Genomic DNA, 60,654 nt, shown 5'->3' with positions numbered 1-60,654 from the left:
AGGCAGAGACTAGGGAAGCTCCAACATAAGGAGAGACAGGACATAAAGACACAGAAAGTGTGAGAAAAAGACAGAAGCCAGAGACACAGAGATGCAGAGTTAGAGACACAGATCCCAAAATAGAGGGGAGTTAGAGACACAAAGGCGAGAAAGTGCTGGAAAGGGGCCACAGTCACAGAGAGGGAGAAACAGGAGCTGGAGAACCAGAGATCTGACACAGACATAGAGAAAAGAGGACAGAGATAGTGAGAGAGATATTGGCGTGGTAAGGAGACCGGCCAGAGATAGCCAGAGAAACCAAAGGACGCACCTTGATTCTCTGGTGTCAATCTCTCCACTATGACCCAGAAGCTGCGTGTGCATGTATCTCTGCACACATGTACATTCACGTGTATGCTTGTGTGTCACATCTCCTGTGGATGCATGTCTGTGTCTGAGCTCGGACAGTGGACAGTATTCTTGTGCAATTGTCCACTAATTCCCAAGTGGTGCCTGTCGGGGTGCCAGGTTAAGCTGTAGGGCAGTGAGTGCCAGTGGACAAGCCCTCTCATGGAACCTCTCGGTTATTAGTAGAGAAAGACAATACAGAAACACATACCAGGGCTATGCAGAGATTTAAAACAGAGTCACGTCATAGGAAGCGACTTGCGGCTCTTCTCTATCTGGTGATCAGGGAAGGCCACTGTGGGGAGGTGACCGAGGAGGTGAGACCTGTCAAAGAGCCAGCCAAGCAAAGATCAGGGACAAATCCTTCCAGGAGGAGGAAAGAGTTGGCACAAAAGCCCTCAAGGGGAAAACCAAGTAGGAGAATTCAGGACTGAGAAAGAGGCCAGTGAGGCTGCAAATCCTGGGGTGAGGGCCGGCCAAATAGTTCAGTTGGTTAGAGCGTGAACTCTTTACAACAGGGTTGCTGGTTCGATTTCCACAAGGGCCAGCGAGCTGCACCCTCCACAACTAGATTGAAGACAACCAGCTGCCGCTGAGCTTCAGGAGGGGTGGCCGGATGGCTCAGTTGGTCAGAGCGTGAGCTCTTAACAAGGTTGCAGTTCAATTCCCATATGGGATGGTGGGCTGTGTCCACTGCAACTAAGATTGAGGATGGCGACTGGACTTGGAGCTGAGCTGCGTCCTCCACAACCAGATTGAAGGACAACGACTTGACTTGGAGCTGATGGGCCCTGGAAAAAGACACTGTTCCCCAATATTTCCCAATTAAAAACAAAAATTCTGGGCTGAGGCGCTGGACAGGAAGGCAGAGGCCAGACTATGAGGGACTTGGTAAGCCCAAAGGAAAGATTGGCTTTTATTGTGGTTGAAATGAAACCCAGAAGATTGAAGCCGGAGAGTGAAACCAACAGCTACAGGTTTGGAAGGGACTTGCTGGCTGCTGGATGGGAAGTAGGGGTTGGGAGGATCCTGCCAATAGGGCAAAAGAGGGTAGTGGCTCGGGCAAGAAGTGGGTGGATGCAGGCTGTGTTTTGGGGTAGAATTGACAGGATGGTGGGGGTTGTGGGGGAACGGATGAAGCTAATGACCACTCCTAGGTTTTTAGACAGAACATCCAAATGAATTATGGTGGCATTTACTAGAATGAGGAAGACAGGGAGAAGCAGATCTGTCGGGAATAATCGAGGTCTGTTTCGGACATGTGTGATATGCCGGTGTGTCTGTGTACGTATGCACCTATGTGCACATATTCCAGGACCACATCTGCGTGGCTGTGTGGGGGGTCCTAGGTCAGTTCTTGGACCAGGCCTTGTCTTGGCTGCTCACTTTCCTCCAGCCCCAAGTGCTGCCACTGCCAGAAAGGGATTCCCCAATGGCCAGCTGGGATGTTACGGTGGCTGTGCCCTTGGACACTTCTGACATCTGGGCATACTACCCCAGGCTCAGGAGGCCTTAGTATCTCCACCCGGCAGCGGCAGGCAGGCTCCAGGGCAGCTGGTGGTGATTAGCAGCGTTGATTACCTCGTGGCGATGCCATCTGGGGTGAGGGCGCTGAGCCCAGCCCCATGGGATACCCTGCTTGCTGGCATACAGGGCTTTCTGGGGCTGAATGCATGTGAATGTGTCAGCCTCGCTGCATGCATGCATGTATGTATGTGTGTCAGTGTGTGCATGTCTCGTGGGAGTTTCTGTGAGTGCCACCTGTGTCTGTGTGGCTACTTGTGTATATGTTGTAGGTCTGCAGGTTTCTCTGCTTGCATATATGAACAATTATGCCCATGGGTGCATGTGTGTGTTTCAATGTGTATGTTTGTGCACATATGTGTCTGTGCGTGCATGCATGTGTGTATCTCCAAGTACTTACAGTGCTGTGTGCATGCATTCTGAGAGTTATGTGCCTATGTCTGAGTATGGCCAGGGATATGTTTCTGTGGGTTCATCTGTGCTCACACACATGTCTTTGTCTGTTTATGTGGAGGAGTATCACGCGTGCATGTGTCTGTATGAACTTAAGTGCCCATATATGGAGGTGGAGTCTACACATATGTGTCGTGAGAAAGCATATCTGACTGCACGCTTCTAGATGTGTGTACGTATGTGTCAGAGGGAAGAAGGGGCATGGACACATTTCTAGACTGTGTCTATGATAGTGTGTCCAGGCCTAGGGTGAGCCCCAGGTTTGGCTGTTCTGGTGAGCACCTTGGGGTGCGGTGGGAAGGTCTCTGGACTCCCCCTTCTCAGATCCCTCCAGCTCTGGGTCCAGCCATCCCCTCCTGCCTGGGAGAGTCTGGGATATAAGTGGGGGAAGGGTAGGAAATGCCCAGGATGGCACGGTGGTTAAGAGCTTGTAACTGTGAGTCCAGGCTAGCTGGGCATGGTCCCTGCTCCAAAACCCACTAGCCGTGTGATCCTGTACGCGTGGCGTTGTTCTTATGCTCCAGGTTTCCCCATCTGTAAAATGAGGATAAGAATAGAATTCGCCCTGCTGGGTGGTTGTGAGGATTAAAGGAGTTAGCTTATGTGAAGTTCTTAACACAGAGCCTGACCTAGCTTTGTTGCCTATTATTTCCCAAGTGCCCACCACTGGGGCAGCCCCCTATGGCCAGGCCAGGCCTGTGCCTGTGCCTACCCACTGCTCACACCAGAGAGCCCAGAAAGCACCCCCCCCAACTTCCCGCCTGCTGAGCTCAGCGCTTCCCAGGCCCCACCACTGTCGTAGCCACATCTGGGCTGGCTTCTCAGAGGGACCACAGCGGGGCGCCTTCGTGGCCAGTGGTTGGGGTTTCCGCTGACTCAGCACCTCTGGCTCTGGAGGCGGGAAATCCTGGGTTAGATGGGGCCGTAGGGCCAGGGCTCTACCATGTCGCTTCTGCAGGAAACAACCCCCACAAATCAGAGCACTCCAGTTGATACCCCCCTCACCATCACCCATTCCTACCACTTGTGGGCATCTTGAACTTACTTCTCTGGATCTCCTCAGCCTTGGTGCCCAGAAATTTGCTGCCTCCTCGGGGAGACCCTTGGGAGGGTCACCTTGATCATCCCCCTGCCTCTGGACAGAACTGGGCACATTACTTGCTCCTTTCTCCTCAGAAGTCCAATCTCTTATTCAACCTCAATTCCTCTTGCTTCCTTGGATCCTGAATATAAAGCAATGCCTCTGCATTGCTGGGTATAAGCTGGAATCCCAGCCTTACCCTTCTCACCCCACGCCTACCCCCACCCCCACCTCCCACCGCGTTCACAATAGTAATGATCATAACAGTGAATATTCATTGAGCTCCTCTTTTTTGCCAGACCCTGAAGTAAGCATTTTTACAGACTTTAACTCGTTTTCCTGCTCACAACAACCCTGGGAGGTATATAGGTCATTATTCCATGTTCCAGATGGGAAAACGGAGTCAGAGTTAAATAGTAAGTTTGAAGCCACAGAGCTAGAGCAGAAGACAGGGACTGGAGCTCTTCTAACCTCCTGGAGTAAAGAAGAATAAGAGCTTCCACTTCTCTGGGAATGAGGCCAGAGTAGAAGGGGTTAATTTACCATCCCCTTGCGGGGGGGGGGGGGCACCCTCCCCCCAGTTCAGACAGACCGAGGAACAGACTAACTGGAAATGTTAGGCCAAGAAACTGGAAAAAGCTGACCAAGGAGGCTTGGGCAGCAGCCACGTCACGGGTGCCATGGAACTGGGGAGGAGGGTCTCCACCCCAATCCCCCAGTCATCTGGAGGCCCAGCCAGAGAAGGGGAAGGGGGTGGCATAGGGGAGGCCCTTCCAGCTCCAGGCCTGGCTCTTAAAGGGCCGACCTCCCCACCCACCCACCTGCCCCCAGAGCCCCCTTGCAGGGCAGCTCTGGGCACGCAAGGTCCCGCCCTGCTGACTGCCAGGCTGGCTCACCTGGCGGGAAGTGGGAGGGCGGGCCTGGGAGGACGGCCAGGCCAGGAGTGGAGCTGTGTGTCGGCTGCCTCTGCTGTTGCCGAGCCCCCTCCTGGTCCTCCCGCCCTCCTCCTGACTGGCGGGCGGGCGGGTCCAGCTGTGTTCCATTAAGCAGCGCTGGCTGGTCCCCAGCCCCCTGGAACCTCCCCCTCTTCCCCCACCCGGAGTGGCCAGCAGTCCCGGCAGGCTCGGGAGCCCGGCAGCATTCAGCCAGCATTCAGCCCCAAGAGCTTGGGACTGAGGCCAGCCAGAAGTGATCGAAGACCCCTCCTCCCCGCCCCCAGTGGGCCTAAGGAACCCAGGCCCTGCTTCCTCTGGCTGGCTGTGCTGGGCTGCTTGGACTACTCAGTGAGGTGGGGGATCTCCAGCCACGGTAAGTGGGGGTGGAGTGGGCTGCCTCCTGGCTCTGGGCTGAAGGGCCCCTTCTACCTCTGACTTGCTGTGTGACCTGGGGCAAGTGACTTTCCCTCTCTGGATCTCAATCACCTTCTCTATAGTGGGATGAGCTCTAAACTCCATCCCAGTTCTAACTCTCCCTGCCTGAAAATCTGTGCCTTTGTATTGGAGTGGGATCATCTGAAAAGCTTCTCTCCTTCTATCCCTATAGCCCCCTCTCCTGGCTGGGACCAGGGCATTGGAAGCCAGAGATCAGGACCAGGAAGGGGACATAAGCACATTAATGTTCACGCCTCCACATGCATCCACATGCCTTGAAGAGTTGGCAACCCTTCCATTGACTGGCAGGAGGGGGAAGCCAGGATAGGGTTTGAGAGATGGGATGTGCATGCTTCTAGAAGGGGAGATGATGAATAGGGTGAGGGAACAGTTCTGCCCCAGGAAGAAGGGGGTTCGGGTCCTATCTCCAAATATATTGAGATGAGGGGGTCCTTCCTGTTCTCCTTCCTTATCCAGGACTGAGGGAGGAGAAAAAGTATTCCATTACAGCTGGAGGGAATGAGGTCAGACTTGCATAAGAACTTCCCAACAGGAAGTCCATTCATAGGCTGGCTGTGTGCATGGGTGTATGGGTAAGCTGATGTGTCTGGGTATATCGGTGAACATGTGTCTCTGTGAGCATACCTGCGTGCAGGTAGGTATGTATGCATACCCTAGCACGTATGTGTCCTTGTGTATATGTGCCTGTATATATCTGTGTGTGTCACGATGACACATGCATGACTGTGTGTGTGCGTGCTAGTTGCCTGTCTCAGGGGAGGCTGGATGATGTATGGCTCTGCTGGTCGCTTGCTGAGCCCTCATTGATTTATCTGGATCCATCCATCAGGGTTTAATAAAACTAAAAGATGAGCATCCATCAGCACAGGAGGTTGGCAGCAAGGTCCTGACCCCGGTGACCCGCTCTCCCACCCACTGTACCCATGTAACTTCCTTGGCTCACATACAACCCTGTGATGCCTGCCAGGAGGCTCAGCCCACTTGTCAGCCCCTGACCTTGTGGATGCCTGGCAGGGCCTCCTGGCTAAACTGGGTATAGGTAGCCAGGTACCAGGCTAGTGTATACCAATACAGTAAGCACACAGGTTGATAAAATACTTCCAAGTGTATTGGTAAACGCCACAAGCTCTCCCAATTGCCCTGGTCTTCTAGGACCCTTTAGATCTCTCCTCAATCCAGCAACTATTCACTGGCACAGCCAGATGCTGCCTGGACCCTCAGTGCTCCAGCCAGTGTTCTGCTCTGGCTTGTCAGTATCTGTGCCGTAAAGTGGTTCAAAATTTTGAATATCACTCCAGCCCAAACCCTATGGCGGGGCCGCTGAGGGGACTGGTGCCTGGCTGGACCTCTTGCCACTCTAGTACCAGTGCCTGGGCCCCACGCACTGGCTGCTACTTGCCCACATGTGGAATTGGGCTGTGTGAGCTCAGGAGTCCACCTTCCTGGTCTCTGATTTTCAGGTGCTGTGGCTGTGGCCAATCTCTCTGGACCAGGATGTGGGCATCTTGGGCTCCGGGCCTGTGGCTGCTTGGTCTCTGGGCTACCTGCAGCCATGGGGAAAATACAGGTGAGATGACACACACGGATCAGTGTTCCATAGGCCTGTGACTGGCTTCCTGAGGTGCCAGGGTACTGGATACATATGTGACCATGTGCCTGGGCCATGTGGTGTTTATAGGACAGTCTGGGGGCTGAGTTCAGGGTGGCCTGAGGTGTTTGCACATACAAGCCTGTGCGAGGTGAGCTGGAGTGTGTGTTTCTGTCTGCATATTTGTGTTCTCCGGGCCTCTGTATATTTGCATCTTGGAGTTACTCTGTGCATCTGTTCACATTCCTGTGTCTCTGTGTGTGAGAGAATAAACCCCCTCCCTAATGTATAAACCCACCCTGTGCACAGAGTGCTGGTAGGACAGTGGAGTGGGGAGGAGCAGGCAGTGAGCTCTCCCTGCAGAAGGAAGCTGCATCCTGAAAGAGGCCCAGGCCCCTCCAATCCTTTCCATGGTGGAGAATCCATCCTCCAGCCCATGTGCCCCTCGTCCTCCACTACTGGCCCTGGATCTCAGATAAAGGGCCCTCCTTCAGGCCCAGACGCTGGATGAGACAGAGGGTGCAGCTTTCCAGGGCCCAAAGCCAGAGGAAGTTGACTGGGCAACTTGCCCTTCTTCCCTATTGGGTGCCCTCTGGGCTCAGTGGCTTAACCTCCTAGCTGAGCAAAAACAAAACATCTAGAACCCACATCCAGCAGAAGGAGGCAGAAAAACCAAGGTACAGATGTGGGAGGGATATGCATCCGGGTACATGTTGTGTGTGTACATACGTGTTTTTGTATGTGTGCACGTGTGCCTTGCTCTCCTCTCAGACCTCACTGGGTCCCCTGGGGGATGGGGCAGAGAATTTCAACATTTGTAAGGAATCTGGGTCTATTGCCAAGGGGGTGAGTCACCCATTGCTGCTGATGATGCTGAAGATAATCTTTCTGGCCAGACCTGGGGGAGGGAGACTCTAGTGGGGTCACTAAGCCTAGAGATCCAGTATTCTTTCTTCCAGCCAGGTGGCCAGGGAGTCCAGTGCCTAGCTTTTAGGAGCAGTATTCACCATCTTGTCCCAGCTACCCCCCTGCATTGATGGGAAGGCCTTTCTGATTCTGGCCTCTATCTCTCCTGCTGTCACACTTCTCCCAATACTTCTGCTCAAGCAAGCCTATGCAGGAGGCTGACCCATGGTGCCCACCTGTCCCTTCAGGGTTTTGGAGACCTGGATTAAGCTACCCCCATCTCTAGGAGCTTTTACCCCCTTAATAGACCCTGTCTGGAGCCCTAAGGCCCTAGGGGTTCCCTTGAGCTTGTGGGTCCCTCAGGGCCTCAGTCTCTTCTCACTGTTTCACAAGGTGGTGGTCCAGGCGAAAAGCCAATCAGTTGACTCAGACCTCTGTCTGGCCTGCTTGTCTGCTTTGGATGCAGAAAGTGGACCCCAACCCATTGTTGAGAACACTTGTATCAGCTGCAATTCACACATGTGCAGACATGTGTGTGCTTGTATATAACACAGGTGTGCATGAACCTGACATTTCCTTACCCCTGATGTGTTCCTCTGTACCCTACTTTGGTGTGTGTCATGGAGGGAGCACATGTGTATATACATAGCTTCTCTACTCTATCTGAGTTCTAAGGCTGCCCAGAGTTTCTTTTATTCTCTCTCTTACTGGCCTGGATCCTGACTTGGGGTCTTAGGGGATTTGACTTCTAGGGGATCTGGTCCTGCTCTGCTGTGAACTCACTTTGTAGCCTTGGGCCAGGCCATAGCCTCTGGGCCTCAGTCTTCCCAACTATATACTGGAGGTCCTCCTGGCTCCCAGGGTAGCCAGGGTCAGAAGGCAAGGGGTGAATGCTGGCCCAAGGCACGGCCTGGCTAAAGGTACAGAGTGGGGACTATAAAATTGTCCTTCCCAGGGTCCCCAAGAGCCTGGCTGTGCAGCTACCTCAGCCTGAGCCCACAGAGTGCCCCACTGTCAATTTCTCTTCCAGGTGAGCAGTGCCCACCTTCGCAGCAGGAAGGACTCAGGTTGGAACACAGAAGCGACTTATCGACCAACGTAACTGGTGAGTGCCTGTCTCATCCTGCTGTCCCCCCATTCACCTTTTTCCTGGAGTGGCCTGTACCCCTCCTCACCTGCCCAGCTGAGCTCTTTACCTGGTGTCTCACCTAAAGGCTTCAACCTCATCCGACGACTGAGCCTCATGAAGACATCTGCCATCAAGAAGATCCGCAACCCCAAGGGGCCTCTCATCCTGCGACTGGGGGCGGCCCCACTCACCCAGCCCACACGGTAACGGCTTCAGAGTGACTGCTGGGGGTCAGTGCTGACCTCAGCCACACTCCCAGCAGCTCTGGATGTGGGGCTGAGCCCAGGGGCAACTGGGGACCATTTTGTCCTACCCCCTGCCTGGAGTCAACCTGGTCTCCCCTCCTGGGGCTTGTAGGGTGGGCAGAGAGGAGCTGCCAGGCAGGCCCACCCTCTGTCCCTTCCCTATCTCTGGCTAGCAGTTGTTGGGGGCAGGTCTGCATCCTGTAGGCACCTTGAAGACCCCAGGATGGGGGTGGGAACCTGGCAAGAGTCTGTGTGTGTGCGTGTTTGTGTGTGTGTGTGTGTGTGTGTGCGCACACGCATGTGCACAGTATACCCTGATGCATGAAGTCCAGACTCCCACAAGTCCCTGGGTGTTCCGGTCCCTGCTGATCTCTCCAGCCTCGTCTCCTAAAATGTCCCCTTTCTTTCTTGCTTCTGTAGTCCTGCTGAACTCTTTTCATCTTTTTTCAGTCTCTCTCCTCCTACCCCAGGCCCAGTTATTCTCCTCAGGGCATCCTGAATTCCGTGGGGACAGTTACAACAATTGTAATGAGATGGTGAAATTAGTCATTCTGGGGATTCTTTGTTTATGGCCCCCCTACCCCCCGTCAGACTTGAAGGCTCCATGAGGACAAGCACCTTCTCTGTGTTTCCACCACTGTTATCCCCAGCAGCCAGACCCACACCTGGCACGTAGTCGATACTCAAAACAAATGTCTGTAGAATGAATGAATGTGTACAGGTGTGTGTCAGTTTGGAGGTGTGGGCCTGTGTGTATCTCGTGTAGGTGCAGCAGTCCTGAGGGCCCCGGGTGGGCAGCAGGTGGTCTTTCCCCTGAGCCTCCGGGCACCCTCCCTGTTCTACCCCCAGACGAGTATTTCCTCGGGGGCTCCCCAATGAGTTTGCCCTGGTGCTGACACTATTGCTGAAGAGACACACCCACCAGAAAACATGGTATTTGTTTCAAGTGACCGACGGAGATGGGTACCCACAGGTGAGCCCCACTCCCACCCCCATTTCTCGTGGGGCCTTGAGCAGTATCAGTACAGCCCAACTTCTGTCCAGGCTTGGCATTTCTGGGGCCTCCCTGCTCCATCCCAATGCCCATCCTCGAGGCCACCCCCACCCCACCAACACCTGTCTCATTCTGTCAGGATGAACTGCTCTGTGACCACCAGTAGCATTCTTCCCTTTCTGGGCCTCAGTTTCCCTTCCTGTGAGATGAACTTAAGGGCCCTTAACTTTGCCCTGCTGTGGCTCTGGCACTCTGATTCTCTGTCCTGCATCTTTCCCAATTCCATACAGATTTCCCTAGAAGTCAACAGCCAAGAGCAGAGCCTGGAGCTTCGGGCCCAGGGCCAAGATGGCGACTTCGTGTCCTGCATTTTCTCAGTGCCCCAGCTCTTCGACCTGCGTTGGCACAAGCTGATGCTGAGTGTGGCAGAACGCGTGGCCTCTGTGCACGTGGACTGTACCTCAGCCTCCTCCCAGCCTCTGGGACCCCGGCGACCCATGAAGCCTGGGGGTCATACTTTTCTGGGCTTGGATGCTGAGCAGGGCAAGCCCGTTTCAGTGAGTACTAGGCTGGGCTCTGAGCTCCGCTCGCGCTTTCTGGGAGCCTGCATGAGCTCTCCAGAATCTGTGACTCGGTCCTGGCCTTGCTCAGAATCCTCTCATGGTTCCCCACTGCCCTCCAGATGCACCTGGCATTCAAGGCTCTTCATGATCTGGTTCCTCTAACGTCTGCCGCATCGTCTTCCTTTCCCTCTCTCCATGCAGCTCTGCTCTGGTCAATTCCATTCTTTTCATCCACCTCACCTAGTACTTTCACACCTCCATGCCTCCACCTATGCTGTTACCTCCACCTGGAATGCTTTTCCTTCCATACCCATCTGTTAAATATCTACTAGGCCTTCAAGGCCCCGCTTGAAAGGAACCTCCTCTTTTCCCGCTCCTCTGGGCCAAAGTGAACATTGCTCCCTCCTCTCCCTCTTTCTTGCACATGCAGTTTTGTTTTCCTTTTGGTGATAGCTATGTTCTTGATGGTCTCTCAGGCCAGACTAGAAACTCTCTGAAGTCAAATCTTGGGGTGGAGCCATCTCCGTGCCTCAGGGGGGGCCAGGACACAGAGATAATTACTAAAGTGAAGTGAAACTGACTCGTGTGTCCCCTACAGTTTGACCTTCAGCAGGCACACATCTACTGTGACCCGGAGCTTGTGCTAGAGGAGGGCTGCTGTGAGATTTTACCAGGAGGGGTGAGTGGCCTGGCACCAGCACAGCTGGGGGAGAGGGGAGTTGGGGCACTGCCCAGGGGTACAATGTGCTGGAGATGGTGGACCAGGAAGGGGATGCCTAGAGATCTTAGGATGAGTGTGGGGGATGGGAGGGCGGTGCCTTCTGTGCTGACCCCAGCCCTTCCTCCACACTGGGCAGTGCCCTCCAGAGACCTCCAAGGCCCGCCGGGACACCCAGGGCAATGAGCTCATCGAGATCAATCCACAGACTGAGGGCAAGGTCTACACGCGCTGCTTCTGCCTGGAGGAGCCTCAAAACAGCCAGGTGGGTGGGTAGGACAGGCAAAGTGAGACTACCCTCCCCTCACCTGACTGAGGTCTACCACCAGGGTCAGTTGTGCCTGAGAGGGCATGGAAGCCCTGCCTATTTCTGTACCCCCATAGGATTCAGAGAGGCAGAGAGACCGCTCACAGAATGGCCCTGTGCCTGCCCGCCTGTTGGCATAGAGAGTTGTGCCCTTCTAGCTCTGGCACTACCCAGACCCTCACTGATACCACCCTAGACCCTCCTGGTGAGGGCAGGATGAGGCTTGTACCTAAAGGCAGTTTCTTCAAGATGGAATACCTGCTTCCCTCAGGACTTGCTCACTCTCCTGGGCCCAGTCCCAGCCAGTGCCAGGCTGGTTTTCTGCCCAGCACCATGGCCAGCTGCCCTGTTCACTTGCAGGTTTTTTAGGGGTGTCAGGGAAGCCCAGTTCCTCCCTTAGCCCCACTCCCTGCCTGGGCAACCTCCCTGCCTACTGGGCACCATGCCCAGCCCTTGGCTGCAGGAACACAGGATCTCATTGATTCATAGTCTTGTTTTCTCCGACATCACGTGGGTAGGAGAAAAAGGAGGGGTATCTGTGGGGTGCCCGGGGCCTGAGCTTCTCTTGATATCCTGGGAGGTGCCAGATGTCAGGCTGAGGGGTACCTGGGGTCCATGCCCCCGCCTGAGTGCACCTTTCCAGCATAGGCCCCAGAACTTTCCTTCCTAGAGTTCCCTGTTACTCTGTCTACCCAGGTGGATACCCAGCTGACGGGAAGAATCAGCCAGAAGGCAGAAAGGGGAACAAAGGTAGAGATGGTGGGTGGCTGGGGGAGCCCATGGTGCCCTCTGTTTGCCCTCCATGCCCTCTGTAAACTGCTTGCATAAGACATTCTACTCCCACGCTCGTTCCACCTGCCCCCACTCCTGGACAGAGCTTAGGATACATAGGTGCCAGCTCTGAGAAGGAAGAATGAGTGGGGGCGAGACAGACACAGTACCTGGCACGACCAAGGGCACTATCAACCGCTTCAGGTGGTTCTTGGGTAGAGGTGTTGGAAACAGTGCCTCATCCCCTCCTTTCCCAGCTCATCCCCATGCCCTCTCTCCTCCCAGGCCCGTCAGGAGGTAGCTCCCAATGAGGTAAGCCTCCCATCTAGACGAGCAAAAAGAGCTCAGTTGAGGAGGTGCCAGCATAAACCCTTCGGACAAAGCTTTTGTGGCACTTGAGCGTGAGCATGAGGGTTTTAGGATGACTACACAGCTCCCAGAATTCCTTGGGGGCCCGACGCTAGGTCCTGTCTGCCCATCGCCTCTTTTTGGGAGGGCAGGGATTTTGGCCCCTGACACTCCTGCTGAATTGGCAGCAAATGGTCACGGGCATCATGGGGAGGGCCCAGGACTTGGCCGTGGGACCCTGGATTATGGGCTTCATTCTGCCCTGCCATGCTGTGTGATCCAGAGCCCATTGCTATTTCTCTCTGGGCTTCAGTTTCCTCATCTGAGAAATGGCTTGGTTCTAGGCGGGTGGGAGTTGAAGGATGAGGCTTGTTGGATAGGATTTGTATCTTCATGCTCACTCAGACTCCATCCAGGTCATATGTGGTGTTCTGTGCAGTTGGTGTGTGTGCGCGGAGGGATGGGTGGACAGGGTTGCTCCCGAGCTCATAGAACTGACCTCGTAGCCTGTTCTTCCCTTTCAGTGTCCACCCTGTGTCCATGGTGCCCAGGAAAGCAATGTGAGTGACTAGAGGATGTCAGGGTGGGGTGGGCACTGGCTGGGAGTGGGCGTTGCTTAGAGGTTGGCTTGCAGCTTCCTGCTTAAGGACAAGGGGGTCTTTGTGCACTTTGACACACACTCTCTGTCCTTCCCCCAGCCCTGGGCTTGACCCCCACCCCCATCCCCACCACGCCAGGGCTGAATGGAAGGAAGCCTTGTGGCCTGTGATCTGGGCCATGTACTGGGATCCAGGGTGGAATGGGGACAGGGTGGTGGCTGATGGGATCAGGACCTTGGTTGCTAATCCCAGCTTGGCACTCCCCACAAGAACTCAGGCCTGCTCTGCTTGAGTATTTCTCACATTATCTTGGAGGATTGATTAGATATGCGGAAGGGTTCAGGGTGACACAATCCAGTACTTGACCCCAAAACACACGTCAAGGCCTCCCCTCCTAGCCCTGTCTAGGTGACCCTGGCCCAGCCTCCCTCTGGGGGTCCAGAAGGACTAGGGGGAGGGGCTCAGAGCAAGCACAGCTGGTGCCTAACTGTCTCCTCAGTGGGCAGCGTGAGTCACCATTTTCCCCAGGTTTGACATTCTGAGCTGACAGCCACATTGGTCCACAAAGGGCACAGCCTGTCACCCCTCAGCTCCAAGCCCCTCGACCTTGGGGGATGTCAGGAAGTACACCCTCTGTTGCCTGTCCCTCTTCCCATTCAGTTCCCCACCAACCCTGGTAAGGTTGATAGTCCCTAGATGTGCAGGGATTACCATGGCAACCGAGCAGCCATGTTATCATTGCAACTGGTGGGTGGCGTTCCGAAGCCAGGCAGCTTAGAAAAGGTAGGTCAGACCCCTCTGCAAGTTTAATAGCCTTAGGATCCGGTCAGCCCGCTGGTTGCCTGGGAGGCAGAGCAAGGGCTGGGATTCTGCCTGCTGGTCCTGCCACCACGCTGTGTGACCCTGGATAAATTGATAGCTCTCTCTAGGCCCTTCATTTCCTCTCCCTCCTGAGATGTAATGTTCTCTCCTTTGTCCCCAGGTCACAATTGGTCCCTCTGGTCTCAAGGTGAGTCCCAGAGGGAGAACAGGATACTCTTGCCTTCTTTGGTGGTCCCAGCCCATCCCACAGCATGTGACTCTGTGGCTGCGTTTAAATCAGGGCTACCTGAGCCTGTATGTATGTGTGGTGATTAGGTGTGTGTGTGTGTGTGTGTTGGAGAGAGTGGGGGTTGGGCGTGTATAAGGATGTTAAGAACTGCCCTTTTCAGAGACCCTACTGCACATCAGGCACTGGGCCATACATTTGCACATCTGTGACGTTCCTGAAACCCCTCAAACATCTTGTGGGGTGGGCATTATCATTTTACTTCAGGGAAGTCTAAGGCCCAGCTGTGCCCACATGTAGGAGCAGGTGTGTCAGAGTGATTGTGTGTGGGTTTGGCTACATGCATCTCTGGACACATGTTTGCACATGTGCAGCCCGCTGCCGGGATGTTGAGGGCTGAACTCATATACTTGTGGGCCTGACAGGACCACAGTGCTTGTGAGTAATGGGGTTGGCAGCACGTATGCAAATGTGAGGTTGTGCATTTGTGCGTGCCCATGAATATACAATATAATTCTTGGGGCTACCTTCATGTGAGTGCTGACAGTGCCAGCTCTGTGCTGAGCATGCTACCTCCAGCATCACACCTTGAGGTAGGTGCTAACATGAACCCCATTTTATTGACGAAGAGACTGAGGCTCAGAGACGTCACATGACTTGCCTTGAGTCACATACTAAACTGGTGGAAGCAGGATTTGAACTCAAGCAGCCTGATGCTCAGCTTCGTGGGTGTCACACATGCTGCTCCAACTGTGTCCATGTTCATGCATCCATGTGCCCTGGGGTGTGGTGCGTGTGAGCTAGCATGCCTGGGTAGGGGTGTGAGGGAAGAGCTACCCTCTGCGTGAGACTATAGATTGCCAGATATAGCCTGTGGCTTGGGAGGGACATATGGTGGAATGCATATGGAATCCATGTGCTGTGTGCCTAGTGGGGGTCGGGGTAGCTGTGCTCATTTACATGTGTGGTGGACGGGTGGAGAAGAGCAGATTGGGGAGAGCTTCCTCCAGGTTCCCAAGTGCCCCTTCTGGTCCCAGCGCCGGTTTTGTTCTCATCCGCAGGGAGGGAAAGGTGAGCAGGGCCTGCCTGGCCCACTGGGCCCCAAGGGAGAGAAGGGAGCGCGGGTAAGTGCCCCAGCCATGGCTACTGCAGACCCTTCCCAGCTGTGCCCTGGGGGTGGATTGGGATGTGAGCCACCATCCCATGGTCTCAGACGGAAACCTGTAGCCTGGCCCAAATGGGGGATGAGGGCCAGGCTCTTTCTAGGGATGAGTGTGTGGAAGCTTCTGTTTGCCAAGGCCACCGGGGACTGTGGGATTCCTGTGCCTATCTTCCTCAAAACAAGGCCCTCCCCCTCATCCCTGTTCCCTACCCCTAGGGCAATGACTGTGTTCGAATCTCCCCGGATGCCCCACTTCAGGTAAGACCTGGAGGTGAGGACGACTTTAGGGGGAATATGGGGTCAGCCTGGAGAAGGAGCTGTGCCCTTGGCAGTCCACAGGATGACCCTGGGCCAGCCCGGGGCCCCTCTCAACACCATATCTCCATGTTCAGTGTGCAGAAGGCCCGAAGGGAGAGAAGGGGGAGTCAGGAGCCGTGGTGAGTGGGACCAGGGCTAGGGCGGGGCAGTGGGGCCCTGGCCCAGCCTTCACTTCCTTTTTCACTCCTTCTGTTGTGTCTCCTCATCTCAGGGAGCTTCAGGACTCCCAGGCTCCACAGGCCAGAAGGTAATGGGCCTGGATTTGGGGGAGTGGGTGCCAGGGAGGTCTGTGGGCCCTATAGACATGAGGAGGGACGTGCCTAAAGTCTTCTCAGAGGATGGTGTCTGGGCATAGAATTGGCAGTCCTCTCCGACCCTGCCATCATGTCCAAATCCCCACCAAACCTATAAGGAAGTGCCACAGACCCCAGAGTGAGAGGTCTGACTGGTTTGGGAGTTCTTCCTGTTGTCTGCCGCCTGGGTGACTGAAGCCATTTGATCTCAGAGAGACCATTGGTCTAGAAGGGGGCTGTCGCTCCCTGAGATAGAGCTGCTTTGGTTCTTACAGGCCCTTCCCTCAACCCCAGTCACGTTGTCTCTTCCTTCCCCAGGGCCAGAAAGGCGAGAGGGGAGACGGAGGCATCAAGGGCTCCACAGGAAAGCCAGGCCGAGATGTACGGTGCTTGGGCCCCTCCCCACCACGACCCCCACTTCCCTCAGCATGGCATTTTGGAACACTGGAATTGAACCATCAGAATCCACCCCGATACCCCTGCTCAGACAGAACAGAGACCCAGAGGAGACAGCTGTGCCCTAAGAGGCACAGCAAGGAGGGGGCCTCCTGACTCCCAGCCTAAGAGTCCCTGACCTCTAATGCCCTGCGGTTGACATTTGATGACCTTGGGGCATTGGGTGGAGTGTGGCTTTGGGGAGGTCAGTGAGCCTGCACCTGTCCCAGTGGGGGACTACAGCCCCAGGGAGATGCCAGGCCTCTGCCATTCTTACGTGCCCCTCACCCCCCAGGGCCGGCCAGGAGAGATCTGCGTCATAGGGCCCAAAGGGCAGAAGGTGAGCTGTGGGGGTCTGTGGGGTGGAGAGTGGGTGCTGGACTGAGGGAGCAGCTCTCTCACACCCACATCATGTCTGACCAGGGAGACCCTGGCTTTGTTGGGCCTGAAGGGCTGGCAGGAGAGCCTGGGCCCCCTGGACGACCTGGACTCCCTGGGATAGGACTTCCTGGGGCCCCGGTGAGTACCCCTTGCCCCTCCTGCTGTCCTTTCTTTAGAGACCCTCCTCTTGCCTGGGTAGACATAAGGCCCAGTTCTGGGTCCTGGTCTGGGGAAGGGGCTAGAATAGATATCTCTGTAATGCGAGGCCCCTGGGAAACCTCTACCTGACATGTTTTCTGCCCTCAGGGGGCCCCGGGTGGCCCGCCAGGCCCTAAGGGAGACAAGGTAAGCAGAGACTGGAGCATGGGCTCAGGCGGGAGACCCCTGCTTGGTGGGAGGAGAGGGAGTAATGAGGCCAGGGGGTGGGGGGCAGCTGGTGTGACTGACGTGTGTGGGGGAGGGGCCAGACATTTTCCTGAGGAGGCGGGGCTTCATTCAGCCAGGCCCCTCTGGGGAGTGTCTCCATCCCAGGGGTTGTTGGCCTGTGAGCCTTGGCCTGGATTCTAGCCATGGGGAAGTTTAGTAATGATCAGAGTGGCCTTAACTGGAAGACCTAAGCTCATTTTAGGGCCTTATATACCTTAAGCAAAAAGCCCTGGAAATGTCTGTCTGTCTATCTGCTGTGGCTCCTCAGGGGTCAGCCAGACCACTTCCCAACCTGCTACAGCGGGAAGGAGTACCCAGAATCCTCACGTTTTCCCTTCCTTTGCAACCAGAAGGACTTGGGTTAGACAGGGAGAAGGATAGGCAACAGGAAGGGAGTGATTGCTGACCAAACAGATCAAGAGGAGATGGGAGAGTTGGCAGAGATCGTCCTGCCATCCAGAGAGGGGACTGAATGGGCTGAGGTCTCAGCCGGAGGCCTCCCCGTTAACGCTTCTTCTCACCACAGGGCAGCTCTGGGGCACCAGGAAAGGAAGGTCCTGGCGGGAAATCTGTGAGTGACCCCAGTCTGTTGGGGGTGGGGGCCGCTGCCCACCGTGCCCAGGTCTGCTGTACCAAAGCCTCCCAGAAGTGGGAGGGCAGGTCCTCGGGCCCTCTCTTGGCTCACCAGTCCCTCTGCCGTGGCACTAACACCTACTGCTTCTCCTACAGGGGAAGCCAGGGGTGCCAGGGCTGAAGGGAGAGAAGGTAAGTCCCCAGCTGGGTTGCCCCAGGTTGGGGTGCGAGTGGAAGCTCCTCTCTGGAAGTAACACTGAGCATCAAGGGCCCTGTGACCAGGGGTACTGGACCTTCCTCAGGGCGCTCCCCACCCCCACCCCTTTTTATTCCTACAGTGTGCATGTGTGATTACTAAATAGATAGCCTGGCCAGGGAATTACACAGCTGGGTTCAAATCCGCCTCTGTCACTCACATGATTTATGACTATGGCAAGTTTCCACCTCTGTAAATGAGACACAGTGCTTTCTTATGGCTGGTTGTGAGGATGTAGTTTTGTGATGTCCCAGAATCATAAGTTAAATGAATGAGTCAGTTGAACAGAAAGCCCCTCCAAAGTTTCTGCTGTCCACGTTGGTGTTGGGGCGAGGGTGCTGGCCCACCCAATGTCTAGAGTTGCTTGTCTACCCCAGGGTTTCAGCCCCACCTTGTCCACTCATGGTCTCTCCCTTCTGCTAGGGTGACCCCTGTGAAGTGTGCCCAACGCTGCCTGAAGGGTTCCAGAACTTTGTGGGACTCCCTGGAAAGCCAGGGCCCAAGGGGGAACCAGGTGATCCTGCATCAGCCAGGGTGAGTGCCCAGGGTGGCCAATGAGGGAGCTCCATAAAAAAACCTGGGGGCACAATCATGGAAAGGGGTTGGGCAGAGGGACTGGGTACTTCTCATGGTCAGAGAGGTTGTGGGAAGAGGGTCCAGACGCTTAGCTTCATGATGGGAGCTGAACCATAGAGTTTGAGGCTGGGCTAGAAGGCCACCCCACGTCTCCATGGCAACCCCCTGTTTCTGAGGAACTGCTAAAATGCCTTTTGGGCAAGCTGGGGTAGAGCCAACCCTTATAGTAAGCAAGGCTCTGTCCTCCTCCTGGGATTGGGTGTTGGTTAGGAGTGGTGGAAAGGAGTGGGCAGGGCTGGGTTAGGGTCCTGGCCTGGACTCCCCACCCCATTCCCTCAAAGACATTTTCTTTCAGGAGAGCCTGGGAGTTGTTGGACAAAAAGGTGATCGGGTATGTATAGGAACTTTCTGGTGGGATAGCTTAGCCTTGCCTCATTTCCTCCATCTGTTATATGCTTGATGAGCTCTGGCTCTGAGGTGTTGACCTTGAAACCCCTAAAACCCTTGGGTATTTGAAGCATTCGTGGTGTGTGTGTGTGACATTGTTGTCCTTCTCATATATAGCTAGGCAGTTTGGAGTGCCCCAATACGCCCAGTTTCAGCTCATGAACCCTTTTTCCCTGCAGGGAGACCCTGGCATCCAAGGCCTAAAAGGAGAGAAGGTGAGGGAACCCTAGTTCTCTGGCTGCACCTCTCTAACTACGAGGAGACTTTCTGATCCCTTCTCTTCCTTCCCCAGGGGGAGTCCTGCTTGTCCTGCATCTCAGCTGTGGGGAACCAGCATCTTGGGCCTTTTGCGGGGGCCAAAGGAGATGTGGGCTCCCCTAGCTTCGGTTTGCCTGGCCTCCCGGTGAGTGACTGCTTCATCCTAGCCCAGCCCAGTCCAGCCCAGCCTTGCTACATGGTGGTCTCCCTGGCTCCTTAGGCCCCTGAATCTCAAGGTAGAGACCAGGAGGGAGGCCCCGAGGCAGGTGTCCCAGGCCTGCAGCCTGGTCCCTCCTCCATTCCTGTACTGTCTCGGGTTACTTGCCCCTGGAACTCCCTCTTAGAACCTCTCAGTGCCCAGCTGTATAACAGAAACAACTGTCTAGCTACCTGCAGGGCTGTGGGATTCATAATTCTGAGCTGACTTTCTGAGCTGACTCTTTCTGGTGGACACTGGGACCCACGGGAGTTTTGGAGGGGTGGGAATGGGGAGATGCTGTCACTGTGACTTTATTGTCTTTCAGGGAAAAGTTGGGCCTCCAGGGCCAACAGGGCTGAAAGGAGAGAAGGTGAGACCTGGGTTAGGTGTCAGGGACACCAGGGCTTCTTGGCAGAGAGACAGGGGAGAAGCCCTGGGCAGGGAATTGGGACAATATAGATAAGAGATCAAACTGTACGTCCACGGTGAAATAGATTCATCAGTGTTTTGCAGACTGGAGTCAGAGAATTTATTTCTCTGAGAGCCCTCATGTTCTTCAAGAGAATTCCTTAGTGTTGTATTTTTAATTTATTGATAATCTAAAACAATTCAGTGTATTCAAGATGACCTTGTAATAAAATGATGATAGTACTTCTTTCCCACTAATTATGTGCCAGGTACTATTCTAAGTGCTTGTCTATGTATTAACTTGTTTCCTCCTTCCAAAACCTTATGGGGTAAGGACTCCATTATTCCCATTTTATGGGTGAGGAAACAGAGGTACAGAAAGGCCAAGTAAATTGCCCAAAGTCACACAGGTGTTTGGGTGCAGAAGTGGGATTTGAACCCAGGAAGTCTGGCTCCAGAGTCTGTAATCTGCATCACTTGACTTCAGTGCCTGAGTTACCATTTGTATTGATGGTTGCATTAGAGAAAAATCACAGCATTGAATTTATGATGCAGCGTTATTCAAATGAGGGGTTCTGTGGGTGTACGCGTGTTCAAGTGAGAGAAGCACTGAAATGTAAGTTCAGACTCAGCTCTCCCAGGCATACCACTTGTTCTTTCTCAAACAGACCTTTGCACCCCTGCTCCACATCTGTTCCCTCTTCCAGTCTTCTCCAGCTCAGTAAGAGGCACATACCCAAGTCCTAAAACCCCATACCTGACACATCCTTGAGTCCTCCCTTCCCTATGTCATCTCCTCTATCTGACGGTTCTGCCAACTGCATCTCTCCCAAGCCACCCTCCCTTGCTCCCTTCATCTAGGCCCCTATCATCTTTCACCTGGACAGTGGCAACAGCTCCCTGTTAGGCCTACCTCTGGCCACTGCAGCTCTTCAAGAGTGCATTTGTCATCTGGTACCTAACATGACTCTGTGAAAAGAACTTGGGTCACATTATTTCCCTGCTTAAAATCCCGCCATGACTCAACTTTGTACCAAAGGCCTGCTATGCCTAAGAAGACCCTGCCTGCCTTTTGAAGTCCATCTGCTTCTCCTCTCCCCATTTCCTGCTCTTTAGATACACTGTTCTCCTTCCATTCGGGACTATGCCAAGACGGTTCCCACCTCTTAGAGTTTGTACTTGCGGCTCCCACTGTCCAGAACATTTTTCCTCTCTACCTTCCCCTACTCTTTCATTGGCTGGCCTTATTCTAATCTTCCTGATAATTGTGGTTAATACTTATCTGACCACCTTGCCTGAATGGCTTCCCCACCAGCTTTGCCTCATCACCTTATTTATTTCCTTCATAGCACTCATTGTTATCTGCAGCGACTATTGTCTAAAAAGTTCTTATTGGCCATCACGAGTGTGTAGGCTCCACGAGTTGTGTTTGTGTTGTTCGTTGCCACATCCAGGCACCTTGCCCAGCGTGCAGCACACATAGGCACCCGGTGAACCGCTGTTGGATAAATGAATTCATGATCCTTGTGTGCTGGGTCAGGGCTGAGGGTGGGGCCGGGATGCCATGCATCGAGACTGGGGCACACACAGGCTGGCTACAGACTCCCCTGAAAACTGGGGTTCCCCGGCCAGGAAAAGAGAGGTAGTCTGGCGATCCCAAGCAGCTACTTTTGTAGTTTGGGTTTGGGATTGACCTAGCACTATATGCCTTTCCACTTTGCCCCTGTGTTCTCTGCTTTGCCCTCAGGGTGATTTCGGGGAGGCAGGGCCAGCAGGAAGTTCGGTAAGTGTGCTTGGGATGGCAGCAGCTCTGGGAAAAGGACAAGGTGGGAGGTGCTGCCCACTGCCAGGGAAGTGACAAGCCTGGAGGCAGTGCCCCAGCATGGCCCGGGGAGATGCTAGGGATCACACATGGCTTTTTATCACACAGGGGCCGCCAGGGCCAATGGGACCTGGAGGCATCAAAGGGGAAAAGGTGAGTCTGGGGACGTTCCCCATGCCACAGCCGGGGTGAACTTCCTCAACAGACACTCATCTTGCTCTCCTCTGAGGCGCCCCACTGCCTCACAGCGGACACCCTAACATGGAGTTCAAGACCCCTGATGACTCGGCTCCCGCCTTCTTTCTTTTAACTTGTTCTCCTGCAATCTCTCTTGAGACATCCCTGACCCAGTGGAGTCAGGCATGGCTACATCTCCTGATGCCAAGCCTGGCTTGGGGCACCCCCAACCCTGTGTCCTTGATTGGCAGGGGGAGCCTTGTGAACCGTGTGCAGCTCTGTCCAAACCTCAGGATGGGGATGGCCACGTGGTGGCCTTCCCTGGGCCTCCTGGAGAGAAGGGAGAGCCTGGGCCTCCAGGCTTTGGCCTGCCAGGAAAACAGGTGAGTTTCAGGGCCTCTGGAGTGGGCATGCAGACAGGGCTCAAGACAGGGGTGGGACCCCATCTCGGTGGGTCTCTTGGCTCCCTGGGCAGTGGGGAGTAGGTGGTAGTGTGTGGAGGGGCCAATGCCTTTGTCCCCAGAGAAAGCTGGCCTGACAGGCCTCTGCCCTTTATCCTGGGACACAGCATGGCAGGATGTACAGAAAGAGTACATCCCACCTGGGACCAGACAGACCAGGATTCAAAGTCCATCTCTGCCTTTTACTAGCTCTTTGACTCGAGCAAATTCCTTCTTCTCTCTGTGCCTCTGTTTTCTGTGCATGGTGGTATTGTAAAGCCTAGGAATGGTGTATATGAAGCACTTAGCAACACACAGTAGATGTTCAAGAAATGATAGTTACCATTGTGGTGATCATTATTATTACTGCTTTACTAAAACAGTAAACACTGACGGTGTACCCGGCGTGCCATGCACTGCTTCACGACATTAGCTCATCTAATCTCAAGAACCCTACGGGGTAGCAGACCTATGCTATTTTATCACCCCCATTTGACAGATGAGGAAACTGCGGTACAGAGAAGTTAAATAACTTGCCCAGAGTCACCTTAGCAGGAGTCTGTCTCAAGTCTCTTCTCTTAATCTATACAGTATTTCCTCACTAGAGTGAGGGCAGAGATTTTTGTCCATTTTGTAGATTGTTGTATTCCCTGGGGTCTAACGCAGTGCCAGACACTTAGGGGTGTCTGGTATGAGTGAATGGGTGCGGAAATGCTTTCTCCCCAGGGCAAGGCTGGAGAGCATGGATTGAAGGGGCAGAAGGTGAGAGAGCCTCAGTGGGCGTGGGTGGGCACCACCTCCTCTCAGATGCCCTTCCCACCTCCTTTTCCTGATTGCCCTGTGCCCACTCTCCACTCCCTGCCCAACCTCCAGGCCCAGTGAAGGGCTCTTGAGTGCCTGCAGGTCCCAGGAGGGAAGCCGGCCCATAGCTGGGTCACTTCTGCCCTCCTTGAACCCAATTCTTCCAGGGTGATGCAGGAAATCCTGGAGATCCCGGAACGCCAGGCATCACGGGGCAGCCGGGACTGTCGGGAGAGCCTGGGGTTCGGGGCCCCGTGGGGCCAAAAGGAGAAAAGGTCAGTCAGGCAGGGGGCAGTTTGTTACATGAATAAAAAGAAATCAGTCTGAGAGCTAATGAGGACTGCAGTCAGGATGCCAGAAGCACTGGGGGTGTGTGGTGGGGGGTGCCTCAGCTCTTCTCCAAGAAGGGGACAAGAGCTGGGAGTGTCAGGGGCCTAGTTTGATTTCCCACACTGAGGTGGGGGTAGCGGAGGGGCAGAGCTCTCAGAGGGGCACAACGACCCCCCCTTTCAATGCCGCCTCCTGGCTTGGCTGCCAGCCCTGGCTCACTGGCTCCTGTCTGTACCCATCTCTGATAGGGTGATGGCTGCACTGCCTGCCCCAGCCTGCAGGGGGCGTTGACCGACACGGTGGGACTGCCCGGGAAGCCTGGCCCCAAAGGAGAGCCAGGCCCTGAAGGTGTGGGCCGGCCTGGTAAACCGGTGAGTTTGGGCTGCTGCCAGTCCTCTCCTCCTTCCCTGCCTGGGCTTCTCTTTTCTCCCCCTTTCCGCTGTGGGACCTTTGGGCCATCTGTGTCTTTTAGGGACAGCCTGGTTTACCAGGAGTTCAAGGGCCCCCAGGACTGAAGGGCATCCAGGTAGGTGTGACTTTGGGGGGCCTGGGCAGGTGTGTGCAGGTGAGAGTGGGGGTGGGTCGAAGCATGGAGGCAGTGGGCATGGAGTGGGAAATGGAGACCAGCTACAGAGCAGGGAGAGGGTGGAGGTGGAGGAGGTTAAGGAGAAGAGGTCACGGGTGAGTGGGGAATCTCAAGAAAAGGTTTGTCCTTCTGCCTCTTCAGGGAGAGCCTGGGCCTCCAGGAATGAGAGTCCAGGGGCCCCAGGTGAGTCTCCAGCCTTACCTTTGCCTGCCTGCCCCCTCCAACAACACTTCCATTAGCTAGCTGCCCACTCCCATTCACCCTGAAAACCACAGAGCTCTGCCTGCCCCCAATGCTCAAGGTCATAGTTCTGGGACAGAGCTGTCCAGCAGCCTTAGCTTTGCTTCTGTTGGGGAACTTGGTTTTGATCCCTTCCTCTCTGACCCTCAGGGTCTCCTTGGGGTGCTCTTCTGAGCGTGGACTATCAAATACCCCACCCCAGACCAGGTCTGCCAGTGGGGCAGGGCCAGTGGGGCAGGTTGGCTTGGGCAGCTATATCCCAGTCTGCCTTTTCTGACTTTCAGGGGGAACCTGGAGTCCAGGGATTTCCTGGCATTCAGGTATGTCTGCCTTAGTCTTAAAGGAGGCTAGCAGGGGAAGGGGCCACTCTAGAATAAAGGATAACCAACTGTGCTTCTTTCTGCAGGGGCTTCCGGGACCTCGGGGACCCCCTGGCCCCGCTGGAGAGAAGGGTACCAAGGTGAGCCTCTGCCTCCTTGGGCACTAGGCCTGCAGTGCTTTGGAGTGCTCCGGCAGTGGCCACAGGGGACATGGGAGCTGAGTGATGCCCGTCAGAGGGCCGCCCAAGACCTGACCAGATGCATCTCACCTGCTGGATGCCCCGTAACACTTGTACCCTCTCTTTCACAGGGATCTCCAGGGGTGAAAGGAGCCATTGGACCTGTGGGACCTCCTGGCGCCAGTGTCTCTGGGCCTCCGGTAAGGGTGCTGTCTGCGCTCCATGCGGGGGTGTTGCTGGGACCAAGGGTGTTGCTGCCGGGAAGAGGGCACAGGGCTGACCCTGCCCAACCCCGCAGCATGGGGGATGGGAGGAGAGAGGCCATAGTCCAGCCCAGCCTCGGAGAAGGAAGATGGCACTGTTTCGGGGAGCACCTGAATAATGACAATACTGATCACCAGTATTTTTTAAGCAGTGACTCTTCTAAGGCCCTGTGCTAAGCGCTAGACAATCAGCAATTCACTTAATCCTCATAAGAGCTCTATAAGGGAACGGCTATTATGGTGCCCATTTCACAGGTTAGAAAACTGAGGGCCAGAGAGTGAGGAGGCAGAACCAGGACTTGAACCCAGGTCTGTCTGAATCAAAGCCCATATGTTAACTCTCCCACCCCCACTGCAAGCCTTGGAGTCATTGGGGATCATCTAAACTGATACTGCCCAGTGGGACTGCCAACGATGATGGAAATGTTCTATTCCGCATTGCCTGAGATGGCTGCCCCTAGCCACATGTGGTTTTCGAGCACTCAAAATGTAGCTAGTGTGACTGAGGAACTACAATTTAAATTTCGTTCAATTTTAATTAATTTAAATTTAAATAGCCACATGTGGCTGTTGGCTACCATACTGGACAGCACGCCTATCTAGACCAGCAATAGTTCCAGCCTCATTATCCTGAAAGACCTCCCTTTATTACTGTCCCTCCAACAATTCCCATGTTCTAAAAGATATGCCTATTGAATGAATTGCATAGATAAAGTAATAATAAATGCATTTCCTCATTTTCATTCATCACAGGCCTGTCCAATAACTCCTATTCTACATGAACCCACTAGAATTTTGTGAGATGATATAATTCTAGCCCAAATCAAGCAAATGTTACTTTTCACCCTGCCTGGGCCATGCCAGGTTGTGGGCAAACGTAGAATTTTTCTTGGGCTTTTGATGACGTTGAAAATCGCATCTTTTTTCCTCTGTATGGATCCCTAAAGAAATTCCAGTCGCAGTTTGGGAATCACTGATGGATTCCTCCTGAGGCAACACCGAAGCCCAGAGGGGCCAGGGCCTTGGCCTGGTCCACACAGCCAGGCTGTATTGCCCAGCCGAGCCCGACAGTCAGGGTGCCTGCCTGTCCCAGGGAACCCCGGGGTAAAGCAGGCGTAAATGGGCAGGCAGTCCTGGTCCTTGGGGAGCTTTGAGTCCCATGTGTGACGGTGGCATGTCCCATAGGAAGGCAGCCACTGGAGTGCCCCTGTGTGGCCAGGCTGACCTCTCCTGACCGTCTTCCCTCAAGCTGAATCCCATCCAGGAGGCTCCCCAGTCCCTGCCCCCCACTCACTAGTTGTGTGACCTTAGGCAAGTGACAGTTGCTCAGAGTTTCCAATTCCTTGTTGATAAAATAGGAGCTGAAATAAATCAACGGAGATAACCTTTGTGATACAGAGAATGTGTGTCCAAAACTAAAGGGCGAAAGGAGAGAGCAGGGACTCGGCCACACAGACCTGGGTGCAGTCCTATTGTTGGGTCTAATACAAAATTTCTTTCAGCTTCAGTTTCCTCACCTGTAAAACAGTTCTGCGGGGCTGGGTGTGGGCATTCCATTCAGTGTTCTCCACAGGCACTTACTTGGCCTGGGGTCTGACACCCAGAAGGTGCTCAAGAAATGCTAGTCTTCTTCCTCCTTCCTCCTCTCCTTGTTTCTTGTGCCTCAGTCTCATTCATCCTCTAGAATGCGGGCACGGAGCCTGGGGGCTCCAGGGGAGCTTCTGTGTGTCCCGTAGCCCTCCTTGCAGGTAGGCCCACCCTGTCTAGCCTCACCCACTGACCCTGGCCTCTCTCCCTTCAGGGCCCTGATGGGCAGCCAGGAGAGACTGGACTTCCAGGAACCAGAGGGATGCCAGTGAGTACAGTGTCTGAGGGCAGGAGTAAGCCACAGCTGGCCCTGCCTCTGCACGCTTCTCTACTCACCTCCTTGTGTTTCTTCCCTGTAGGGTGAGAAGGGATCTCAGGGAGAGAAGGTAAGTCCCAATACTCTGGGGAAATCAGCTCTATAGTCCTACCACCCAAGGGAACCTGCATATATGGTAGTGGCCCTAGACTGGACGATGGTAGCTAAGGAGTCATTCTAGTCTCTTTGGTCTCTTTGCCTCCCGCCAGCTCCCTGGTTCCTGGGAGCATGGGCCCCAAACACTCCCCACTTCACCTGGTAGCTGGCCCAGCACTCAACCAGGATCCCAGGCGACCCAGAGGGCAGCCAGCCCCCCATCTCCAGGGGGGCAACTGCATTTTCAAATGGGCACTGAGTCAGAGGACAGGGACAGGAACTGAGGCGGGAAGGACTCGTGGTAAAAGGGCAGAGGTATGAAGGCCTGGGAGAGAAGGGCACAGAAGCCAGGCTGGGCTATCGGAAGTAGGGCTACAGCCGGGTAGAGCTGCGCCTGTACTGGAGGCAAGAATACCTGTGCCGCAGGAGACGATGAAACGCAAAACGCAGTGAGCCGCAGCTGTTGTTTGCTGAGTGTTTGCCGTCTGGCAGGAACTCTACATACACGAATCCATTCCATCCTCACGACAGGCTATGCATTTGGTATTATTAGCCTCACCTTATAGATGAGGAAATTGAGATTCACAGAGGTCGGACAGATGGCCCAAGGGCACGATCATAAGAGGCGGATCCCAGATTTAAACCCTGGCCTCTTCATCCCAGGAGCCTGTGCTGCCTCCCCGATGTCAGTTTCCTTGCCCCTCTCTGACAAAGGCTCTTGTCTTTTCAGGGTGAGCCAGGGGAGTGCTCCTGCCCCTCCCGAGGAGACCCCATTTTCTCTGGAATGCCGGTGAGTGGTGCTGAAAGCCTTCCCCCCAGCTCTGGGGGAGAGGCCTGACTTCCGGCCATGGCCCAACACGCAAGGGCCCTGTAGGGCTTTGCACCCCAGCCAGCTGCCTCCCCATGCAGCCCTGCGCTTGGTGTGGACGTTGCCTGTAACCTCTCCCCTTCTTTTGCGACCCCCACTCCCACCCAGGGTGCTCCGGGACTTTGGATGGGCAGCTCCTGGCAGCCGGGCCCGCAGGTGTGTGTCGCTTGTCTCCTCTGTTTCTCCACTTGTCCGCCAGCGCCCCACGGCTTGCCCACCCTCACACGCTGCCTCCAGCAATGGGGCAGAGCTTTCTTCAGGGTCTCATTATTTCTTCTCTCCCTCAGGGTCCCCCGGGTGTTCCTGGACCACCAGGCCCCCCTGGAATGCCTGGGCTGCAGGTAAAGTGGGAGAGGAGAATAAGAGTTTGGGAGGCAGGGTGCTGGGGCGCATGCTCCATGCTGGACCTTGGGTGTGCCGCTCCCCAGCCCAGCACACACACCTGTCACTTTTCACTCCTCTGTGCTTCTGTGCCCCAGAGTGGCGCAGGGCTTCCACTGACCCCTAGGGCCAGCTGTGTGCACTCCTGGCCCTTTTTCAAGAAATGTCATGTTGTGTGCTAGCCCAGACACCCCACTGACATCTGTTCCAGTCTCAGGCCTCGGCCAGCTGTCAGGAACCCAGAATCTGAGTCAGATAAAACTTTTACGCTGGTACAGAGCTCCTCTGTTTTGGAGCAGTGTTCTACATTTATTTGTGCAACAAATATTTTTGCCCACCTGCTATTTTCTGGCACTGTTTTAGGTGCTGGTGATACAGCAGTAGACAAAAATAAAATCCCTGCCCTCTTGGAGCTTACATTTATAGGAGAGACAGACGATAAGCAAGATAAATGAATAAAATATAGTATGTTAGAAAGTGATACGTGCTAAGGAGAAAGATAAAGCAGGAGTGGGGATCGAAAATGGGAGGAGGGCAGGGAAGAAATTTGAGAAAAGTGACATTTGAATCTTTTCAGAAAGATTTGAAAAGAAGGTGACATTTGAATCAAGACTCCAAGGAAATGAGGAGTGAGCCTGTGAGGGAAAATATTCCTGATAGAGAAAGCAGCAGGTGCAAAGGCCTGGAGGTGGGAATGTGCCTGACGTGTTTGGGGGAATAGCAGGGAGGCCAAAGATAGTGAGGGGAGGGCAATAGGAGTTGAAATTGTGATTAGAGTGTTCATTCAGAGCCAGGCAGCCTGACTTTGAATCCCACCTCTGCTGTGTGTTAGCTGTGTGATGCTGGGCAAGTTACTTACCCTCTCTGTGTCTCAATTCCTTCATCTGTTAAGTGGAGATAATTACAGCATGTACCTCATGGGGCTTTTGTGAGTTTTAAACAACTTAATGCGTGTGAACTGTATAGAACTGTGCCTGGCACATAGTAGATGCGTAGAAGGCGTCACCATCATTATGGCGAACACTATTATTGTCCTGTCTCCCTTCTCTCACTCACTGGAGCTTTACATCAACTCCGGTAGGAAAGTGGGGTTATCCCTAAGTCACAGCTGGGCAAACTGAGGCTCTGAAAGGTAAAGAAGCTTGGCTGAGGTCTTCCAGCTAGGTGTTGGTAGTGCTGGATTGGGCTTCCCAGAACGCAGGACTTTCTTCTCCCCTGCCCTGCCTTTCAGGACAGTTCCCCAGTGGTTTGCAAACCCGGCCCCATTTTCCCGAGGTCCTTAGAAGACACAGGCAGTGAGTGGTCATGCCCCCAGCTCCTGAAAGAGTGATTCTCACCCAAAGAAGCAGAGCAGAATCACATGGAAGCTTTTCACAAACTATGTACTCCCCACTGTCCTGGCGATTTTGCCGTTTCACACACACACACACACACGCACACACACACACACACACACAGACACACACTCTGCTGATGGCCATTTCCACTGGGATCGCAATTCTTTTGTGTCTTGTCCAGAGGTGGAAGTAGAGCCAACTCTGGGTCCCCTATGGGCCAGCCACACATTTATCGAGTGTCCGGGCTTCCTGTTGCACTGCCAGGAAACAGGAATCTGTCTGCAGGGGGCTTGCAGTTTGCTTGGGGAAGCATGACAGTCATTCAAAGTGGTACATTAACAAGTTCACGCTGGTGTAGTGTGAGCCCTGCCAAGACATGCTGGTGGAATGAGGAGCAAAGAGTGACTGCTGAGTCTGATTCCGGGCACCAGAGTCGTCCTCTAGTGCCAGTGCTGGGGACGAAGCCGAGGCTGCCACTAATGGACACCTGCCCTGTGCCAGGTGGGGTGCAGGTCCCCCTCACCAGGTGGTCTCCTGCAGTTCTTTCGAGGAAGGGAGGGCCCAGCAGTTCCTCTCTTTAGATGCAGAAAGAGGCTCAGAGATATACAGCACTTACTGGTCCAAGGCCACTGCTTGGTTATCTCATATAATCCTCTCCCATTTCACAGAAGAAGAAACTGAGGCACAGAGGCTAAGAAATGTGCCTGAGGCTAGATAGCTGGTAGGTAGTGAGTAGCTGACTGGATAGCTCTTCAAGTCTACAGTAGAACAACAGGTGGGACATTTAGTTCGGGGTGGGGAGGGCAAGAAAAGATAATCACCAAGAATCAGGCTTGAAGTAACATGAGCCACGGAGAGTGGAGCAGGGTTTGAATGATGATTTAGGGCATAATTGTAATGCACACATTCAAGGTGTTTTCCTTTTCCCAAGGCCCTGTGCTAAGCAGTTTACCCCGTAAACTCATCAGTATGCAGACAGAATGAGCAGGGCTGGAGGATGCACATGGCAGTGAGAGGGGGTGGGGAGGCTGACTTGGGGTCTGCCTCAGGTCTGATGGAGCCTGGCCTGAAATGGGGGGACTGGGGGGGGAAGGTGGCATGTGCTATTGCTAAGAACTGAGACTCGAAGGGAAGCCAACTCTCAGAGCGGGCCAAGGAAATCCCGCGCGGGCCAAGCAGGGTGAGCAGTGGTGCGTTCATTTAACACGCATTTAATGCGTGCCTCCTCCGTGTCGGACTCCGGGGGTTTAAGAGGGAACACGCTTCCTGCCTCCATGGAGCGTGGAATATGCAAATGTGCATTGTGAGTCTACAAGGGGAACAGAGCGTCTGAGTGGCAAACATTTAACATGAGAGTTCTGTGTGCCACGCTCTGTACTAAGCTCCTTATAGCATGGTCTCCTTTAAGCTTCACCATGAACTATCCCTGTTTTACAGATAGGGAAACTGAGGCACACAGATATATATATATTTTTTACCCCAAGTAACTTGCCAAAAGTTAGAAAGTAGTAGGGATTTGCACCTAGCAAGGTCTGACTTCCACCTTGGGAGTTGCGTGTACGAGTGTCTTTTGAGAAATTATGCTGAAATAGTGGTTAAGAGGGGGTTGAAGCTAGTGGTCCTCATTTGGAATCTCACCTGTGTGCTTTGCTTGTCCTGTGACCTTGGGCAGTTACTCACCTTCTCTGAATTCTTTGCTCTGTTTTTAAGATGGAGTTAACACCTAGCTCACCAAACTGTGATGATTCAATGAGGAAATATAGGAAAAGGACTTAGCACAAAGAGAAACAATAGCTGCTTACTCTATAGAAGAGCCTCTGCCTAATTTCTGACCTTCCTGTAACATGTGGGGAAAAAGACTTCCTGTTAGACGGGTTTTGGGAGGGTCACCCCTCTGGGGCTCCTCCACTTTCCCTACAAATGGTCTGGAGATTTTGAGCTAAGAATGTGGGCTCTCAACTCTGCAAGATGAGGGGAAGAGGCAGCGGGATGGTGGCGATGACAGCTAGCGGGAGGAGACCACACTCACTTGTGTCTCTTCTTTGCTGCAGGGAGTGCCTGGAAACAACGGTTTGCCAGGACAGCCTGGGCTAACTGCAGAACTGGTAGGTATCGGCCAGCACTCACTATCCAGCCCTCTCCATGCCTTTCCCAGAGCTGAGCTCACCAGGCTAGCTCCTGAGCTGCAGTGGGCCTCCCTTCTCTCCCTCTTCTGAGGCAGGGAGAAGCCTGGATGGCATGTGGCTTCCCACGGCTTCACCTGAAGCCGTAAGTCTCCTTCCCCCTTCCTCTCCCCTGCTTGAGCCTTCCTGTCTGTCTCTTGCAGGGGTCCTTACCCATTGAGCAGCACGTCCTTCAGGTAAGAGGGTAAAAGGGAGGGAGTAGGAACTGGTGGGAGTGGCACTGCACAGATAGCTGCAGATGGAGCTGTCTGTGGGCAGTGTGCGTGCCAAGCATGTCTAAGAGAGGGCCTAGCGCAGTGCCCAGCTAGTCACAGACCCTTGTCAATATCTGCTGAATGAGTGTTTGCAGGAATACTGACAAGGTACCCACATGGTGGATATTGTCGGCAGTTCCAACCTCAGAGCTGCCCGTGAAGCCCTGTACCACCACGGTCATGCCAGGGCAGGGCCCAACAGCTTCCAGAGCAGAGTGGGGAGGGTGAAAGTGCAGTTATGGGATCGGCAAGCCTGCCTGCCAAGATTACGTCCTATGATAAGACTAAATGGGGACCTGGAAGAAGGCTTCAGCCATCCTCTGGTCAATCCAGAAAGAATCCAGGGAGGAGGTGGGATTCGAGAAGCAATTCTAGTGGTGCAAGGGGATTTGGGGCCTGGTACGAGAGTCGGTCTATGCCAGGGCCTGCAGACAGTGTCAAGATCACACTCCCGAGCTGTGGCTTGGCCTGGCCTCCCAAGCTGGCCTGAGATTCCCCTTGGGAGCTAAGGCTGACACAGCCCTTCCTTGCTCAGTCACCTCTGGAGATGAGACAAACTCTTCTCTTCTCCAGCTCAGCATCCTTAGGGGTCCCTCCCACACCTCGGCCACCAGAACAACCCTATCCTGCCCCCCCCACTTCTAGCACTGGCTAGTGAGTGCCCTGGATACCCCGGTGGGTCCTGGTCAGGCCAGAGCATGGGGAGTGCCTGCGCCACCCCTGCTCTGGACAGCAGATGTCTCTAGAAGTAGCCTGAGGTCAGGTTAACGTCCTGGCCTCAGTTACATGTTGGGTCACAGTGGGGTGTGACAGTGAATCCCCAGCTCTTCTCCCCTAAGCTTCTGGCAATCTGGGGTTCCTCCAAATCCTGCCTCTGGGCAAGGGGTTGTGCAACTCCACCTGCAGGATTTAACATTTTTCCATATACTACTTCATCTGATGACTTCTTAATCAAGTGCTCTGCAGAGGGCGCTAAGCAAGAACTGAGAGTTGTCTGGAGAAGGGGTCAGATGGTGCCCCGCAGGGTGCTGACCAGGAGCCCCAGCCACCACCTGCATCCACAACGAGAGGAGGCCGGGGCCTGTGGACAGAGTGCCAGCTCTGGTCTCAGACAGATCAGAGTTTAGTCCAGGCTGCCCCCTACCTTAGACAAGTCATGCTGTCTCTTTGAGTGTTGGCTTTCTTATCTCCATAATGCTTATAAGATGACCTGCTGCATTGCGCTGTCAGGCCTGAGTGTGATAATGTGCAAAGGCCTATTACGATGGCTGGCACATGGGTGCTGAGTAAATGACAACCATTAGCATTGGGCTTTGCAGTGAATAGTGAAGGTGGAACAGAGGCTCCTGCCTAGGGGTCGATGGACACCCCATCAGGCCATGCAGAGACTCCAGGCTCCGCAGGCCTCTGAAGTTGTAGTCTAGTTTTCACTAGTGGCTTTTATTTTTCTGGGAAGAGGACTCATAGCTTCCATCAGACTCTCAGAGGGCTCTGTAACCCAAAGAGGTTAAAACCCTCCAGGTAAGAAGAGGACCTTCTTGTCGGGAAGACTGTCAGGCCCAGCAAGCTGGGAGTCTGTGACAATAGGAACCTGGCGGGGAACAGAGGGCAGGCTCCATCCAAGGGCTTCTGCAAAAGGCTGCTCCTGCAGCTGCTCCCTTTGCTCCGTTGGGTGGAGAAGCTGGTGTTTGGAGCTGGCCTTTTCAGCCTAAATCCTTGTGGCATGTCCTCACAGTGGGTGCAGGTTGCAGGAACAGCCGGGACAGATGGTCCCTCTGTGGGCCCCTCCATCTCCTCCCACACGCCTGTCTGGAAAGTTGCTTTGGCTTGGCCGTACCAGAGCTTCTTCCTGGAGGAAACTCAAAGCCAGTGTTGGGATTGGGTCCCCTGAGGATGGGGTAAAGCTGCTGCGGGGGTGTGGCAGGAGGGTGGAGGACCGCCAGGCAGGGTGCCCCGGCAGAACTCAGAAGGGGGTTCTCCCATCTGGGCCATCCTGCTGTCTTTATGCTCTACTACCCCCCCCTTTCCCTTCTCAGAGCATCTGTGGGGACTGTGTCCAAGGGCAGAAGGCCCGCCCAGCGGCCTTCCTGCAGAAAGGAGAGAAGGGAGACCAAGGCATCCCCGGTGTGCCAGGCCTTGACAACTGTGCCCGGGTAGGAGGCTGGGCTGAGGGGCAGCTTTGGTGCAGGGACAGCGCCTGGTGGCCTCACCTGACAAAACCTCTCTTTGTCCTCCGTAGTGCTTCGCAGAGCGGGAGCGCCCCAGAGCTGAGGAGGCCCGGGTGAGTGGGCCCTTGCTTTCTCTTCACCTCCTGCCCTGAGCCCATGGAAGGGGCCCTGAATGCTCACTCCCACCATCTCCATCCACTTCAGGGAGACAACAGTGAGGGAGAGCCGGGCTGTGCTGGGAGCCCTGGCCTGCCGGGTCCTCCAGGACTGCCGGGCCAAAGAGGAGAAGAGGTAAGACCCGGGGCTGCGCCCTCATTCTGGCAGGGCCCGGAGGGAGCTGGTGTCTCCACCAAGTGGTACTTAGTTCCTGAGGGCAGTTTCATTCCTGCCAAATGTGTTCTTGGGCCCTCCAGCGGCCCCCTGTCTCTTGGGAGTCCTTAAGGGGCCTCCTGCTCTGACATCATCTGCTTTCCTTGCTCACTGGCATCCTCACTGCTCTTGGTCCATGAGACACTCTCCTTCCCCCAGACTAACTGAGTCCTCTGCCTCCAGCTTTTCTCCAGGGTTCACTCCTTCACCCCTTCAGCCTTTTGTTCAAATATCACCTTCTCAGGAAGACATTCCCTAACCACCCTCTCTAAAACTGAACCCCCCACACGAACCCTAGGGCCCCAACCCCCTTCCTGCATCACACTCATCACCATCTGACGTACTGTGTACTTCCTTCGTTTAGGACCATTCCGCAGGTATCTACTGGGCACCAACTATGTGCCAGCCCCTGTTCTATTTGTTACCATCCACCTACGTCTCCCCTAGAGTGTAAGCGCCATGAGGCAGGGATTTTTATGTTTTGTTTATTGCTGTGTTCCCTAGCACGTGGACCAGTGCCTGTACATAGTAGCTGTTCAATAAACATTTATTGGATGATTGAATGAACTGAGTGAAAGGTTTAACATCAACTTTAACATTCTGCTTTGACATCAGCTGCCTGTTGACTCTGGCTGTGCGTGGCGAGCCGGGACGAAAGCCACTGAGATCCCGGGCTCTGTGGGGCCTGAGCTTCTTCATCCATTTCCCTTGGTTTCCTTTGCAGGGTCCGCCTGGCATCAGGGGCTCCCCGGGTCCTCCAGGCCCTATTGTAAGTATCTGTGGTTTCCTGGGCCACTTGAGAAGCTCTCAAAGGGGTCGTAGTGCTCGGACAAGATTTTACTGCCCTGTCGCCAGGAAGCTGGGCAGAGCAGAAAAAAGAAACTTCCAGTGCCCACTCCTTTCCCTCATCAGAGCATCTGTGGGGACTGTGGACTCCCACCACCAAACCCCCTGGAGCTGGCCTGCTCTGCCCGCTCTGCCCATGGTCCTGCTTAGAGGAGGCCCTTGGGGAGGACGTGCCTTAGAGGGGGCACGTCTGTGTTTCCCCAACCCCATCCCTGCTGTGTTTTGCACGAGGGAGTCAGGCTTCCCTGGCAGGGGGACCTAGGCTTCTGGATCGTGATCTCCGCAGCCAGGAAAGCGTGTGGCACCCTGGCCAGATCTCTCCACGCCCCCGTGACACCAGTCCCTGTAGGGGCCAGGGGCTGAGATGGAGCTGCCTTCCATTGCTCTGTAGGGCCATCTGTAGGACAAGTCTACAAAGGCCAGACCAGGGCTGTCCACCCTGGAGTCCTCTGTGGTGTTGATATGGCAGGAAAATAGAAGTGACTAGAAAAGACTGGAAGAACTGAAAAATGCTTTCTTTGGAGGAAAAATGGCTGGTGGGAGCTATCTTAGAAACAGGGAGCCACCCACCTGGGGGGGCCTGTGGAGGTCAGGTAACCGGCATGAGGAGCTGGCTTCCAGTCCAGCAAAGGGATTCAGTCAGATTCCGGAAGACTTGGGAAGGGCTGTTTGACTCTGGGGGCTGTTTCGCGTGTCTCTGCTGATGGCAGAGCCATTCTTCCTGGAGCCAAGGGGAGGAGCAGTTGTCTCTGGGCCAAGATTTTCAATCAGTCTCTTTTCTAGCCGCCTTGAAATAGTCCCGTGACCTCTCCCATGACCCCTCAGCCCCAGACTGTGCCCCAGGGAGACTGTGCCTGTGAGATGTGACCTGCCTGTTTCTCCCCCCAGGGCCCCCCAGGTTTTCCTGGTGCTGTTGGCTCCCCCGGATTGCCTGTAAGAACCTAGCGCTGCTCACCTCCCCTCCCCCCGCCAGCCAGGTCTCTGTGGCTTTTGCTTGTCTCCCTTCCTGTTGTGCCTTCATCTCCATCCTCCGTGTTTGTCATTGTCCTCTTGCAGGCATGGTAGCTAATGACACAGGTTCCCTGAGGTCCATGCAGCTTGGACATTCTCCCAGTCTGCCTTCTTTCCATTTTCCCTTCTCCCACTTCTCCTGCTTTCTTTCTCTCATCTCTCTTTTCCCCACTTCCATTCCCCTTTTCTTCCTCACAATCGTACATCACTCCCCATAAGTCCTCTGGAGCTATTTTGCCTTCTTATTTTAAGCTGGTGCCTCTGGGGGCCTCTTTATTCCTCCCTTTTCATTTCTGCCTCCTGCTTTTCCCACCTTTGGTGTTCACTGAAGATTTGCTGAAAGTCTTTCTTGGGACCCTGCCAGGCACCTGGCACTGAGCCTGGCAGAGATGCCAAAGCTTTAGGGCTTCACATTGCAGGCTGGCACAGGTTTGCTGCCCTGCTGCTTGGCAGGGCTGTCCAGAGGTACCCTGGGGACCAAAAGGTGGCCACGCTTACACCTTTCCCATCATCCTAGAGGAAACGCTCAGCTTCCTTCTCTTCCTTTCCTCTTTCTTGGCTCCCACCCAGTCTGCGCCATGGCTGGACGTGCGATACCAGCCAGTTGGGTTTCTGGGTGTTGTGGGGCCCTGCCCCTCTGTGCCCAGCATCTTGGCCCGCTGTCTCTGCCAGGTGTCATTAATTGCTCTGCCTTCGTCATCGTCACAAGTGTGTTGAAATCATCCCCATCCTCACTGTTGCTTCCTCCTGGGTCATTGAAACTAACCTCCTGTTTGTGTTCCTGGAGCCTGGCTCCTCTTCTCCCAGGCCTGGTGATGAAAGCCCAGGGAGCAGGGCCCCTCCTTGTCGCCGTTCCATCTGTCCCCACGTCCTCATCCTGGCCGGACCTTGTCTGTTTCTGCTTGCTTGGGTGAAGGGGCCATCTGTCTGTCTAGCCATCTGTCTTGTGTGGTGGAAAGGTTTGGGCACCGTCTCTTGTGGGCACGAGGGAGAAGGGGCCGACATGTCTCTTTAATGGTGTGGTGAATCTGCGAATGCCAGGGAGAGGAGTGAGGGCGGGGCTCTGCCTTTGGTTGAAATTGATATTCCTTTGCACCCTGAAAAACGACCGGGACTGCTCTGAAGCGGGCCTTCCCATGTGTCTCCCCTGCATCCCTAAAAGGAGGTGATTGGCTTGGGGTGGGGGCTTGCACAGGTAAGTGTTGGGTATCTGGTGGTACATTTTAGTGGGAGCATCACTCTAGGGACACCTCTCCTGACAGTTTCCCCTCAGGGGGAGCACACATGTGTCACCCTCCTAAAGGTGTACCCCAGATAATTACCACAGTAGGACACAGTCATCTGCCTGAGAGGTACCTTTTGGGAATCACCCATCTTGGGGTCATATCTCTGTATTACCTGTCTTGGGAGGTATGCTTCTGAGAGGCACTCATGTATGGGAGTTTATACCTCTGACAGTTACCTTTCTGGGGCACACCCCTATGGACGCCTTGCTGGGGACCCCAGGGGGGCTATCAGCAACCCCCACCTTTACCTGGAATGGGGACAGAGGACCGTGGGCAGGGGGCGAGAGTCAGGGGCTGGGTGGAGAATGCCCTCCCCTGCAGTTTCTCATGATTTTTATCTCCAAGGGTCTTCAAGGAGAGCGAGGCCTCAGAGGCTTGACTGGAGAGAAGGGGGAACCGGTAAGAGGAGGTTGGCAGGGGATGCAGATAGCTGAAGAGCCCTGGGGAGGCAGAGGTTGGGCCCCAGGGGTGGCTGCTGTGAGGAAGATGGAGGTGAACTCCTTTTGAAACTCTCTGCCCCTCAGCCCTGATTCTCTCAGTATGGGGCTCTTCCCACCCCCTCAGGATCAAAGGAGGCCGACCTCCATGTGCCCCAACTCCCTGTAAAGGCAAATACCCTTGTTCCACAAACGTCCCTGGGGTTTTCTCCCTCCTTCTCCCTATAAGACTCTCCCTCCCTGATCCTCATCGCCCCTGCTCTGGGCCTTCTCCTCCAGCTCAGCTTCCAGGGTCCTGGTCAGGCTGGTGCTTGTCACCAGCCCCAGGCCTGAGGTGGTAGTCGAGACCTAGGGAACCTGGGCCTTGGGGAAATGGCCCCTGGTGGTGGCTGTCCTGGGGTGGGCGGGTGCCTGCTGAATGGCAGCTGCAGGTTTTCCAGCTTTGACCACTCTTTTTCCCAGGAAGGGGGGAATAGAAACGTTAGGGGGTGGCTCCATCATGTCTACTTTTCTTTGCAGGGTCCTCCAGGGCAACCTGGCTACCCAGGTGCCATGGGCCCCCCAGGACTGCCTGTGAGTAAGAGGAGCCTGGCTCTGGGATACGGGAGCCTTGTGGGGTGGTCAGGAAGGACCAGGCTTGGGCACCCCTCAGCAGGCTCCTTCCTTTCCAAGCATTTCAGCCTGTGAATCTGCCAGGCATCCATGAACAGCCCCTGCTGTAAGCCTCTCTTGGAAGTGTGGCTTGGCCTTAGCACTCCGCTTTGGGGGCCCACTGTAGTCACTGCATGTCAAGGGCCAGACTCAGAGGACCCTAAAAGGCCGAGACCTGGCAATACTAAGATCCGCTTCCTTGGGTGGGGGAATGTTGTTGGGAGAGTTGGCGGGACAGCATGGAGGTGTCACCCCACACAGGAGCCTGCTGGGTGAGCAGGTCCCCGCTTTCCACTGAGGGCCACACTAGCCGGTGAGGAGCAGCCCACCTCTCTCCTCCGCAGGCCTTCTGTGTGCCATCTGCAGTCCCCACCCCTCACATTAGCACGGTGACAAGCGAGCCACCAGGCTAATTCCACACTCTCTCTCTGCTCGCTTGTCAGGGCATCAAGGGGGAGCGTGGTTACACTGGGCCCTCTGGAGAGAAGGGAGAATCGGTGAGTCTGAGGCGCAGCTCGGCGTGGGGGCAAGGGCAGGGCTTCAAACAGAGCAGGTCCCTGCCTGCCGCCTCCACTGCCGCCACTAGAGATTTTCCCAGAAGCTTGGTGGGGGCGTGGGGACCATGACCCCTGCTTCCCTGCCCCCTGAGTCACTCCAGCTGCATGTCAAGCAGTCAGGCAGGCTGATGGCTGCGGGGGCTGGAGCTGTGAGGAGAATCCCAGCAGGATTCATGGAGCCTATGGCCTGGGCTGCAAGGGGAGGGGGCCAGGAGTCAGCTGGCAGAAGACACCCCCCACCCCAGCAAAAGAAGGCTGGCAGGGGCGGGCCTGGGAGGGGCGGGCCCAGGCTGGGATGTAGATGCAGCTTGGCCACCTGGCCTGTCCCCTGAAAGCCCAGAGGCCCCCTTTGCAGAGCCAGGTGTGTACTGAGTCTAGGAGTTGTCAGATGAGGTACTGAAGCTCACGAGATGATGTGGTTTATCCAGGGTCCCACAGCTTGTGAATGAATTAGGATGGAGCCTGTATTCAAACCGGAGTCCGTTTGGGAAAACCTCCCTCCCAAACGTTAGTCTTCCCTTCCCCCTCACACATGTTAGTGAGGCCCTTGTGGGTACCGCAAACCCCGCTGTGCATTTATTCAATAACAAACATTTCTCACGGGCTTGCTGGGCGCCTGGCTCTGAGGGTGCTGTGACGAATAAAACAGGCAATTGTGTCCCTTGCCCTCATGGAGCTCACATCCCAGTGGGGGAGCCAGAGAACAGATGAATAAACAAACATATATAAATTATGAGAGAAAAGACCGATGGAGAAATTGGGAAGGGGCCTCAGCGGCGTGCAGGGTGCTATTAGACGGAGGGCCAGGGAGACCTCTCTGAGGAGGTGTGTTTAGGCTGAGCCCTGAATGGCGTGGGGGTGGGGGTACATGGTGGTTGTACTGGGGAATCCCAGAGGGAGAGGCCACGAGTGGGGGCACCGAAGGAACAGTTTCGAGACATCTAATGATTTTGGAAGGTTTTGTGAGATCTAGAAGGGGTCGGGGAGTGGCAGGCATTCTAGGTATAGGGGTCAGCCTTGCAAAGGCCCAGCGTGTGGCTGTATAGAGTGTGTTTAGGGAACAGAGGGCTGACCAGGCAAGGCAGAAAATAACAAATGCAGAGGGAAGTGAAGCGGGATGAGGGATTGGTACCAGATCACAGAATGCCTCAAAACCCCGCATTGGTGGAAAGTGTGGCACCCCATTCAGCTGGCAGAGGGGAGCTATGAAAGTTTGGGAGCAAGAGCGTGTTATAATCCAAGCTGGGCTGAAGAAGAGAAGATGGCATCCAGTTGCTGGCTGGATTGCAGTGAGCCAGGAGGTAGCAGGACTAGTTAAGAGGCTGTTTCAGTAGCTCAGGCAACAGAAGGGAAGACCAGGAGGAGGAGGCTTAGAGGGGCCTCCGACCACATCCCCTGCCTCTGCTGTGTCCCATCCCCTACCCCATCCCGATTGCCCACCTCCTCCAGCCAGAGTGACTAATTTTGCTCTTTTGTGTCCCCAGGGTCCACCAGGATCAGAAGGCCTCCCAGGTCCCCCAGGCCCAGCGGTGAGTGAGGGAGGGGCAGGGAGACGTGGGTGTCTGGTACTGGTCCTGCCCTGGGATCTGAGAGCTGGAAGATTGAGCTCCAGCTGCATTGTTCTCTGTGGTGACAGGGTTCCCGAGGAGAGCGAGGACCCCAAGGGAACTCTGGTGAGAAGGGCGACCAGGTGAGTGGCACTGGGACCTGTCTGGCTGCCTTGACTACTGTGGATGTCTGGGGGAAGGAAAGGAAGGGGCTGGGTCCTCTCCCTGGTGGCCAGTCTTTCGTGTGTGGGGTGGGGGGGACCAGCTCTTGTCTCCCAGCCCCCATCCGTCTTGAGTAACCCCCCACCTTCTGCCCAGAGCCTCACCTGCTGGCCATCTTGGGAAGAGTGGAAGGCAAGGCCCCAGGCTAGAAGCAATATCACCCTGTCACTCTCCATCTGGGTGGCCAGGCAGGAGAGGGGGGCAGGGGTGGCATAGCAAACTGTCCCTTGCTTCTTCCCCTAGGGATTTCAAGGCCAGCCAGGCTTTCCAGGCCCACCGGTGAGTGAAGATACAGAGCCACCTCTATCTGATGTGATCCCATCTGGGAGGGGCAGGCCTGACCAGGCCAGGCTGGGCAAGGATGGGCCTGGGGAGGGGAGGGAAGAACGGTCTGGGTGGCCAGCCCTGATTCCAGAAGCCAGGACCTGGAGAACGGGGCCTCCTGGATGGGCCCCAGCCCAGCAGGCCAGCCAGGCTCACTGCTCCTGGGTGGTATATCTAGAAAGCGTCAACAACAGTGAAGCACACACAGAAGGAAGAAGGAAGAGGAGCTCCCCCTTCAGCCCCACTTTCATTCCTGCCTACTCCTTTGTTGATATAGGGTCCCCCTGGATTCCCAGGCAAAGCAGGAGCACCTGGCCCACCCGGCCCCCAAGCAGAGAAGGTGAGCAGGACTCCACATTGACCACAGTCACAGATCGGAGCCATACAGCTCCCTGTCACTCCCAGGCCATTGGAAATTCAAGGACTGCCTCAGTTTCATCACGGGTGGGAAAAGGATGCAGACCTCCAGGGTGGCCCCAGCCAGTCCCCTGCGGGTAGGCTGCTGGAGATGACAGCTGGGCCCAGGACACCCACCCACCTCTGTGCAGTCGAGGTCCCAGCTGATGGGAGAGGGTGGGTGGGGAGGAGACAGAGTGTAGTGAGAGGTGGGTGACTAGGACATGACAGGCCAGCTTCATCTCCTCAAGGAGGATGGGAGGAGTTGAGGGGAGGAAGAAGCATGCAGACACTAGGAGCCCCAGGAGCCCCACAGCAGGAGCTCTGGGCGTTGGCCTTACGGCTCTGACAACAGCAGGAAGAAACCAACCTGGAGGGGTTGTCCCCAAGAGCCCAGAGAGGGCAAGGCGTGGCCTGTGACAAAGGTGGGAAGGGGCAGCAGTCTGGGGAGCCCTCACACTGGCTGCTCCCCTCACCCCCACCCCCGTTTGGCCTGCTAAACTGCCTGGGTCTGGAGGCTGACATCCCCGCCTCAGTCCCACCTCTGGGCTCCCCAGCTGTAATGGGTGGGTGGTATAAGGTGGCCCCAAGGTTGACTGTGAACTTGGGGGAGGGGGATCATGGCTCAGAGAGAGGCGCAGGAGTTCTGCACCCCCATGGGGAGCCTCTTTCCCCTGGAAACACACACACACAGCCTCTCAGAGCTGGAAGAGACTTATAGAAGGACCATCTTGGTCTAACTGTTCACTGTATGGGTGAGAAAATGACTCCCAGAGAGGCTTGGGCATCCCAGGGGCACAGAGCAAGTCAGAGACAAAGCCAGACCCTACCAGCCATGGTTGAGGCAGCGGTGGGAACCGCCTCCCTTCCTTTCTCTGTGAGGGACCTGGGCGGCAGCCCCTGCCAGAGCCCTCTGTGCTGGCTCTATGCCCAGGGCTGCCTGCTCTCCTTAGGCTGGTCATTGCAGAGAATCCCAAACCTCTGGCCAGCGGTTCTTTCTCAACTCCCTGTGGGGCTGACATTTCCTGGGGCTATGCTGACCCCTCCTGGTGACTGGTGACATTGCAATACTCAGAGCTCCTTTCCCCCTGTGGGGTGTCTAGTTGGATCCCTTCCCCTTGGTCACCCCCATAGCCACTGCTCCTAGGCAGCCCCTTTTCTCCCCACTGGAGAATGCAGCAGCCCTCACCACTGAGCTGCCTCCCTCCCTTTCCTTTCTCTAGTAAACATTCTAATTTACACGTCTGTTCTCGTCACTCCCCGACTTTGAACCTTCAGTGGCTCCTTAGTGGCTGTAGTAGTGGTTTTCAGACTTTTTTTTGTAGTCTCCAAGTCTTTTCATCATACAAAAGCTCATGTGAACCCTCAATCTATACAACAGATACAAGTGGAGCTGCTCTGGCTAAGGCAAGTGTCGGGGGTCCTGGAATCCTAGCCTCTGGGCCCTCCAGTGGCCCCCAGGGCAGAGAAGTACAGTTTGCAAATCAATGGTCTGTTTGATAAAGTTGAGCATGACATTCAGGGCCCACCCTCAACCAGGCTCTTTCCTCCGGCCTCATCTCCCATTCCACCCATCACACGGGCTCCCCAGACACCCCGGCAAGGACAGGCGTGTGACCACTTCCAAATCCTTATCCTTCTCTGAAGTTGTGTGTGGCATACCTTTTTCTCCTCCACCTACCCAAATCCCAGACATCCTGCAGAGTCTAGCGTCTGGTGACACTTCTTCTGGCCCTTTCCCTGACCTCAACCAGAGTGTCACTCCCTCTTCTGAACTCCTGTAGCCCGTGTACTCACACAGAGCACATGGACTGTTGCATTGTCCCTGATTGTGGAGCCTGCCACCCTCACTGGACTGTGAGCTCCTTGAGGACAGAGGCCGCCCTTTGTTCACCTGGGGAAATCAGAGGCCATGTAGTGCTTGGCACCTTGTTGGAACCGATGTGAGCCAAATGCCTTCAGTTAACACATACTACTGAGCACCCACGATGCCAGCCCCTGGTTCACCCTGAAGAAGATTCTGGACTGAATAGTCTCATCCCTACCTCATGGAACAGTGAGGAAAGGGGGATGCTTTGCAGATGAAGACAGATCCTCTTGGGGGAGTGGTATGTCAAATATATCCAGTTAGTCTCAAACAAAACTGGGGTTAGAAGCCAACCCATCCTGACTTCTGGTAGTCTCCGAACCCAGGGCCCAGGGCCTTGTCTCTCGTGTGGGGTGAGGTCCTACTGACGTTGTTGGGCTTGTTTTCAGGGCAGCGAGGGGATTCGAGGCTCACCAGGCATGTCTGGTCCCCCCGGGCCACCAGGACCTCCTGGGATTCAGGTGAGTGTGTGACCTCTTAGGCTGACGAGTGTGGTGTGTGTGTGTGTGCACATGTGTGTTTGGTAGGGCTGGGAGTTGCGTGAGGGCTGGAGAGGGTGGAGGGGCCCAGTTAGACCTCCCTACTCCGAGGATTCTGGCATGGGCATGCAGAAATCCCTTTTTACTGTTTCCAGGGCCCCGCCGGCCTGGATGGTCTGGATGGCAAGGACGGCAAGCCTGGCCTAAGGGTGAGATGATGGGCCTTCCTTCTCCAAGAACCAAAGTCAAGGGAACCCTGATAAAGGGATCTGAAGTGGCCCCCACCTCTGTCAGGGGGTGCCCACGTCTTCCCTCTGCCTCTTACGGCACCCCACCTCCCTGATTGCACCAGAGCCCCTTGATGTCTTAGTTCTCCCGGTAGCCTTAACCAGCTCGGATGAGCTAGGCCTCACCAAAGGCAGGACAGTGAAGTAAATACGTTTCTATCCAAAAACTCAGGCAACTGAAGAAACTAGCGTCCCTTGGGGCCCCACTTGTGCTGGGTGCCTGGCCGGGGCCTGTGCAGGCAGGGTGGGCCTGAACTGCCAAGTGGCATAAGGAACCCAGACCCCGGCCATGTCCACAGCTTCCATTGGCTGGAATCAGAGGTTTTCAGCTTGAGAAGGGACAGACTAACCTGAGTGAGCCAACTAGGCTGGTGTTAGAAAGAACCAGGCTGTGACATAGAAGGACTCGAGCAGGCCTGAGTCCTGCTCAGGCCAAGGCATGGGGCCATGGCAAAGGGCAGAGCATCCACGTGAACCCCCTTCTGTACCCAAAAGAAGGAAAACTGAGGTTGAGAGAGGCGCTGGGGTTCACGCAGAGCCACAGCCAGTCAGAGGCTGAGCCCAGCTTGGAGTCTCCCCCCCACCCAGCAAGACAGCCGGGGGAGGGGCTGGAGAAGGGGGAAAACAGTGGCGAAGGAGCAGCTGGATAAAGCTCCTGTGTCAATGCCGCTGTTCTCTTTCACTAGGGGGACCCCGGTCCTGCTGGCCCGCCTGGACTCATGGGACCCCCGGTAAGTAGAGCTGCAGGAAGGAGCTGGAGGTGGCAAAGCTGAGCAGGTGCAGCTCTGTCTTGGTGGCTGGGCAGCTCACATCCTCTGTGGATTGGTCTGATTTGTTTAACCTGAGAAAGAAGGAGTGCGAAGAGGCCTCTGATTGAGGGAAGGGATGTGGCAGCTCCTTGTTTTATTTCCAGGGTTTCAAGGGGAAAACAGGACACCCTGGCCTCCCAGGACCCAAGGTAAGGGCCTGCTGACCTCTGCCAAGCAGGTTTTCTCAGCTCTCCTCGAAGCCTGACCCCAGGCAGATGTGGTTTGAATGGACATGCCACCTGACCCTTGGCTGAGATGCCATCCCAGCATCCAAGCCTCCTGAGGCCACTCTTGCCGAGCAGACTGGGTCAGGGCTTTGGCCATATACTGGCCTGAGAGCATCAGAGGACGTCTGGCCAGAGCCAGCGCAGGCGGCCGGACCCATCTGGGGTCAACTTGGGGTTGGGGGAGCCAAGTGGAAGTCTGGTATGCTCCAGTTGCCTTTCTCTTCCAGGGCGACTGTGGAAAGCCAGGTCCCCCAGGTAGCAGTGGCCGGCCCGGAGCAGAGGTAAGGGCTGGGGGTCTATGCATGGTGTCTTTAGACAGCTTCTGGGCTCTGCCAGGTCAGGGATGCAGCCACTTCCTCTCACTCACTGGCAAGGTGGCTGCCTTCTCTCCTTAACTCTCTGGGGGAGGTTTTGGCCAACACTGCACGTCTTGACCTTCTCTCTCCTCTGAAGGGTTGTATCTGTTTCCCCTGTCTATAGGCTGCTGGGTCACTAACCTAAAAAGCGGGGCCTGGCCTTCTCAGGCTGGGGGCTTTGCCTTCTCTCTCCCACCATACTCATGGGCAGGACCGGTGCCTCGGGCACAGGAAGGCTGAGGCCTGGAGGCCAGGGCTCAGCTCGGCTCCTTGGACCTTCAGCGTTCCCCCTGCTCTGCTCAGTCCTCTCCCACCTGACAACCCCACGTAAGTTTCTGTGTCATTTCTTCCTTTTTCTGTCTCCTGCAGGGTGAGCCTGGTGCCATGGGACCCCAGGGAAGACCCGGCCCCCCTGGCCATGTTGTGAGTTAACTGTTTCTGTCTCTGCCTCCATGAGGAGTAGGTTTCTGTTGGGGCTGAATGGCAGTGGGCAAGCTGGTGACAACCTGAAAAAACTGAGCTCAGGAGCAGCCCCAGCCACGTAGAACTATAAGGGGCTTTGGGATCACCCAATCTGGGGGTTTTCAGGCTTTTTGCCATTTTCTTGTTTTCTTGGTGCATTCGAATTTACTGATCAAACAAAGATTATTCGGTTATTCAACAAAGAATTATTGAGCACCTGCTCCATGGCAGGCACTGTTCCAAGCATTGGACTAAGGTAGTGAGCAAAATAGACAAAGTCCTCTGATCCCAGAGCTTCCATGCAAGCACAATAAACAAACAAATGAATGCGGAAGCAGCAGGCAGTGATGTGATGTCCCACACAGGGAGTGGGAGGCGTCCTTAGAGGAAACTTTGACAGGAGGGAGCCAGAGGTCCAGCAGTCTGAGGGAAGAGCATCCCGGTCAGGGGTGGGGGGAAGGTGACGGTCAAGGGTGGCGGGCAGGTGACGCAAATAGCCTGAGGCAGGGAGGGGCATGGTCTGTCTGGGGAGCCCCCGGGGTCAGCATGGCTGGAGTGGAGTTCAAAAAGCGTGTGAGTGGGAACAGGAAAGCTGAGCTTAGAGAGGACACGATGCAAATGGTGGAGGACCTTGGCAGCACTGGCATGTGTGTGTGTGTGTGTGTGTGTGTGTCTGTGCAAGTGGAAGCAGAGATATAACTGGCAGGCTTTTCAGCAGTGGACAGAAAGTGGTGTTGGAGCCCTGGATGGCAGATCAGGCATGTGTTTGGAGGTAGAGGACTTTCTAATGACCTGGGTGGGGGAGGGGTGCCGCAGGCAGCAGTGGAAAGACAGGAATAAAGGGTGACTCCTGCTTTGGGCTTGGGCAGCTGGGCATGGGGGTGGTGTATTTACCGAGATAGGGCAACTTAGAGAGGATATTTATTAAGCAGTAATGGATTTCCTGTCTACCCATCGGTAACATAGATGACTGCCAATGAGTGCCTTTGATCAGTGTGACGGCGCCTAGCGGGTGGGGTTCCAGAGAAAAGCAAATACACTGGCATTTTATTGCAGCCCTGTTGGGGCTGGCTGTATAGTTTCCAGGAAAAAGGCTTCTGGAAACGTTAAAAATAGTTCATGACCAGAAACTCTCAGGTCCTCATCACTATCTTTATGATCTCAGGGGGCCCAGAGGCCCCTGACTGGGGAACCCAGGTCTAGCTCAGGCCCCCCCTCATGTTACAGATGAAGGAAGGAGTCACATACTGCGAATTGTGTCCCCGTTGGAGACTCACTGGGGGCTGGGGACCAGAGGGGTTCCTCTTCTTACCTCTGTCCATTCAGGCAGCCCCCTGCTGTGTGCCAGCCCCGGGGCTGGACATTCCTGTCTCAGGAGACTTGAGATGAGTAGAACAGACACCATGCCTCCGGAACTTTCCATCTGGGAGTGTGGAGGGAAATGCTCTGAGAGAGACCTGTGTGCTCTGGGAGCCCTGGGGAGCCCTGGGGAGCCCTGTGGAGCTCTGTCCAGGGAGGTGACATTGGAGCTGTGCCTTGGTGAGAATGTGGAGCGATGGGGACAGCATTCGGCCAAGGCCCAGCCCAGGCAGGGCAGGAGCACTCCTGAGCTTGAGTCTCATTGCCCTCGTGTGGTAGGGGAGTAGCAGGAGACCAGGAAGGCCAGGGGTTGGTGCTGAGCCCCTGCGCCTCACCCACTGCTGCGTAGACCCCCCCAGCTCCTCCCACAGAACAGGAGGAAGGGGCGGGGCTCACAAGGTAACTCAGGCCTTTGTCCTCTGCCCTTGGTTCTGGCTTCCAGATGGTCCCCTCAGCACCGCCCCAGATGTACGTACCACTCAGCGTGCAGCAGGCATGAGGGTCCTTTGGGCTCAGGGACCCCCAGGCCTCAGCCCTGGCACCAATCTTCTGGCAAAAAACTCAAGTGCAAGACCAGAAGGGAAGGCGGGTTTAGGGATGGAGTTGAGGGCTTATTCCTGCTGTCGGTTCCACGCTGCCTCCCAGGGGCCTCATTACTGGAGCCTCTTTTCATCCTGCTGACTTTGTGTCTCTTTAGGGGCCGCAGGGGCCTCCAGGTCAGCCAGGCCCAGCTGGGATCTCTGCAATGGTGAGTGACAGGCTCCCCTCGTTTCTCCCTCCCATGAGTTTGGCCCTGCTGTGCCATGTGCTCCTTCCAGAGGGAGCTGGGGGATGGAGAACAGTTTGTCCCAATCCCTCTCCTTCCCTGGTCAGCTTCTCCTGCCTCCAGAGATCTCCCCTACCGGCCTGTGGTGAAGGCCTGCAGAGAGGGCTGGAGGCCATTCCAGGGCCCTGCCCCAAGTTCAGGCAGCACCAGCTCCCCCTGTGGGGCCTGGGCAGGGAGGGGAGGTATTGGGACGCGGTCCCCAGCATACAACATCTGCTTCTGGCTATGTGGAGTTCACTTTTCTCTTTGCCCTCCCCTCTCACCATCTCCCTTCCTTTTCTCTAGGGCCTGAAAGGAGACCGGGGAGCCACTGGAGAAAGGGGCCTTTCAGGACTGCCAGGCCAGCCCGGCCCACCTGGTCACCCTGGCCCTCCGGTAAGACCCCACCTCTTAAAGCACAGCCTCCCCCCACCAGCCCCGGGGTGGGGCCCTGCACATCTGGGGTCTATGGGGAAGGGGAGAGGCTGTTAGCATGGAAGGTGGCAGTGTGGAGTTTGTGCCTGAGGATCACATCATACGCTTTGCAAGCCAGCGCTGTGCCAACTGCACAGCAGGCCACTGCCTCTGACCATGTACCAGCATCACCTGTGCAGAGCCCTCCACTAGGTGTCAGGCAAGGGAGACGTGGCCCCTGATCCCACCCCACACCCTCCCCAGGGGAGCTTGTTGGTAACACAGAAAATCTACAAATGTCAGGAACTAGAAACACAGAACTCAGAAACCACTCCTTGGTCTCAGCTAGTGTTTAATACTAAGAGTTATGCTATAGTAGTTACTGGTGATGTGCTGATGGTGATCTAAGAGCTTGACATTTTGTTGTTTAATCGGTACTGCAACCCTACTGAGAAGGACTGATTGTCCCCATTTTACAGATGAGGAAACCAAAGCTTATCAAGGTTAAGTAGGTTGTCCAGAATAATACAACTATGAGTGGGAGAGCCTGCCTGATTCCAGAACTCTTGTCCTTAGCCCCTCTGCAATACTCTGTCTTTCAAAGGTTCTAGGCAGGTGAACCACATCAGGTGGAACTAACAGTCTCAGGGATGAAAAGTTTGCTGGTAGAGCTGAGGCAGAAACACAGGTCTCCCAGGCCGCAGGTCAGGGTGCTTTCCACCAAAGCAGACTTTCTTCTGGGGAGCAGTATCAATGACCCTGGGGCTAGTGGCCTGGAATGGGGTGGATGACTTCAGCAGAAGTGATTGGTTAGCTCATCTGCCGATAGGGCCGAGTCTCACCTCCCCCCGACTCTCATTCCTGCCTCGGATCCTGGGCAGGCAGGTCCCTCCAGCCCTCCTCACTTCCTGCCTGCTGGGTCAGGAGGCTCCAGGATCCCTGGATGAATCTGCCAGGTTGTCTTGCAATCACAGATTCCTCTTCCCCGGCATCTACCAGAAGCAGGAGGGTGGGGCCCGGTAGGTAGCCTTTCTGGTCCTGGGGACGCGGCAGGCTCAGGCTCCCCTGATTAGATCTCTGGTTCACACCCTCATTCAGCAAACATTTAGCTTATACTCAGAGCCTGAGAGCGTGTGAGATGCCGTAATCTCAAGCAAAGAGATGGGAGGCACAGTCAGCTCTTCCTTTGTAGGGGGACAGCCTGGAGCCATCAGTGTGCGGCTTGTGGACAGGGTGGGAGTGTGTGTGGGGGGGGCGTCTAATTTTCCATGCCTGTGCCCAGAATGTCCAAGGAGAAGGGAGAGGATCATGGCTCCTTGGTGGAACGGGGTCTGGGCATGCCCAGTGGGCAAGGTGAGGCATGTGACATCAAGCTGGGTTGGCACTCGTCACATCTTTATTGCTCTTACTCCCCAGGGTGAGCCTGGTGCGGATGGTGCAGCTGGCAAAGAGGTACTGTTGTGCTGGGTTTGTTCTTTTCCCATGGGGATGCTGCTGCTTGCTCCTTGCTTTGCCTTAACCCCTTTGTTCATTCAGTAACCGTTCCCGGTATGCACAGCCTGTCCCTGTCTGGATGGATATACAGGAAACTAGTGTCCGTGTTGCTCTGGGGAGAGGATTTGGGGGGTAGGGGATGAGGATGAGAGTGAGATTTGTTTTGTACTATTTTTTTTAACCTGATCAAAAAGAGACAATAATAATAAATTCCAAACAAGCATTTCCTGGTCACCAGTTCTTGCCAGGTCCTCCAGTATGCCACAGACTGGTCTTTCATTCTGACTTCTCACCTCTTTTGTCTGTAACAAGGGACCCAACTAATGTAATCATACAAGGCCATGCCCTAGGGGACATCAGTCTTCTTGCCAGCTGTCAACCCTTCTGTTATCAGGGAGGCTGTCATCTTTTCTCACACAGAGCCCAGCCAGACACAGTCCAGGGGACTGAGGTTGTGGAAAGTGGTCCTTTCACAGCACCTGCCTCCCCTGGGTGGCTCGGAGATGCTGCAGAGACTTGACCCTTGACTTTTGTTTTCCTCTAGGGACCTCCTGGAAAGCAGGGGCTCTATGGACCCGCTGGTCCAAAGGTGAGTGGGCACTGGCTGGGTTTAAGAGGGGAAGCTCACAAGTTGGTTAAGCCCCGCTCCAAGCAATGACTTAAGTCATGGAGGGGAGACTCAGGAAAGCCACTGGAGAGGGAAAAAAAGTGGGCAGACCTTGGAACAACCTTGTCTCTGAAAACCTCTCATATGGGACTGTTCCAGGGTTCTTAGCTATGGTGGGGAGAGTGGAAATCTCAAGTCCATTGATTGATTGATTGACTGATTCATTCATTCATTCATTCATTCATTCATTCATTCACTCTGCAAGCATCCACTTGATCTTGCTTCCATTCTGGGCCCTCTGTGCTTGTTTTGGGTAAACAGAGGTCCCTGAACAATAGATGCTCACTTAGTCCAGTCACACTTACACTAGAGCATGGCAGATTGCACAGAAGATTAGACACAGCACTGCGGGGTCAGAAGGAGGGAGAGCCCAACTCAGCTTGAGGGTCAGGGAAGCTGCATAGGAGAACAGGAACATTTCAGCTGAGTGAGAGAAGCACACTGGGTACAGAGGAGGGGAAGGGCATTCAGAAAGGAGGACTAAGACAGTATGGCCAAATCAGAGAATTTTAGCCAGTGAGATCTGGAGGGAGGTCTAAGGGCAGGGAGATGAGTCTGGAGAAGATGTGATCAGAACCACATCATGAATGGTCTTGGATGCCTGGCCAAAGAATTAGGCCTTTATTCAGAGGGCAGTTGGGAGCTGTCAGAATTTCTAAGCAGGGAGTAACACCACGAGAACTGTCTTCGAGGACTGTCCTGGGGGCAGTGAAGTAGGGCAACCAGTCAGGATGCTGTGGTCACTGTCCAGAGGGAGATGCTGGGGTCCTGGGGGGGGATGGAGAGAGGGGCAGATGCTGAGATATCACAAGGTAGACTTAATAGTTCTTGGCAATACTGGACCGTGACTTCCTGTCCTTGTAGGGTGATCCAGGACCTTCAGGACAGAAGGGCCAGGCAGGAGAAAAGGGAAGAGCTGGCATGCCTGGTGGGCCTGGCAAGAGTGGCTCCATGGGCCCTGTTGGGCCACCGGGTCCCGCAGGAGAGAGAGGCCACCCTGGATCTCCAGGGCCTGTGGGGAGCCCTGGATTGCCTGGGATGCCTGGCTCCATGGTAAGGCGAGGCTGGCAGCCACCAGTACTGCCTAGGCATGCGGGCCAGCACAGACCATTTTAGAAGCTATCCTGCTGGCATTCTGCAGGAAAGAGCCTGACTCCCAGGAAAGAGCTCTTCACTGTATGTGGGAGAGTGGGGGGGTGGGGTGGAGGGTTGGGGACCCTCTCCAGAAAAATGCACTTATGCACAAATATCTGGTACCTTTCAAGGGGGTTAGGATTAAGTATCTGTGGGCGGCTCCTGGGACCTTTGCTTCCCTCCCCATCCTTTATTTCCATAAAATCTATTCGTAGGGGAGAGCGCCAGGCTTGGAAGTATAACTGAGGCAGGTTTTCTTCTCTTTCCTCAGGGAGACATGGTGAATTATGATGAAATCAAGAGATTCATCAGACAAGAGATCATTAAAATGTTTGACGGTAATTGGCAGCCGCCGGGTGGCAGTGGGTGCTGCTTGCCCTTCCCAGCTGCTTCCCTTCTCTGCCCTGCCCTGGGCTCCTTTTCCTTGAAGCTCAATATCCTACCCTCCGCTCACCTTCCCCACCCTCCTCTCACAGGCGTTATGTTCAGTTAGACTTCAGACCTTCCTTGTCATCTGCTCTGTTCAGAGATAAAATGATTCCCTCCTGCCCTCCCCCAGCCCCCAATGGAGCAAAGGAGACAGACAAGAAAATTGACATCAAACGAGTCTGCATGAAGTGAGCTCTAAATAGGGGGGCAAGCGGCAACTGTAAAATGGCTGGTGTGGTTTCATGTGAAGCATTTTTTCGTGTTCATTTGCTCATCCAGCATTGATATGTGAGGGACTGGGGAAAACATGGACGCTGCCCTCAAGGGGCTGGACATTGTGAACGGGAAGCAGCCCTTGAATGCCAGGCAAGGAGTCTGGACTTTCATCTGAAGCCAGCGGTGAATTATAATGGAGGGCGCTGGAGAAGAGAGATGCTGGAATCAGATCTGTACTTCAGAAGGATCACCGTGGAAAGCCACGTGGGGGCCAGGGCACGGGAGACCACTTAGATCAATCCCCATGTTCCTTGCTCTGTGAGAAAAGGCGGCTTCAGACTCCGTGTTGGTGGCCTGCCTGCGGCATCTGCAGTCATTCTGAGTCCCTGGGGTGCCCTGTGACCTGTCCCTGTCCTTTCTTACAGAAAGGATGGCTTACTACACCTCCAGGATTCAGTTCCCCATGGAGGTGGCGGCAGCTCCGGGACGACCAGGCCCCCCAGGGAAGGATGGTGCTCCCGGCCGGCCAGGTGCTCCAGGATCGCCCGGGCTCCCTGGTCAGATTGGCAGAGAAGGACGGCAAGGCCTGCCGGGAATGAGAGGTAGCTCTGCCCTCCAGCTCCCGAGGTGCTCATGTGGCTCTTTGGGGCACACGAGTGTTGTTTCTGTTGTGAATATATTTGCGTGTTTGTATGTTTCAAATAATCTGACTGGGTGTGTCATTTTTCTGCTCAGAGATAGGACTTCTTCTTTTCTTTCTTTTGTCCCAGGATTGCCCGGTACTAAAGGTGAAAAGGGGGACATTGGTGTTGGCATCGCAGGAGAAAATGGTCTCCCTGGCCCTCCAGGTAGGAAAAACCAACATTTGACAGCATGAATCTAAAGCAGTTGGATCTTTCTTTATGCTCCTTCTATAACACAGTTGTGTGGGACCTCAGATAACTATAGGCCTGTCAGCTGACGTTTATAGTAATGCGACTGTGTGCAAGACTACTAGGGCATGTGGGAGAGGGAAGGAAGACCCAGTGCCTGTCTTCAAGTCCTAAACTGGGCTGGCATGACGCAGTGGAAGACTTGGGCCACATGTGGTTGGGCCAGGGAATGGGAGTTCAAGTCCTACTCTGTATTTGTATGACCTTGATGAGGTCACTTAAGCCAGGCTGCGTAGCCTGAAAGAGAATGACCACAACCTGATGACCTGGCTCTGAGACCCGCTTTTCCCGCTTACCACATGTGCAAACTCTCTGAGCCTGTGTCATCTAAAGATGAGCTAACAGTTCCTTTCCCACGGAATTGTTGTGAAGATTCAATAAATAATGCATGAGAAGCACTTAGCCTTGTGCCCGACACATGGAAGCTCTCAATAAAACTAGCCAGTAGTGTCCTTATTGTTAAATTAATGAGAGGATCAGATCAGGTCTTCATGAGAACATGTAACCTGCAGAGTATTCAGCAAATGTATTCTTTACCATGACCTTTATGTCTTCTTTTCTCGCCATCTGGGTCTCCTGATTTTGCTTTTCTGACTCTCCCCTCCCTAGGCCCTCAAGGTCCCCCAGGGTATGGCAAGATGGGTGCGACTGGGCCAATGGGCCAACAAGGCATTCCTGGCATCCCTGGCCCCCCGGGCCCCATGGGCCAGCCGGGCAAGACTGGCCACTGCAACCCCTCTGACTGCTTTGGGGCCATGCCAATGGAGCAGCAGTACCCACCTATGAAAAACATGAAGGGGCCTTTTGGCTGAAACCACCATCTCCGTTAGATGAAGGACTCCATTGGAAACAAATGGCGAAAACTTACAGGACTCTGTGATGGGTTGTGAATGTTTGGTTTTTTAATTGCTATTAATATTTTTTTATCAATAAATAAAAAAACAAAACTGTCTGCAATCCCACTTCCAGTGGGATTTCTCTGGTGCTACAGCTGATCGCCCTGTCATCCTCCTTTGTCATTTGGTCCCTGGTCCCAGGGTCAAAAAGGGCATTTCCCTCATTGTCTGTGGTCAACCAGTGGAGTTGTGGGGTGCTGCTGTATAGGGTGCCCCCAGCTTAGCTCACCTCACCTCTCCAGATGCTTCTGAGTCATCCTTTGGTCCTCTGGACCTTGTGTCCTACCCTTCATGGCACTTGTCAGAGTCAGAGAAGGGGCATCACTCAGCCTCTCCCCACGAGTGAGCCAAAAGCAGTTTTGAAGTCCCCACTTTCAGCTCATAAAGGTCCCTCCCTAGTTGCTTCCCTAAAGAAAGCAGTGTTTGGTACCCCACCCAGCCTTTGCATTTCTTGAGTGTGCCCCAAAGTCAATTCAAGTTGCACCTTGGGAAATGCCGCCAGTGCTGAAGTGTGTTGATCTGCCTGGCAGCACCTCCAAGCATGCCGTCTCTTCTTGCTGCTCCAGTAATTCTGTGATTAGAAAGCCTGTGAAACGGGAGGAAAGATAGGTTCCAGCCCCTGGCCTAGGCAGCCAGGGAATGCTTCTCCAGGAAATGAGATGGAACCTGCTGCCCGTACTGATGCATGGACCTGTCACCAGCTCTCCTGGACTGCAAATGGCATCTTTTGCTATTCTTTGTTAATCTAACATGTGCGGTGTTTTTCCCGTACATCTTAGCCTAGGCCTTCGGAAGGAACAGGCTGCATCAGTGCAAAGGGGTCACGGCAAGCCACAATCAGATCTAAGTGTATGGTCCTCAAAGTCTACTGGGAGTCAGGTGATCCGTCTCCTGTCTCCTCCATATGTAAAAAGGCTAGGAAGAAAAAAAAGGAGGGAGCAAGTTGATTATAGAAACATTCTGTCTCAAGCTCCTTCTTTCTCTGCTTTTCAGATTTCTTGTCCTGATGGGCTGACCGCCCTGTGAGAAAGCAACAGGGCACATCCAGAGGGACTTCCAAAGAAAGTCTTTTAACTGGCCCCAGTTTTCTAGAAGGTTTTTTCAAGTTGAATAAACTTCAAAGGGATCACAGAGCAGCCTCAAAAATGTGCTCGGGGTCTGGACACTTATCCAAAATGCCTGAAGCCTTCAAACTGGCTGTCAAATCTCTCCAGAGCTGGTATTTCCAGCACAGTTCTGAAAATTCCCTTCTCCAGTTGGGCCCCCCAAACCAGGAGACCAGCCTATTGGTGGCTTTTTAGAGCCTCTGCCCTGTTTTGTTTTGTTTTGTTTCGTTTTGTTTTTCCCTCCAGGAGCAGAGGTGTGCTGTGGCCAGGGGAATGAAATCAGGCTGACTCCTGAGCATGCCTGAGTGTCTCACGTGATGTTTTTACGAGCAGACAAAGAAGGAGTCAAACTTCCTTTACCTCTCCCCAGAAATTCTCAGTGAACTCTGGTTCTAACATAAAATATTACAAAGCAAGCACACCACTTTTGCATTGAAGTAACAGCCAGTTTGGGGCAGTGGATGAGGACAGATGTGAAAGGGCCAGCTTCCTCTTTCAGCTCATTTTCTGTGAAGTGCTAATGGATGAGGAGCCTCGTGACAAGGAGCATGTTGGCATGAGTAGAAAGAGCAGCAAGGACCAGTTGTTAAATCGAGCAGGTTCTTTGAAGGCCAGAGGGGGAGAGCGCTATGACGAAACATCAAACTCATCCCCTTTGAGGGCCACCCAGGCACTGATCCTTACAGAGTAAGTGATGCTTTCTTCACTTTGTTCCTGAGTCAAATTCACACTACTCTTAGGGGGTTTTATGACAGGCTAGGTTTAAGCTTTCATGATTTGAGTGCTTGTCTCCCTGGAGTTTGAAATTGCTGTATTTTCTTGGACCATGAAGAACCAGATGGAAAGCTGAATTTTATAGTCTTTTCTATTACTGTGGTCAGCAAAAAAATCCATGGAGTTTGCTCAGAAGTTCAGGGACTGGGCAAGCTGAAGAGAAAGGAAGGAGGGGCGTAGGCCTTCCACTTCTTTCAGGCAGCTCTCTCACATTCCTGCCCTGTTAGTCTTCTGTCTTCATTTCTTAGTGTATTCCAGGCTTTTAAGGCAACACACAGATCATTCAGATTGGCAAAGTCTAACTTGATGAGTCCATTTCCTCTTTCTACTTCGTGCTGGGAACTGTACTAGGCTCTGGGGATTCAGAGGCAAACTAGCCAGAGATGGTTTCTGCCCCCACAGTGTCTATGGGGAGAGCAGACAGTTCAACAAGCAATTACAATAATAAAGTGGGATGATGGGGCCGTACCAGACACCAAGGGAGCACGGAGCCAAGGGACCGAACTGTCTCGACAAGGATGGATGTGGGCAGAGGGAAGAGCACGTGCCAAGGCCTGGAGATGATTGAGCACGGCCTGCTGAGTGATGAGAGACAGTGCAGCGTGGCTGGAATGCAGGGTGTAAGCAGAGGAAACAGTGGGAAGCAACGGTATTCTTCGTGGGTGTGCCAAGCCAGGTTTGCCTAATGGGGAGTTCACTGGTGACAACGTGAAGAATGGACTGGAGGGTCCTTAATTGGAGAAACCCTCTACTCTATTTAAAGATGGAGAAGAGGCTGCTGCATATTTATTCCGCAGAGGAAAATCCCAAAATGTGATGCCTTCTGGAATGTAAATCTTTGTTACCAGAATTCAACAGGATCTTCAACAGGATCTATTTAGACTCTTCGCATGTGGTCTGTTAACCCCTTACCAGACTAGATCTTTTTCTTGTCGTCCTGAATAGTTTGTTGGAATAGAACGTATCGATGCACTCACCATATGATTCCTTAACGGAAAGGGAGCGTGGCCAAATTGCCGTGTCTGTTGTTCTCATTTTTTTCTGTTGGTTCTGTGGAAATCGGCAAATGACACTCTGATCCACAGCGTCCCACTGGAATTTAAATTTTGAACTAGCTCTAGCTGGAATCAGGATTAACTCCATAATAATTAGGTGAATGTTGATCTTTCTTCTCAGTAAGCAATACTGGAGCTTGGTGCTGAGCCAGGACGCCTGTGGGGAATGATGTGTCTCTGGCGGGGGGGGGGGGGGGGGGGGGGATATTTTCCAGTGGACGAGCCTTCCATTACCAAGCTCTGCCTCACTTCTACTGGGTCAACCGCAGGGCCTCCGTGAACTCGGGGAAGTGCTCTGTGCTCCAAAAGGGCTGGAATCCAAGTTTTCATCTTTGGCAAAAGCTGAAACAATAACAGGAACCTCCCCACCCACCTCTGTCTGCTTCAGGTAGCTGAAGTTTTGGAAATGACTTGATTGTTTTTCAGTCTTTAGAAGATCCTCATCTCCCTTTTATCCAGCCCTCTCCAAAATAAACACACCTGGGCCTGCTGCAGTTCCTCAGAGGCGCAGCCCTGGACTTGGCTTTGGCTGGTCTCTAATGTCCTGAGAGATGATTTGGATGCCCTTGTCCCCAGACAGCACAGACATCCAACAGACTATTCTCCTAAGAGCCTTTTATGGGCAGAGGGGGTTGGGGCATGAAGTTCACATAAGAGTTGAATCCTCAGCACGTAGACAGAACCTGGCAAGTAGTGGGAACTCAATAGGCTAATATGTTTGTGGAATAAAATGAGTATGCATCCTATTATCCCAGTTTGCAGGCCAGGTGTCACTATTCTCTCTGCCAGCATATATCTCTTGACCTTCAGTCCAGACCACAGGACTTCTCCCTTTCTGAGATTTTGCAATTCGAGTCCACCTGTTTTTCGTATGGGGGTGGGGTTGATTTACAAAAGTAAAGAAGACAAGATCTTCTAAATACTAAGAACTGAGTAGTTAAAAAGATTGTGGACCTGAGTTCGAATCCTGACTTCTCCATTTATGTTTTTGATCATAGGGAAGTCACTTAGCCTCTCTCAGCCTTAGTTCCTCATTATAAATAGGTAACAGTACCTTCTCAAAGGATTGTGGTGAAAATGAAACAATGCATTGTACTTAGTACAATGTCTGGCACTTAGTAAGCATTCAATACAGAATAAGAACAACAAATACAACAGCAGCAACTAATAACATTTACTGAATTCGTGGCAGGTACTGGTCTAGGCACTGGGGATAGAGGAATGAATAAGAAAAGGACAATCCTACAATATACTGTTAAACTTTAAAGAGGACATTTCAAGTAGCGACAGTATTATGAAAACAATAAGACATAGTGCTATAATGGAGAACAAAAATGGGGGCAAGCAATGCTACTTTAGATGTAGTGTCAGGGAATATCCCCCCAAGGAGGAGATATCTAAATTGTGACCTGGATGGCAAGGAGGTCTCAAGTGCCAAGGGAAGAGCATTCTGGACAGGGAAGAGCTAATCCAAAAGTCTGAAGGTGGACATGAGCTTGGTATGTTCCAGGGGTGGAGATCAGGCCAGCATGGCTGGAATGAAGTGAGGACAACAGTGGCAGGAAGTGAGGCTGAAGATGCAGGCAGGGTCTTGGTCATACAGGGCCATGAAGGTCATAGGGATGCATTTAAATGTTATCATTAGAGTTACGGGAAGCTTCTAGAGGACTTTATCTAGGAATGACATTATCTGATTTACATTTAAGACAATCACTCTGGCTGCTCTATGAAGAATCGAGCGTGGGGGAAAGAGTGAAAGCAGGGACATTGAAAGCAGGGAGGCTATGGTAAAGACCCAGGCCACAGATGACCGTGTCATATACTGGGGTGATAGTACAAACAGGGAGAAAAAGAGCAGATGTGGGTCTATTTTTGAACTCAAGCAAATGGAAGTGAGAGAGTGTGTGGCGTAACAGAGGCCACCAAGAATGCTCCCAGGGTTTTTTGGCCTGAGAGACTGGGTGGATTTTTCTGAGATGGAGGAGAGGAACGGGTTTGGGAGAACTCTTATACAAGGCAGGCTGGGATATAGCACAGTGACAGCACCAAGTGCAAAGGGAGACAGGCAAGAGAGTGGCTAACTCTGGAGCTGGGGCAATGTGGGAGGATTAGGTGGACAATGGGATTGGAACTGAGTGTTGAAGGACTGGAGATGGGGAGGGCTGCTGGCCCGGTGAAAGGAGTGTTTTGAGCGTAAGTCTGGGAATAAGCAGAGACAATAAGCTTGTTTTTCAAGTCTCTACATATTTGTTTCTGACAGCTGAGGAAACTGAGATTCAGAGGGGTTAAATAACTTGCCCAAGGTCATAGTTAGAAATTGCAAAATCAAGATCCTCACTCCAAAGCAAGAGTGCTGAATGGTGGAACTGAACATGGGGTTACAGAGTGGAAGACGGGCTGTGAACATAAAATTGGAAAAGGGAAGGTGGGTCAAGTTGTGAAGGGCCTGGAGTGTCAAAATGAAGAGGCCGGGTCTGATTTTGTAGGTATAGATGAAGAGGAGCCATTGTAGGCTGTCCAGTGGGCAAATAGCCTGATCAGCACTGTGATTTTGGAAAGTGCCCAGCTAGATACACAGGCTGGAATGGGTAACACCTAATAACACTATTCATTTATTTTTAAACAATAGTGTGTCAGGTACTGTACCAGGTACTGAGGATGTAACAAGCTAAATCAGACAGTCTGTGCCCACGTGTAAGGACTTAACAAATTAATCAAATAAGCTCGCGAACAAGTACAGAGCATGAACCACCAAGTGGCAAGTTAAGTACACTACTGTGAGTTCACTTAGTAACCAGGATTTGACCTACCGGTTAACTAGTAAGGCTTCCCTACTGAGAACTGGGCATCCATTGATCCCAGTTCTAGGCCACACGCTGTCACTAACCCATCGTGACTAGAGCAAGTCACTGACTCTCTGGACCTCAGTTTCCCCATTTATGAAAGAAAAGGCCCTACAGATGATCTAATTTTCCTCTCCTACTCTGATAGTTTGGGACTTTCTTCTCCAAAGACCACAGATCCCACTCCAAAGCTACCAACTGGCACGTGGTGTCTTGACATTAGAGCAAAGTACTTCGGCCATTGCCGTTATCCTTTCCAGAAGGG

General features: G+C 54.0%; 1 protein-coding gene across 1 annotated transcript; it reads left to right on the top strand.

The window, feature by feature from the left end:
- Positions 1 to 4,194: 4,194 nt before the first annotated feature.
- On the top strand, positions 4,195 to 54,665 carry COL16A1 (collagen type XVI alpha 1 chain). The gene is made up of 72 exons (XM_033115775.1): positions 4,195 to 4,753; positions 6,297 to 6,403; positions 8,361 to 8,435; positions 8,545 to 8,662; positions 9,554 to 9,677; positions 9,989 to 10,255; positions 10,860 to 10,940; positions 11,119 to 11,244; positions 11,983 to 12,036; positions 12,343 to 12,369; positions 12,930 to 12,965; positions 13,987 to 14,013; positions 15,114 to 15,176; positions 15,431 to 15,472; positions 15,607 to 15,651; positions 15,744 to 15,779; positions 16,144 to 16,206; positions 16,556 to 16,600; positions 16,684 to 16,779; positions 16,948 to 16,986; positions 17,594 to 17,638; positions 17,797 to 17,832; positions 18,320 to 18,430; positions 18,828 to 18,863; positions 19,099 to 19,134; positions 19,212 to 19,322; positions 19,702 to 19,746; positions 21,532 to 21,567; positions 21,715 to 21,759; positions 22,035 to 22,166; positions 22,950 to 22,985; positions 23,192 to 23,299; positions 23,603 to 23,725; positions 23,827 to 23,880; positions 24,082 to 24,123; positions 24,465 to 24,500; positions 24,587 to 24,640; positions 24,811 to 24,879; positions 26,744 to 26,797; positions 26,889 to 26,915; positions 27,672 to 27,731; positions 27,918 to 27,965; positions 28,097 to 28,150; positions 31,579 to 31,632; positions 31,854 to 31,886; positions 34,001 to 34,117; positions 34,204 to 34,245; positions 34,337 to 34,423; positions 35,226 to 35,270; positions 36,236 to 36,280; positions 37,990 to 38,043; positions 38,601 to 38,654; positions 39,176 to 39,229; positions 40,774 to 40,818; positions 40,926 to 40,979; positions 41,302 to 41,337; positions 41,660 to 41,722; positions 44,035 to 44,106; positions 44,280 to 44,333; positions 45,098 to 45,142; positions 45,325 to 45,369; positions 45,675 to 45,728; positions 46,173 to 46,226; positions 48,322 to 48,372; positions 48,736 to 48,825; positions 50,260 to 50,295; positions 50,882 to 50,926; positions 51,869 to 52,057; positions 52,410 to 52,476; positions 53,209 to 53,385; positions 53,554 to 53,631; positions 54,325 to 54,665. The coding sequence occupies exons 2-72, from the start codon at positions 6,331 to 6,333 to the stop codon at positions 54,525 to 54,527; spliced, it is 4,878 nt and encodes a 1,625-aa protein (XP_032971666.1). The 5' UTR covers positions 4,195 to 4,753; positions 6,297 to 6,330; the 3' UTR covers positions 54,528 to 54,665.
- The last annotated feature ends 5,989 nt before the right edge of the window (positions 54,666 to 60,654 follow it).

The sequence above is a fragment of the Rhinolophus ferrumequinum genome, chromosome 9 (genome assembly GCF_004115265.2).
Source record: "Rhinolophus ferrumequinum isolate MPI-CBG mRhiFer1 chromosome 9, mRhiFer1_v1.p, whole genome shotgun sequence".
In the NCBI taxonomy this organism is placed as follows: Eukaryota; Metazoa; Chordata; class Mammalia; order Chiroptera; family Rhinolophidae; genus Rhinolophus; species Rhinolophus ferrumequinum.
The sequence above is the reverse complement of the archived record's forward strand: the minus strand, read 5'-3'. Positions and strand labels throughout refer to the sequence as shown.

Excerpts from the sequence above, each read along its gene's own strand:
- COL16A1 (XM_033115775.1), top strand. The coding sequence starts at position 6,331 with ATGTGGGCATCTTGGGCTCCGGGCCTGTGGCTGCTTGGTCTCTGGGCT. Across the intron at positions 9,678-9,988 it reads ACGGAGATGGGTACCCACAG|ATTTCCCTAGAAGTCAACAG; the intron begins GTGAGCCCCACT and ends AATTCCATACAG. Across the intron at positions 24,641-24,810 it reads CTGGAGAGAAGGGTACCAAG|GGATCTCCAGGGGTGAAAGG; the intron begins GTGAGCCTCTGC and ends TCTCTTTCACAG.